Below are 72,089 nucleotides of genomic sequence, written 5' to 3'. Positions count from 1 at the left end.
TTGAAGTTTTACAAGGAATCGATGTAATCACCAGCATTATGAATCATGCTTTTGCAGCAATGGGGAAGCCGCTGGATGCCGTTTATGGTACTGGATAGTGGGGAAGGAGCGACCGATCGCCTGGGGGAGATCAACAAGTGTACGGATGAGTGTCGCACATAGTGGTTACTTAATATTCGGGGAGATGCCATAGTCGCAGGGACTTAAATGTGGAGAATACGGTGGTAATACAGCACTTTCCAGGCCCAACCATCCAACAAATTAGTAATCGCAGCTGCTGAATGTGACCTTGCATTGTCATATAGAACGATTGCTGGATTCATCGGGTAGTGGCATCGTTTTAGTCTTACAGCTGTTCGCAGATTGTTTTGCAAAAATGCAGTAGCACTCTGCATTAACTGCGTGTCTTTGTGGGACGTTATGGTTTATGATAACATCATACCAGTCGTATGCAATGATGTCCATAGCTTTGGCATTGTTTGAGGCATTCCGAGCTGTTGATTTCACTGTGACACAGGATGACGACACTCGTTTAATTGTCGTTTCAAGTTTGCTTCGTATGCTCCAGTCCAGGTCTCATCAATAGTAAGAAGGCCTCACCTTCATGCTGATACCGCTCCAAGTGTGTTCGAGTGGCATCAGATCGTACCCATTTGTGTTGTTCATTCAGATCATATGGAACCCACCTTTAGTGCAGCAAAGGAAGCTTAAATTTTAATGATGAAAGGAACAAATGTGTAACAAGCTGAAAATTTGTACAGATGTTTGGAATGATGTGCTATACAACATATTAAAAGTCCCATGAAATCCCACCTTACCTTTGACTCCATATTGGAAAATGGCGGCTGGAAGAGTCTAATGAACAATACCTAGATAAAATATTCGTTATGGTTGAACATAAAGAAATAAATTTTATATCGTTTTATAGAACATAGATAACAGAATATTTTCTATAGAGAAACATTTTTTTATAAAACAAATACTTTTAGAAATATTTAGCTCTAAATTCTAAAATTCAGAAAAAAACTGTCAAACTAATTTAAAATTTTATTGAACTTAGGAAAGAATAGTTAACAAGTTGAAATTTGACATAGCTGTTGGTACGGATTATGTAAATGACATACTAAAATCCATTCTTCGTTCTCCATATTGGAAAATGCGAAAATGTTCTAAGAAATTGAAAGGTGACGTATTTTAATGTGAAACACAATATCTGGGTATGGCTAAGTATTTAAGAAACAGTAACTGCAGTCGATCCGAAGTCAATTGGGATCAATGTTTCTGGGATGGAGAAAATATTATGACGTGGTTAAAGTTGTCGCTCGCCATCTTGAAATCAACTTGTAAATTTCAAATGGCAAAATTTCACATTACCGTTCGCAGCAATTTCGGCGTTCGAAGAGAAACCCGACGGTAAAGTTATTTTTCCAAAATCTGCAACGAGTTTGAAATTGTGCATACATTGTTATATATGAGTTGCTGCAAAATGTGTTGTGCGATGTTCAGAATTGATGGATAAAGGTTAAGGAAAAAACAAACTTGTAACATTTCACATTACATTTTATCAATGATCAGAAGAAAACGAGTTAACACGCATGAGACAATTACAATCACATAACATTTCCACCATTCAGTTATATGCACATCCTCAACCACACGACACAGTGTTTGTGTACTCTGCGACGCATAGTCGGTGATGTTTGTTCACAATCCGTAATTATTCTCCTTTTCAAGTGGCCAATGTCATTAGTTTTACACTGGTCGATAATACTTTTAAGGTTCGCCCTTAAATAAAAATATCCTACGGAGTTTGATCGGGGGATCTCGCTGCCCACTCAGTTGGTCCATGCCGACCTATCCAACACCCAGAAAACTGTTCACAAAGGCATCGATTACATTACAGCCTTAATGCGGCGGTGTCCTATATTGTTGTCAATATTAATGAAATATGCCTTCCTCGTTCAACAAAAGTGACATAACAGTGTTTCCATGCATATCCCCTTATTGTACAGCACCAAGGTTCCATCAATGAAAACAGATGAAATAAGGTTTTCGCCCCATATTTCATATTTAACCTGCAACTTGTATCTTTGATACATCTATCCAATTAGGATTTGTAATAGAACAGTAGCGAACATTTTGGTTGTTAACCTCACCTTATACATAAAAATTTGCCTCATCACTAAAAGAATGCTGTGAGAAAAAATGGGTTACGAGCTGTCTAGTCCAACGCCTACTCACAAAACCCCATTTGTCTATCAGGATCATCCTTTGACAGTTTTGGTTTCAATTGTAGTTTGTAAGGGTGCCAGTTTTCCCTTTTCAAGATTCTTTTAACAAATTTGACAGTAGCATTTGTTCACTTTGTAGACGTCTCACACTCTCCCTAGAACGTTCCACCAATAAGCTCAACAGAGCTGCTGTTGTGTCTGGATCAGTTGCTCTTCAACGTCGTCCTGGTCGTAGTAAATCACAAACATTTCCGTGTCCTGAATTTGTGGCTTAGTTTTCGTACATCACAGTTTGTCACCGTTTCGCAATTAGGATGTCACTCATTGAAGACGCTGCTCTTGTTGCTCAAATGCGTCCTTCAACCAAAACCATAATGTCGATTCTTTCCCTTTTAGTTAGCATCCCGTCCTACCTACAGGAAAAAGCAAATAAATAGACAGTTTCCGTCCATACAATGCTCCACGCATAACATTATCTATCTTAAATCCATTCACAAGTTCAAAACCGTTCCATATTTTTTTTAAAAGAAAACTCTTTACCGTAGGAGTACTCTGTACTGGGCTAATACGAATCTTAATTGGATAGATGCATCAAAGATACAAGGTACAGGTGAGTTAGTGGTGTGGAAACGAGGTGGATGGAACCCTGGATGCTGCATAATATATGCTTGGAAACACTGTTATGCCACTTCTGTTGAAGGAGGAAGGGAGACTTACTCAATATTTGGACAACAAGATCAGGCACTGCCGTATTATGGTCGTAATGTAATCGATACCTCAATGAACACTTTTCCGATTTCTGGGTAGCTCGCCATAGACCTGGTGAGTGGGCAGCAAGGTCCCCCTGCCAAACTCCGTAGGATTTCTGTGCCTTTGAAGGCACCTTAAACATATTGTCTACCAATATAAAATTATTGTAATGACATCAGCCATTTGAAAAGGAGAATCATTACGACCTGTGAACAAATGTCACCGGCTATGCTTCGCAGAGTGTACAAACACTGGATCACACGCTTGAGGATATGCATACAACGGAATAGTACACATGTCATGTGACTGTAATTGTCACATATGTGTTATCTCTTCTTTTCTGATCATAAAAAAATTGGTAATGTGAGACGTTAGAAAGCTTCTTTTTGGCTTTATCTTTATCCTTCAATTCGAAACTTTGTACAACACATTTCACGGCATTTCCCACATAATATATCCTCAATATATGCACAACTTCAAAACCTTGCAGGTTTTTGACAATAACCTTACCCTCGGGTTTCTCCTTTGACGAGGATGTTGTTTGATGGCATACAGCCATGTGGCCACTTAAAATAAACAAGTTGATTACAAGATGGCGTATGACTTCCTTACCCACGCCGTAATTTTCCCAACCTCTACTAACATTGATCTCAATTGACTTCGGAACGACTACATTTACAGTTTCTCAAATATTTAGCGCGATTCAGACATTGTATTTCACTTTAAAAATATTATCTCTTAGTTAGAACATCATTCCCAACATATGTACCAATATTCAACTTATTTATAATTTGTTCCTTACTTTTTGGTAGTTTAACTGCACTACGTAAGGCGATTTTTCGCAATCCAAAGTTTTTCTTCAAAATTTTCGGCATAGTCGAATGCGCTAATTCTGTATTGTTTGCTAATTGACGAATCGTAGCGTTCCGGTAGCTAGCACTAGTGCGTTCACGTTCAGCACATCTTCTTCACTTACATAACGGCCGTAGCGAGGCATGTCTGTGACATTTTGTATTCCGTCATTAAATTTCTTGATCCCCCTTCCTATTGCACGATATGGTAATGCAGTTGCACTGCAAAGATCTTGCAGTACTTCGTAGCGCTGTTTTGCATTTCTACTATTATCGCATTAAATGTTCATCCAACTTATCTTCTTAAGCTTCGTAAACATGACTGTATTTGGCAAGCACTCACGTAGCGTGACTGTAGTCCACGAGCACTCACAGAGAACTGGCTTCTAAATGCTGTAACTGCACGCGCATGGGGGATAGGGCAGGCGATTTTGTGTACTCAAAGAGAGGGTCGGAATGTTAAATATAGCTGCTCTGAATTATGAGGGATCTCTTTGTTCTCGTGTATATCAGTATTGCCATTACCAAAAATCCAACGTAATATTACCGTTTTCAGCAGTGACATCCGGAATCCTACGAGGAAGACTTTTCACCAGTTAGCTATACGTGTTTTCGGTAAACGTGGTTCATTCACCCTGAAAAGTGTTAAACAACCCAGTAGCATTTATGAATGGCATAACCTGGCACTCTAGGTGCGCACCAGCTCGTCCCAAATGTCTTCAAGTGGGTCTAGAACTGGGATTTGGGCTGACGCCACGCCCAAATGTTTCCGTGCACTCTCCTCGAACGAAATGATTATAATATATGCCGTGTGACATGAACCATTGCTGTACTGAAACAGGTGTAACCCATACCGAATTGTGTCCATAATATCGGTAGCACAGAATTGTCTAGAGTTGTTTGCTATGCTTCGTAATTCATGTTTCTCCGAATTGAAACCAGAGAACTAACACCATAGAAAGAAAGGAAGAAACAAAACATTATGCTCTGTGTGAGTATGATACAAATTTTACTGTGGGTATGATACAGTCCTTCAAATAATACTCTCCGGTTATATAGCACATCCACACACGTCCATCAGATTACCAAATATGATATCTGATTGATCACTCCATAGAATGGATTTCCATTGTTCGAGATTCCAAAGGTGGCATTTTTTGCGCCACTGTAAATTACAGGTCACATTGCGAGCTGTGATATGTGGCTCATGACCTGCTGCTAGACTATGAAATGAAAGTGTGGAATCTAACGGTGGAGGGCACAATCGCTGTGAGCGTTGTAGGAAGTCGATAGAAACTACTGTGCCAGGATCTCTAATGATGCTTTCCTGTTTGACTTCACCACATATTCCAAACATCGACAGCTACTATCTGTCAATATTTTAAGTTTAATAGACGTGGAATTGGTATCTCAAAGTTCTATACTACTTCCAACTTACGATAATATCACACAATGTCGATCAGGAGAAATCTGAAATGTTTTGAAAATCTCATGCACAAAATTCTTAGTTGTGGATTCCAATGCTCATCCCTCTCTTAGTTTCACTAGCTTCACGTAGTCTTTCAATATTTACTGATTTAACTGATGTGGGTAAAGTCCCAACTAGCATTGCATTTTATGTTATTTGACGTGCACAAACAACCCCAATTTTCTTAGGGGTGTGAGTGACTATTGGTAACAGAGAGTATTGGGGAAGGTGAGAATGTAAATTAGAGAACATTTTTTTTTATACATTTTATATTCCATGTTGATTTCGAAAGTAAACGAAAGTAAACGTTTCTGTCATGCAGTTAACTTACTTAATAATTAAGCTCTTATTTACTGATATCTAATTTGTATCTAATTCGTAGGTATTCGTGAGCTCGCCATATGAATATCCTCAACAGCTAATCAACCATTTTAGATATATACCAAGAAAGAAACCTAACGGTGTAGCATATTTTGTTCTTCCCTTTCAAATAGTTAGCTCCCCAGATCTAAGAGAACTGACTGCTAAACAAAGAAAATGCATATTTCCACATGAGAAGAAATTGTGCACAAATAATATATACACCCGTGTGTCATGTCAGTGGAACTGTGAATATAAAGAAGCAATTGAAAAATGTAAATGCTCGCCTCCGTTGTTTTATAATTCAGGTACGTGCAATCAAATCTAGTATTACTTATATATATGTGTCTTACAAGTATTAGTTATATATAGTTTTTATTAGTTATATATGATTGAATCTTTGAGTTCGAAAACCGGTAATTTCCGTCAAAGCTAATTTGAGAAAAGTGACAAACAAAACTAAATTAATCTATATGTATCCGACATATAGGGTTATTTCCATTTTTGGAAAGTGGAAAAATGTCAGTTCTATTGTCCGAAAATAACAAGAGCCCAATATGTCAGATGAATTGAATAATTTAGTGTTGTTTGTTACTCCTCTCAAATTAGCTTCGATGGAAATGACCTATTTTCGAACTCAAAGATCCAATTGTAAAAACCGATCCTCAAAGACTTTACATTTAAAATTCCTCCAAAAATGTATATTTCCATTTCTATTATTTTCTATAATTTTGTCCCATTTTACTGGGGAAATTACTATCCCATTGCACTTGAAGATTGTTCGTTTACTAACTCATTAACGCAAAAATATAAGTTGACCAATTAACTGACAAACAAGAGGAATACAAGTTAACGAAACACAGATCTTTTCCTTTGTTCGCCCATGCTCAGCAATGTATTAAAATTTGCTTCTGCGGTATCTATACATTGTATTGCTGTATGTATTATTATTTCCCAATATGTTCAGATATTTTGACATAAGCTTCACATCTCTCTAAGTCACATCGTTTAAAACAACAATACCATTCAATGCTTCAAATCCTCACTATTTGTTGACAATCATTTTATGACAGTGATGAGTTATTTTAGAAATGTAAAGTTATGAAATATGTTGAAAAAAAGATAATGACTAACAGGGCCTTGGTATCTATTACTCATCAAGAGAAGACTAGTACTCTAAATATTTGTAAGGTTGAAGTACAGTGTTTCTTTCAGCACAGAAGGCATATGATATGAGGAGTTACAGTTTAAGTTGGAATGTGAAACATGTATTGCGTTCGAATTCTAAGACTGTTCCATCAAGAATCAAACCAGAAGCTTCTGAACCGAAGATTCATACACTATAAAGAAGACAGTATTCCTTGTCCTGAGAAAAGTAATCCCGTCCTTCAAAATATTTTTTGCCAGGCAGAAGCTTGAAGATATGATTTAACGTAATTTTCGTGTGATGATTTCAAATATCGAAACCATTTCGGCCCTATCAAGCACAGTCATTTTGCTATTTGCAATTGTAATTTTTTATATTGTTGGAATTTCGATAGGCCGACTGAAAACCTAATAATAGAGAATATGTGTAAATTGTATGGTACGTAATCAAATTGCAACGAATATACAAAATACTAATTTATGATAGAGGTTCATTTGTAAAAGATATAAATTTTACCAAAAGAAATTGTATTTTTGCCTATCACATATAATTGCTACTATATGAAATCATTTGTTCATACTTTCCTCATTTCAACACAAAGTTCACTATTTTAGACAATACTCGTATCGGCAATGTGAATAGAATATGATCAAATTGTAACAAATATACAAAAAGCACTACTTAATGTAACATGTTCACTGCTAGAATATATGAATCTCACTACAAGAACACTACTTTTTGCTCCGCTTTGATGTGAATGAACTTTGTGTAAATTTTCTTTGCATTTCTGGTGGGACTATCTCTCACTAGATACATACAGTAGTCTGACATAATGGCTGTGTTTCGTCAGGTGCATTTCGCCAGCCCCCCCACCTTGGAGTTTCGAAAAATAACCTATGCCAATCGTTTGTGCTACGTTTGTGCCGGAATGTACCGCAAAAATTTTCGTTTGTACCACTTCCGGTACGAAGTTATAAGGGTTTTAAAGTGGGGGGCTGGGGAAACGGCAGCCCCCCACCTTGGAATTTCGAAACAAAACCTATGCCAATCGTTTGTGCTACGTTTGTGCCGGAATGTACCGAAAAAATTTTCGTTTGTACCACTTCCGGTACGAAGTTATAAGGGTTTTAAAGTGGGGGGGCTGGAGAAACGGCAGCCTCCAAACTTCGAATTTCGAAACAAAACCTATGGCAATCGTTTGTGCTACGTTTCTGCCGCAATGTACCGAAAAAAATTTCGTTTGTACCACTTCCGGTACGAAGTTATAAGGGTTTTTAAGTGGGGGCTGGGGAAACGGCAGCCCCCACCTAGGAATTTCAAAACAAAACATATGCCAATCGTTTGTGCTACGTTTGTGCCAGAATGTACCGCAAAAATTTTCGTTTGTACCACTTCCGGTACGAAGTTATAATAGTTTTAAAGTGGGGGGCAAACTTCAGAAACATCAAATTCTATACAAATAGAGAAAGAAACATTGAGTTAACTACAATCGTTAGTGCACTTAAAAGCACTAAGCACTAACGTTAGTACTATCATATTTTGGGATTTATTCAAGATTTTTGGTGGGGGGACCAACTTCAGAAATATCAAATTCTATACAAATAAAGGTAGAAACATAGTGTTAACGGCAATCATTAGTGCATCATTAGTGCACTTAAACGCACTAAGCACTAACGTTAGTGCTACTATATTTTGAGATTTATTCAAAAAATTTGGTGTAGTGGTCAAGTTCAGTAATATCAAATTCTATACAAATAGGGATGAAACATGGGGTTAATGGCAAACGTTAGTGCACTTAAACGTACTAAGCACTATCGTTGGTGCTACAATATTTTGGGATTTATTCAAGATTTTAGATGGGGGCCAACTTCACAAATATCAAATTCTATACAAATAGAGGTAGAAACATGCAGTTAAAGACAATCGTTATTGCATCGTTAGTGCACTTACATGCACTAAGCATTAAGGTTAGCATTACCATATTTTGGGATTTATTCAAGATTTTTGGTGGGGCCACCTTCAGAAATATCAAATTCCATACAAACATTTAGTGCTTTCTAGAAACACTAACGATACACTAATGAATGGCATTAATTTTTTGTTAGTGCTTGAAGTTGACGCAAGTTCACCGTGCCCTCCAAAGATATTGTACCTGTAGCACCTACACTAATGAAGTACTAACGTTAGGGGTTGGTGCACTAAGAACCACTAACAATTGCACTAGAAGATATCATTAGTGGTTTTGAATATGGCGGAAATTTGATGCAATTAAAAATTCCCAATAAATGTATTATAGGAGTTTAGTGACATGTAATTGTCCATAACTACACTAATATTGAAGGACAAACGAAACTGTTAGTGTTTTCTAGAAGCACTAACGATGCACTAACGATTGCACTAGAATAGATCATTAGTACTCTTGAATTTGACGGAAATTTGATGCAATGAAAAATTTCCCATAAATTTATTATGTGTTTCGTTACATGTAATTGGGCACAACTAAACTAATATTGAAGTTCTAACTAAATTGTTAGTGTTTTCCAGAAGCACTACCAATGCACTAACGAATAGCACTAAGTTTTTAGTTAGTGCTTGAAGTGGGGGCACTAAGTTTACTCTGGCCTCAAAAGGTATTTTAATTATATTTAATATCATTTACTAATGAAGCACTAACCTTAGGTGTAGATGCGCTAAGAAGCACTAACAATGCACTAACGATCGCTCTAGAAGAGATCATTAGTGATTTTGAATTTGGCGGAAATTTGATTCAATGAAAAATTTGCCTAAATATCTTGTGAGTCTCGTGATATGTAATTGGCCATAACTACACTAATAGTGAAGCACTAACGAAATTGTTAGTGCTTTATAGAAGCACTAACAAATTTGACTTTTTTCCGTTAGTGCTTAAAGTGTCGGTGCGAAATTCACGCTGACTTCCCCATAGTTCTTTTTAACTTGTAACACCTACACTAATGAAGCACTAACGTTAGGTGTTTGTGCTCTAAGAATCAATTACGATGCACTAACAATTGCACTAACAGAGGTAATTAGTGCTTTTGAATGCGATGGGAATTTGATACAATGAATAATTCCCCATGTGTTTCTTATGGGAGTTTTGAGACTTATAATTGGCCATTTCTACACTAATGGTGAAACACTAACGAAACTACTTGTATTTTCTAGAAGTACTAACAATGCACTAACGTATAAAACTAATTTTTTCGTTAGTGCTTGTAGTGGGGGCTAAGTTCACGATCATTTCGAAAGTTTTCTTTCCTTGTAACATTAGTGCTTCCTAGTGCACCAACACCTAAGTTTCGTGCTTCATTAGTGTAGGTGCTACAAGTAAGAAACCTTTGCGGGCCAGCGTGAACTTGGTTCCCACTTCAAGCAGTAACGAAAAATAAGTCCATTCGTTAATGTATCGTTAGCGCTTCTGCAAAACACTCATAGTTCCGTTAATCCTTAACTATTGATGTAGATATGGCCAATTATATGCCACAAAAATCCCATAAGAGATTTATGTGGAATTTTTCATTGCGTCAAATTTCCGCCAAAATCAAAAGCACTAATGACCTCTTCTACTGAAATCGTTAGTGCTCCTTAGTGCATTAACACCTAACGTTAGTTCTTCATTAATGTAGGTCCTACAAGTAAAAAAACCTTTGGAAGCTTTCATAAACTTGGCGCCCCACTTCAACCAATAACGAAAAAATTACAGCCGTTTTCATTAGTGCTTCACTATTAGTGTAGTTATGGCCAGTTACATCTCAGGAAACTCACATAAGAAATTTAAGGGGAGTTTTTCACTGTGTCCAATTTCTGCCAAATTAAAAAGCACTAATGATCATTTCCAGTACAATCCTTAGTGCATCGTTAGTGCTTCTTCGTGCACCAACCCCTAACGTTAGTGCTTAATTAGTGTAGGTGCTACAAGTAAAATATCTTTGGTGGTCAGCGTGAATTTGCGCCCTCTTCAAACACTAACAAAGTAATTAGTGCATTCGTTACTGATTCCTGAAAATACTGACACTTTGTATGGAATTTGATATTCCGAAGTTGGCCCCCACCAAAAATGTTGAATAAATCTCAAAATGTGGTAACACTAACGTTAGTGCTTAGTGCTTTTAAGTGCACTAACGATGCACTAACGATTACCGTCAACCTCATGTTTCTACCTCTATTTGTATAGAATTTGATATTTCTGAAGTTGGCCCCCACCGAAATCCCAAAATATGGTAGCACTTACGGTAGTGCTTAGTGTGTTTAAGTGCACTAACGATGCACTAACGATTCCCGTCAACCCCATGTTTCTACATCTATTTGTATAGAATTTGATATTTCTGAAGTTGGCCCTCCAACCGAAAATCTTGAATAATCCCAAAATATGGTAGCACTTACGGTAGTGTTTAGTGTGTTTAACTGCACTAACGATGCGCTAACGTTGCGCTAAGTTTAGTGAAAATCTGTCTGCATAAAGATGGGTGGGGGGCTAACTTCATACGAAGTTGGTCCCCCACCAAAATCTTCAATATCTCGTAAACGCTGATAGCACTAACGTTAGTTCTAAATGCACTAACATGCACTAACGATGCATTAACGATGTGCAACGTTTGGTGTAATTTGGGGAGGTAGGGGGCCAACTTCAGGCACGTAATTTTTTTGCGGTACATTCCGGTAAAAACGTACCAAAAACGATTGACACAGTCTTATCTCGAAATTCCAAGGCGGAGGGTTCTGGAAACGGCAGCCCCCTAGTAAAAACTGTCATACTTTTGTACTGGAAGTGATACAAACAAAAATGTTTGCGATACATTCCGACACAAACGTAGCACAAAAGATTGCAATAGGTTTTGTTTTGAAATTCCTAGGTGGCGGGCTGCCGTTTCCCCAGCTCTCCACTTTAAAACCCTTATAACTTCGTACCGGAAGTAGAACAAACGAAAAATTTTCCGGAACATTCCGGCACAAACGTAGCACAAACGATTGGCATAGTTTTTGTTTCGAAATTCCAAGGTTGGAGGCTTCCGTTTCTCCAGCCCTCCCCCCACTTTAAAAATCCCTTATAACTTCGTACCGGAAGTGGTACAAACGAAAATTTTTGCGCTACATTCCGGCACAAACGTAGCACAAACGATTGGCATAGGTTTAAATTCGAAATTCCAAGTTTGGAGGCTGCCGTTTCTCCACCCCCCCCCACTTTAAAACCCTTATAACTTCGTACCGGAAGTGGTACAAACGAAAATTTTTGCGCTACATTCCGGCACAAACGTAGCACAAAGGATTGGCATAGGTTTAGTTTCGAAATTCCAAGTTTGGAGGCTGTCGTTTCTCCAGCCCCCCCCACTTTAAACCCCTTACAACTTCGTACCGGAAGTGGTACAAACGAAAAATTTTGCTGTACATTCCGGCACAAACGTAGCACAAACGATTGGCATAGGTTTTGTTTCGAAATTTTACTTTAGGGGGTTTCCGTTTCTCCAGCCCCCACATTAAAACCCATATAACTTCGTACCGGAAGTGGTACAAACGAAAATTTGTGCGGTACATTCCGGCACAAACGTAGCACAAACGATTGGCATAGGTTTTGTTTCGAAATTTCACTTTAGAGGGTTTCCGTTTCTCTAGCCCCCACATTAAAACCCTTATAACTTAGTACCGGAAGTGGTACAAACGAAAATTTTTGCGGTATTCCGGCACAAACGTAGCACAAACGATTGGCATAGTTTTTGTTTCGAAATTCCGAGGTTGGAGGCTTCCGTTTCTCCAGCCCTCCCCCCACTTTAAAAATCCCTTATAACTTCCTACCGGAAGTGGTACAAACGAAAATTTATTCAATACATTCCGGCACAAACGTAGCACAAACGATTGGCATAGGTTTAGTTTCGAAATTCCAAGTTTGGAGGCTGCCGTTTCTCCAGCCCTCCCACTTTAAAACCCTTATAACTACGTACCGGAAGTGGTACAAACGAAAATTTTTGCGCTACATTCCGGCACAAACGTAGCACAAACGATTGGCATAGGTTTAGTTTCGAAATTCATAGGTGGGGGGCAGCCGTTTCCCCAGTCCCCCACTTTAAAACCCTTATAACTTCATACCGAAAATGGTACAAACGAAAATTTTCCGGTACATAACGGCACAAACGTAGCACAAACGATTGGCAAAGGTTTTTTTTAAATTCCTAGGTGGGGGGCTGCCGTTTCCTCAGCCCTCCACATCAAAACCCTTATAACTTCGTACCGAAAGTGGTACAAACGAAAATTTTTGCGGTACATTCCGGCACAAACGTAGCACAAACGATTGGCATAAGTTTTGTTTGCAAAAATTTCACTTTAGGGGGTTTCCGTTTCTCCAGCCCCAAACTTTAAAACCCTTATAGCATCGTACCGGAAGTGGTACAAACGAAAATTTTTGCGGTACATTCAGGCACAAACCTAGCACAAACGATTGACATAAGTTTTGTTTTGAAACTCCTAGGTGAAAGGCTGCAGTGTCCCAGTCCCCCACTTCAAAACTCTTATAATTTCGTACCGGATGTGGTACAAACGAAATTTTTTTCGGTACATTCCGGCACAAACGTAGCACAAACGATTGCCATAGGTTTTGTTTCGAAATTCGAAGTTTGGAGACTGCCGTTTCTCCAGCCCTCCCACTTTAAAACCCTTATAACTTCGTACCGGAAGTGGTACAAACGAAAATTTTTGCGCTACATTCCGGCACAAACGTAGCACAAACGATTGGCATAGGTTTAGTTTCGAAATTCCAAGTTTGGAGGCTGCCGTTTCTCCAGCCCCCCCACTTTAAAAACCTTATAACTTCGTACCGGAAGTGGTACAAACGAAAATTTTTGCGCTACATTCCGGCACAAACGTAGCACAAAGGATTGGCATAGGTTTAATTTCGAAATTCCAAGTTTGGAGGCTGTCGCTTCTCCAGCCCCCCCCACTTTTAAACCCTTACAACTTCGTACCGGAAGTGGTACAAACGAAAAATTTTGCTGTACATTCCGGCACAAACGTAGCACAAACGATTGGCATAGGTTTTGTTTCGAAATTTTACTTTAGGGGGTTTCCGTTTCTCCAGCCCCCACATTAAAACACATATAACTTCGTACCGGAAGTGGTACAAACGAAAATTTTTGCGGTACGTTCCGGCACAAACGTAGCACAAACGATTGGCATAGGTTTTGTTTTGAAATTCCTAAGTGGGGGCTACCGTTTCCCCAGTCCCCCACTTCAAAACCCTTATAACTTCGTACCGAAATGGGAGAAACGAAAATTTATTCAATACATTCCGGCACAAACGTAGCACAAACGATTGGCATAGGTTTCGTTTCGAAATTCGAAGTTTGGAGGCTGCCGTTTCTCCAGCCCCCCACTTTAAAACCATTATAACTTCGTACCGGAAGTGGTACAAACGAAAATTATTGCGGTACATTCCGGCACAAACGTAGCACAAACGATTGGCAAAGGTTTTGTTTCGAAATTTCACTTTAGGGGGTTTCCGTTTCTCCAGCACCACATTAAAACCCTTATAACTTAGTACCGGGAATGGTACAAACGAAAATTTTTGCGGTACATTCCGGCACAAACGTAGCACAAACGATTGGCATAGGTTTTGTTTTGAAATTTCTAGGTGGGGGCAGCCGTTTCCCCAGTCCCCCACTTTAAAACCCTTATAACTTCATACCGGAAGTGGTACAAACGAAAATTTTTCCGGTACATAACGGCACAAACGTAGCACAAACGATTGGCAAAGGTTTTTTTTTATATTTCCAGGTGGGGACTGCCGTTTCCTCAGCCCTCCACATCAAAACCCTTATAACTTCGTACCGGAAGTGGTACAAACGAAAATTTTTGCGGTACATTCCGGCACAAACGTAGCACAAACGATTGGCATAAGTTTTGGTTCCAAAAATTTCACTTTAGGGGGTTTCCGTTTCTCCAGCCCCCCACTTTAAATCCCTTATAGCATCGTACCGGAAGTGGTACAAACGAAAATTTTTGCGGTACATTCAGGCACAAACCTAGCACAAACGATTGACATGTTTTGTTTTGAAACTCCTAGGTGAGAGGCTGCAGTGTCCCAGTCCCCCACTTCAAAACTCTTATAATTTCGTACCGGATGTGGTACAAACGAAATTTTTTTCGGTACATTCCGGCACAAACGATTCCCATAGGTTCTGTTTCGAAATTCGAAGTTTGGAGGCTGCCGTTTCTCCAGCCCCTTCACTTTAAAACCCTTATAACTTCGTACCTTAAGAGGTACAAACAAAAATTTTTTCGGTACATTCCGGCACAAACGTAGCACAAATGATTGGCATTGGTTTTGTTTTGAAATTGCTAGGTGGGGGGCTGCCGTTTCCCCAGCCCCCCCTTTAAAACCCTTATAACTTCGTACCGGAAGTGGTACAAAAGAAAATTTTTGCGGTACATTCCCGCACAAACGTAGCACAAACGATCGGCATAGATTTCGTTTCGAAATTCCAAGGTGGGGGGCTGCCGTTTCCCCAGCCCCCCCTTTAAAACCCTTATAATTTCGTACTGGAAGTGGTACAAAAGAAAATTTTTGCGGTACATTCCGGCACAAACGTAGCACAAACGATTGGCATAGATTTCGTTTCGAAATTCCAAGGTGGGGGGCTGCCGTGTCCCTGTCCCCCACTTCAAAACTCTTATAATTTCGTACCGGATGTGGTAAAACGAAAATTTTTGCGGAACATTCCGGCACAAACGTAGCACAAACGATTGGCATAGTTTTTGTTTCGAAATTCCAAAATTGGAGGCTTCCGTTTCTCCAGCCCCCCACTTTAAAACCCTTATAACTTCGTACCGGAAGTGGTACAAACGAACATTTTTGCGGTACATTCCGGCACAAACGTATCACAAACGATTGGCATAGTTTTTGTTTCGAAATTCCAAGGTTGGAGGCTTCCGTTTCTCCAGCCCCCCCCCCCACTTTAAAACCCTTATAACTTCGTACCGGAAGTGATACAAACGAAATTTTTTCGGTACATTCCGGCACAAACATAGCACAAACGATTGGCATAGGTTTTGTTTCGAAATTCCAAGGTGGGGGGCTGCCGTTTCCCCAGCCCCCCACTTTAAAACTCTTATAACCTCGTAACGGAAGTGGTACAAACGAAAATTGTTGCGGTACATTCCGGCACAAACGTAGCACAAACGATTGGCATAGATTTCGTTTCGAAATTCCAAGGTGGGGGGCTGCGGTTTCCCCAGCCCCCCCACTTTAAAACCCTTATAACTTCGTACCGGAAGTGGTACAAACGAAAATTGTTGCGGTACATTTCGGCACAAACGTAGCACAAACGATTGGCAAAAGTTTTTTTTTCGAATCTCCAAGTTGGGGGGGCTGGCGAAATGCACCTTGTTTCGTCCATCGTCGTAGCGAATATAGGGTCCTTCATAAGCTTCCGAATTTTGGGTTCGCCGAAAACTCCTTCCTTAATTTTGGCATCCGACAGGCCTGGACATTTCTGACAGAGGTACCGACGTCAGGGACATCTATCCAAAGGCTTAATGTACTGGCCAATAGCATTAACAATTTTGCAACACAAATGCAAATAACACATTCTGAGAATCAATTAATGGAGTATCTCTTACGTTTTCTGCTCCTGACACGAACTGTCTCCTCTTCAGACAGTCAGAAACTAACGACTGTCTATCCATGTCCCAAGATTAACTCTCACACAGAAAACACGGGAACTTTGTATAACATGCTTTTTGTCCCAATATGATAACCCATACTTTTAATAACAGTTTAGTAACCAACTGTATTGGTTGTATTTCAGTTTCTGCAAAGCCTTAGATCAATTATGATAATTTTCACGAAGAGATGTATGGGTGACTGGCACTGTAGCAAGCTTATTTCCATTTTGTATTCCAAGACGACGAATCAAGTCACGGATATCACAGCAAAACACAAGTTCTTCTTCTAAAACAAAAAACTGCCTGAATTCCTTCTCCCGAATTCTGTAACAATATTAATTTGCCCAGGTAGTAAAAGGTTTCTCGCTTTTAATTATAAAAGTTCACTCTTTTCTTTAGTGAGGTCCAGGTCACGCACCAAATCATTTAATTGACACTGATTATAAAGACATGTAGTTTTCTCTTCAACTTCCCGTATAAAGGTATCATTACGTTCTTCCGCTCTTGAAGATCACGAAGACACACTCTCTGGTAACTGTAGTGGTGGTTTAGGAACAATAATATCGGGTAATTGCGATGCGGAAGTTATGGATGATGTAAGCTTCAGATAGAAAATGTTGATTTTGTATTTCGAATTGAAACAGGACACATTACATACACTAAAATAACAGTTGTCAGCATGATTTCTTTGTTCGCGCCTAACAATTCGGATTCCGAATGGTATTGATGACAATAGACCTTTGCACCGAGGCCGCATATTTTCTGCACACGTTTTACTCACGTGTGAGGCGCGAATTTCTCCTCTTATCACCTAACTTCACATTAAAATGTGCCAGTACAGGCTTTTTATAAATGGCGTAATACGTCGCTTCTCTTTTTTAATTGTATAATGACTGGTTTAGATATACAGTTTATAACATTCTTATTCGTACACTTGAATTTATGAGAAAAAACGTAACATATGTGTACTTTAAGTTTATTATTTTTATATCTACTATGTGTATATGAGTAAAGGAGGTTTTGATCACAGATTTCAATTTAGAAACCAATCCAAAGTAGTATTAAAAATTATCCAATAGTAATAAATAAAGAAAAATACCATGTTTTTATGCAACATTTCTATTCGTACATTAATATGGCGTGTCGTGTTAATCGCACATAATATTATCATTCACGAGTATTCTTCGTTTTGTATTGAAGCAGTGTGGGTGGTGTAGGTGACCTGTGTTAGTGGTAGCTGCAGCGCGTATTTTCCTTCGAACACCATGGATCAAAATGGGTAAGCAGAAGGAGCTGAGTTCCAACCTAAAAGAGGTAATTATAAACTTAGCACTGAGAGGAAATTCTTTACGTCAAATAGCACGTACCGTTAATAGCTCACACTTCACTGTGCAGTACATAGTACAAAAATTCAGAGAGCACGATTCAACGAGGAATTTACCGAAGAAACCAAAGGAACGTAAATTAAAAGCACGCGACGAACGTTTCATTCTTTAAAGAGTTCGAGAAAATCCCAAATTAAGTGTCCCTGAACTACGTCCATTAGTGGAAAATGTGTCCAGGAAGCAGGTGTGTGACCAAACTGTCCGAAGTGTGTTGTGGAAACATGGGTATCATGGTCGAATCGCGCGAAAGAGGCCGTGTGTAAGTAAGGAGAATCGAAAGAAGCGCCTTGCGTTTGCAAAACAACATCGTGATAAGGATCAAGAATTTTAGGATAGTGTTGTATGGTTCGATGAGACAAAAATAAATCTTTTTGGGTCAGAAGGGGTACGTAGGATATGGAGAAAACCAAATACAGAAAATAATAATATGAACACCCCCCACAGCTAAACATGGTGGTGAGTTACTTATGGTGTGGGCCTGTATGTCATACACCATCCAGTTTACTGATGGCATTATGGATGCCAATGTATATTGTGAAATATTAAAGAGCAATGTCAAGCAGTGTGCAAAAAATAAGTACACATTTCAACAGGACAATGACAGTAAACACAAGACTAGACTTAGCATGTACCAAGTTTGTGTTTTCCTTATGATTTCTTTATGGTATAATAGCCCGTGTGTACGAATAGAAAAGTTGCACGAAAACAGTGGTTCTCTCATTGTTTGTTTTTATTAATTAATATTTAATTTGATACGAATTATTTTTTCTATGGTTTTCAGTTTGTGAAGCCCTAATGTATTCAAATATGGCAATTAGCTAGCACAATATTGTAGTTTAATGGAGAAATTAAATATTTTGTTTGAAAACACAATGTGTACGAATAAGAATGTTATATACTGTATAATAGAAAGAGTTTGGAATTTTCACATATTTTAGCGTCCGAACATCACTGCGAGATGCCATTTTTAACATAAACTCACTCGTGGATCAAATTCAAGTAAACGTTGTACGTTGCAGACAAACGTGTGATACACTTTCTCAGAATCCCGTCCAGACAAGCGATCTTGGCTTATTGACCTTGTCTGGCACTGCGCATGAGGGAACTAAACTGTTGTATTTGTTGTTTGGGTGTTACTTGATAATTACCTAATCCAGTCCAAAACAGAGGACATACATTATTTTATCTAAGACATGTCCATACCTGTATCCCATACTCCCAATCCAAACCTTATTTACGAAAACCAAGCCCCATTAGAATAAACATGAGAAGGACTTGTGACAAATCACTACGTGACACGAAACAACTGATATTATTTTTTACATAAGGACACTAAATCTAACGTATATCACATGAAATTAATTTTTGCGGGAAACTCTTCGCAGGCCGGTGATAACCTAAATTCTCACTCCAGAATTCTGAAAATTGGGTTCCCGGACATACATTATATATATATATAATTTCCATTGGTACATATTTTGAAGAAATGTATATCTTGTTCCACATATTTGGAAGGAAATATCATGCAATTGATATGGATTTCCCGTTTTGTGTATTTTTTGCCATATGGTAACACTGCTCAGATGTTAGAGCATGTTAAGGGAATGAGCAAAGACTAGAAATGATCATGCAGATTGTGAAAAATGACAAAACGTCTTACAGTGTGAGGCAGAGAAATAATATATCCTTCACGTAAACGGCGAAGACCGGATCATTCAAGACCCAAACAAAGAATAACAATAAAAATGCTTGAGTAATAGAAATGCTATTGCATGGTACATATATTAATAGGGAAATAGGGAAAAATATTAAAATAAAGCACATATGGGTCAAGAATGACCCGATCTCCGTTGGGCGAGTGTTAATTTAACTTCGGGGACCCGCGCCATACTGCACCCCTTAGAGGATTGTACCAGGGCCATGTTGTGCATGTACCTAACCTGTTTTGTATTAAAAATTGGATTTTCTCCTTTGCCAAAATTTATTCTCTTTTATTTTACTAAATGTTCATTGGTTGTTTGTAATGTTGTATTCCTAAGCTGACAACGTTTCAAAATTCATCGTAGCCAGAAGAACAGATTCTGTTATAATTTATGGTACAACATAAGTTATGAGATTTTCGTTTTCCTGCCTCCAAAACAAGAGTTCTGTAAAAATAATGTACATATTATTATAGATGAGGAAAAGTTTAAGCCCGTGATTTTCAGTGGGAAATGTACACCTTAGTTCCCTATTGTTTTCAGCAACCAATTCTTAATGATAAAATATACTTCAATTTCTTATACCGTTTGTCATGTCTTTTTCTCTATTATTAAAAGTTTTGTTTGACATAATGAATCATGTTGCATTTTACTTTTTACAATGTATGGTATCACAAAAAGTGCACAGTGCTGCGGGACATATTCTCACATTTCTGAAGCTAAGGATTTTCTATGTTCAAGGGTTTATTTCATTAAGAGGTTGAAAGAAAATTATTTTCTGCATTTTAGTTGAACAGGCTCACAAAATGATCCAAATACCTTTTTTATTATTCAAATTACTCATGAGAGTTACATGGAAACCAATTTTGTATAATTTAATCATATGTGTTCCGAACGTTTCGATTATATTTCAATTTTTTTAGAATGTGGATTTCTTACGACAAACTGATATTGATTTCATACCAAGTACATTTTGCATATTATATGTTATATACTTTATATGTATATTAATCATACGACAATTTATGCACGTTATTTTGCAGGGACCTTCAAATCATGCAAAGTAAAAGATTTATCCTGCATTCAGCGTTTAACTGGTGAGAATTTTCCCATATATTTTAGTTTTAATATTTGTATTAAAATAAAACATAGTACCAAATTAAACTTCTTGAAGATTTCAAATATGAGTAAAATATTAAAACATGACCCACACACGTTCAGAAATAAAAAAATAGTGTAGAAATTAATGCATTATTGAAATTTTATTTGCAAAGTAAGAGTATGAAGAAGCTATCGTTGGAACTAAAATTGTGCACAGAAAAAAAAGAACACTTTTATCTACAATCAAAGTATTGCTGCCATAACATTTTATGTTAATGGTACACAATTAAAGTGTCTATATTAAATTCGTTTTTAGTAATTTAAAAGAAACGTTTTCAAATTGCTTGTAGGATTATCAATTTCTAACAGTATAAATCGACATCTTATTACGGTATTTAGTAAATTGTGTTCTCTTGAAAAACCCGATTTACTTCCTTTTTTATTAAAGAGACTTCCATTCGTGTTTTCATCAGTGTTCCATCAGTGTTTCGTAGAAAACTAACTTTCCTCATTTCCAAAACTCCAACTGTAAGAGTGTCCGTGTCCACTTCCATATTGATATTAACAGTAAGTTTCGTAAAGCGAAACCTAGACACGTGATGCTAAAGGACATAATTGAAACACACATGTCTCAAAGTCTAAAACATTGTGTCAAATATGAGGTACATAGTTTTAGAGTATATTCCGCCTCTTGAGGCATGAATGGAAATCATCAAAGATAATTTGACGAAAATTCAAAGAACGTTGTAATCCTGTAGTTAATTCCAGAGAGAAATACGGTTATCAAATTTGCACTTTGTACTGTTGTGTACAAAGTCCTTCCCACGAAATAAATGATTTAATTTGGTACTCATGTACATTTCTGGAGATGAGAGTATCTCACAAATTAAAAGGTAACCAAGAAAGTTCTGTCGTTCTTTTACCTATCACCTTCCAACGTCAATATGTCACCTAAGACGTACAACGTAAATCAAAAAGAGTTCCCATCAGTATTGACGACCTTCTCACAACGCTATGGAAGGCCATGGATTAAATCACTTTAGAACTTGGTGGGTCGTGAAGCGAAGAAAAGTTCATTTTGTACCTCTACTGGTGATTTGAACTGATGCCAACGAAGGTGATTGCTCGAAGACAAGCAACACGTGCTATTCGGACGGTGCAATATCCGGGGAGTATAGCACATACAACACTGTTTCTCTTCCAAGGCGTAGAGTGGTGTCTCTGGTCATTCTACTTACGTGAGATTTTGCGTTATCCTCTAACACGAGGACCCCTTTGCAATTCAGGAGTGCTGGCTCTAGAATTTTGAGCTTTTCTTGAATAATGCTGACATTGCACAGTTGCATTAATACTATTACCACCTCTTAGCAATTCCCTTTTCTTGCTTCATCCTTCATAGGGTCGGCATTGGACTGAAGGCAACCTAATATAGTAAGAAAATCGTTGCCCAACAGATTGGGGATATTGTCTCTACCACCAGCATTATGAAAAGCTGGAAAAATGGAATAATTAAATTGTATAATTTTTTCATGTAATACAAAAGATACTAAATTCGGGATGTAGCTTTAACAGGGTTAATATCGTAATAGTAAGTGAACTACACAAAATACATATTTGAAAAGATGCAGCAGAATTTGGGTAGGAAAACTAGAATGTTAGGTCTGTAAAATTTTAATGGTTTTGTAATGTGAAGTTACATCAATATGTCAGCTGATTACAATACCTTCAAGTATCGAAGTAGCTCTATGACCTGTCGTCTAACGATGTTTTCTCCGTCAAACTCTTATTCACACTTCCTCGACAAAGTCGATGTTTGTGGTTTTATTCAAAGGTTGGTTTTACGAAACCCAACCCCTTTTCTTCTTCTGTCCATAAAAGGTAATAAAAACTTCAAATGTTTGGGAACACCCACAATCACATTGTCTTGACGTAAAATCGAAAGTCCTAGAAGGTTTAGGACGAAACCTCCAAAGTTCAGTACCATAAACATTACCCTCAATCAACCTAACAGTAGATGACATCCTCCAACGTGAACTCACCAATATAGCTGATAATGTAGAAAATAAGTATTTCCACAATAAAATAATGTTTATGTTTGCGGATATAAATCACTTCCTTCAGTAGAAAGAGCATTATCTGGCATGTTAGTCAATATCAGAATATTGACTCAACAAAGTGACAAAACAAAATGTAGCTGACATATGACACGATGTGAAATGTGAAAAGTAGCAAGTAAGGGGGGAAAAGCAGGACAAGGAATGCGGTGTAGACATGTGCATTCTGCCATTGCATCTAGTTTAATGAACCAAAAAAGTATAACAAATTACTTCAAACAAGCTTGAGGCTACATGAGTTCAAATCCTCTTGAAAAAAAAATGTAAGTGACGTCCACAAGAATCGAACGGCGAACTTCCGAGACCATATCTCACATTATGTAACACTATGCACGAATCCCAAACTTTACACCAAACACACATTGGAGGCTTCTTCTGGTACAGTGTTGGTTTAGGGTGTTTTGGAACAAGTCCATGGGATGCTTAACCAACGACGCCGTTGAGTTTGTAGAGGACCCACTTACCATCATACGTCAACATCGTGTGCAGAAATAGCTTCTTCCTTAGACGAGACAGCAAAGAAACATAGGTATCTGCTCGCATTGGCTTCTGCTCCGGAGTCAAATCATGTGGAACACAAGGTATCTGCTCGCATTATCTTCTGCTCCGGAGTCAAATCATGTGGAACACACCGAAACAATTTGTAGTGCTTCCCAAGTTAATGGATGCGCTGCTCAATATTACCTCCACTTCCTGTACTCCCAATTCCTCATATCTCTGAACTTTCTTTATCTCAATTGCTGCGTGAAGATCTACATTTAATGCATGTGTTGGTCTTCCGTTGCGTGATACGTTTGCCAATGTTTCATCACCATCCTTAAACTTGTTAAACTACCACTGCACTGTCCGTGGAGTCACGGCAGACTCACCAAAGACCTGGCATATCTTCAGCCCAAATGCAGCTGCGTTTGACCCCATTTTGAACTCGGACAGCATACACACCTTTATGACATTCTGTAGAAGTCCCATGTTCACTCTTTCCTTACGCAAGTTCACGGTGTAACTGAACTGTGACAACCAGGTAACATGTTGGATAGACACACACCATAAACTGACCTTCTCGTTATCTCAGTTGGCATTCAATTTATGGTGTCAGTACCAATGGAAGACATATCTCCATCCTTAGAAGCGTCATTCAATAAACTGGATGAAATATATCAATACTCTATCCATGTTTCTGTCTTATACTTGGTAATTATGCAGCCTGGGTACTTCACAAATTATGTGGTCAGCATGTAACCCTGAGAAGACAACAATAAACAGATAAAAGGTCGACTCTGAGCCCAAAACCTCATAATATCTTATTGATTTTTATTATATTCACATTAACTCAAGTGTTAGTTCTTTCATTATGAGACAAAGAAACATTCAGCACTGAAATTCGCTGTGTAAATTCTGATAACATAGGGAAGCATTCAGAATTCGCCGCATTGATAAGTTGTCATGATTTTCTCTTCTTGAGATATCCATGATCTTGTGGCATTAAAAGTGATCTTTTCAAGTGATGAAATAAATATATCGTAGTAGTAGAGGGCGGCGTTCGCCCGAATGACTCATCCTCACTCTCTTTCGTGACGTCATAGGTAAAAGGTCACTGACCTTGGCCCGGGGTCAATGACCTAGGGGTACCTATGACCACCCCTCAAAAATTTGGCAGGTGTACCTTGGCCCACCCCCTAAATTTTGGCAGGGATACCTAGGACCACCCTCCTTAAATTTTATATTGCCAAATCTAAAAATTTTGTATGGTAGCCTAGGACCATACTAAGTACCTCGATTAGTATTGGGTGTCTATGTCGTTCCCTTTCATGGGTAAAAAATTGCCAAAAAATTAAATTTCGGGGGTTTTTGACCTAATTTATTACCCTATATAGTTATATGGGAGTATAGACGGGTTCATTCCCTTTCATAAAACATAGGTATATTGGTGCACCCCTTTAAAAATTTGGGAGAGGTACCTTCGCCCACCCCTTCAATTTTGGAAATTGCCCAATTTAAACATTGGGTATTATAGTACAGGACAGTAATATGTACTATGATAAATTTGGGTGGTCCACCTCGTTCCCTTTTAGGGGTACCAAATTGCCAAAAATATAAACGTAAGCAATACGTTGTACCACGTGTTTGGTTTTCGACCTAATTTATCTCCTTGGATGAGGTCCTATTACCTTATATAGTTATATGATCATGTATAATCATGTATAGGGGTCCATTACCTATCATAAGACATAGGTACATTTGTGCACCCCGGAAGATGTACCTTGGCCCACCCCTTCAATTTTGGAAATTACCCAATTTAAACGTTTGTTATTATAGTATAGGACACTAATATAGATCACTATAAATTTGGGTGGTTGACTTCGTTCTCTTTTAGGGGTACAAAATTGCCAAATTTTAGTACAACCACGTGTTTGGTTTTTGGCACAATTTATCTTCCTTTATGAGGTCCTATTACCTTATATGGTTATATGGTCATGTATAGGTGTCCATTACCTATCATAAGACATAGGTACATTTGTGCACCGCGGAAGGGGCACCTTCGCCCACCCGTTCAATTGTAGAAATTGCCAAATTTAAACATTTGGTATCATAGTATTGGACCCTAATATATAGCACCATAAATTTGGGTGCACCACCTCGTTCCCTTTTAGGAGTACCAAATTGCCAAAAAATATAAACGTAAGCAATACGTTGTACCACGTGTTTGGTTTTCTGGTCCATTTTATCACCTTTCATGAGATCCTGATTACAGGGATCTATTTCCTATCCTAAGACCCGGGTATATTGTTGCACCCTTCTTAAAATTTGGCAAGGGGTACACTGAAATTGTCCAATTTAAGCATAGTACAGGACCTCAATATGTTTCGGTGGTCCTATTGCCAATTTTTTTTAGTACAACCACGTGTTCGGTTATTGACTCAAATTATCCTATTTGATAAGGTATGGACGGGTATCCCCTTTCAATTTGGTAGAACCCTTCGGGTGTAGTACGGTCACGTGATCGATGATTTGTTTTTGATGCGCGACGATGTCCCTGGTCAATGTTCTCTAGGAATTAGGTGGAAACTTTGAACAAGATTCATAGCATTTAAAACTTTTTTCAACTTTCAAACAAAAAAATCAAACCAAAATTTTCAAAACAAAAATTCAAACGATAACTTCTAAACGAAAATCTTGAAACTAAAAAATTTTCAAAAAAACTTTGAAACGAAAAATTTTGAAAAATGTTCAAACAAAAATTTTGAAACAATAAATTTACAAACAAAAATTTCAAACAAAAAAAATCAAGCAAACATTTTGAAACGAAATATTTTCAAAAATATTTTGAAACAAAAAATTTTCAAACTAAAGAATATTCAAAACAAAAAGTTTGAAGCAATATTTTTGAAAGGAAAAATATTTCAAACTAAAAATTTGAAACAAAAATTTTGAAACAAGAAATTTTCAAACAAAATTTTGAAACAAAAATTTCAAAATAGTTTTGAAACGAAAAATTTTCAATTAGAATTTAAATCAAACAGTGATCAGCTTTCACGGTTAACCGTTAAACTTTATCCGGGCTTTAACTATTCGCTTAACAAATAAACGGTTTTCAACTATTCCATTACCAAATAAACGGTTTTCAACAATCCGATAAACAGATGAACGGTTTTTCCGTTTCTCGCCAACATTTACAAGTGAGTGCAAGAATTTACAAACTAGAACAAAAAATTTTGTACTCGCTTTAAATACGCCTCATTTTTGAAATAAGGTTTTAGTGTTCATCATGGATACTCAGTGGAAACATCCATTTACCTGTATTCTCGCTGTACCTAGTGGGTGTGGAAAAACGTATTTTGTGAAGCGATTACAGTCACATCTCCCAACCATGATCAATGCAAAATTTCGTAAGATATACTGGTATTATGCATAATGGCAAGACGTGTATGCAACAATGCCGTTTCCAGTAGAATTTCACGAAAGGCATCCACGAATGAAAGATTTTCAGCCTCAAGATGGACCACATTTGATTATTATTGATGACCATATGCGAGAAGTGAATAGTGATATTGTTGATATGTTCACAAAAGGATCGCAATATTAGTGTAATTTTTATAACCAACAAATCACGTTTAAATTATTGTGCATGTGAAAAGAATGACTTAGTCTGTCACGATGTCTCCTACAGTGAAACACGCTGATCTGCTGCGTGCTCTGCACAAAGATAAACCAAGATTGCGTAAAGCTATTATTGCCAATGCAGACGCTTCATTAATTCATAGTATTTCTGAATGTTGTTATAATGTCTTAAAATGCAATGTTCCACTGACAAGTGCGCAGAAGTCAAGATTAAAGCGTTACAAGAACACGCTCCGCTATCTCGTAGACAATACAAAATCATTGGATAAAAAGAAGAAACATTTAGCCGTACAACATGGAGGATTCTTACCTGCATTACTTGCACCTATTGTAGAAAATGTGTCATCCAGTATTCTGTTTAAACAATAAACGTCATGGAACATAGCAAGAAGATTGTTTTAGTGCCACCAGAAATGCTTCAACGAATGCATGCATCATCATCCCGTGCGAGTGAAAATCGAGAATCTAATCTCGATCGTGAAATGCAATCTATATTGAATACATCGTATCCAAGTGATGAAGAAAAATGGAATCAGTACAATAGAATATTACAGAAATATCTTTATGTGATACGTAAATAAGAAGAACCAATACCACTTACAATTACATCAATGAAATCTGATGGTGACGTCCCGAATGTTGACAATAGCACAAACCAAGAAATTTTAGCCGCAATAGCACAAATGTATCGTAAGGAAGCCGCACTACTATTCCGTCGTTTAAAACAAGATGACGCAATTACGTGGGATCATAAAGGAACAGTGTACATGAACGATAATAAACTACATGGATCCAATATTGTAGATTTAATGTGCGATGTGACTCGACCGAGGAAACATTCTAATCCTCAAGGCTGGGAATTGTTTTGCAACTACCTTGCATCGTCAAACACGCCTCAAGAATTGATTGGTAATCCACGAAGATTAAACTATATTGTCAAGCATAATAGTACAACAGCATCTGAAGGATCTGCACCACCAAAATCGGCACCTGAATTATTTTCTTCCGGAGAAGAAGGCGAAGAAGAAGATGATGATGATGTTTTCGAAGTCCGACCAAAAAGAAAACGTATCATTCCACAATGGTCAACGTACAAACCATGAACAAAAAGTTGAAATCCATTTACTACAATCCAGCACATCCTACATCATTTTCTACAGCAAAGAAATTATGGCAAGGCACAGGAAAATCTATACCTCTAGACAATATAAAACTTTGGTTAAACAAACAACTTACCTACACGTTACATCGTCCTGTACGTCGTCGTTTCCGTAGAGATTTTTATCTTGTCAACAATATTGATGATCAATGGGAATGTGATTTAAATGATTTACAATCACTTCAAAATTATAATGCCAATTACCGCTATATTCTTACAGTGATTGATGTGTTTAGTCGGTACGGGTGGGCTGTACCACTAAAATCAAAAAGTGCCGAGGATATAGTGAATGCATTTGAAATGATTTTCCAGGACAGGAAGCCAATTGTGCTACGTAGTGATCAAGGAACTGGATTTACCAACAAGACAGTACAAAAGTTTCTCAGAAAACACAAAGTGCAACATGTTACAACAAAGGATCCAGATATTAAAGCCAGCATCGCAGAAAGATTTAATCAGACATTGAAACATCGTATGTGGAAATACTTTACCAAATATCAAACATACAATTACATCAAAGTATTGCCTTTACTTGTAAAAGCATACAATGAAAGTCGGCATTCCAGTATTAAAATGCACCTGCAAACGTTTCTCAGGACAATTTACAGGACTGAAGGTGTGGCATAACTTATACGACAAAAAGCTACAGCGTTCAAAACAAGATACGGATTTATCTGTTGGTGATACTGTTCGTATTAGTAAAACAAAACGTATCTTTGACAAGGGTTACCTCGAGAACTGGACTTGGGAAATATTCAGAGTAAAAGCCATTGTACCAAGAAACCCACCAGTGTATCGGCTAGAGGATTTAAATCATCAACTCATCGATGGTGTTTTCTACAGAAAAGAATTACAAGCAGTACCGCTTCCTTCGACGTTCCTCATCGATAAAATATTACGTACAAGAACCAAAGGTCACATAAAGGAGTATCTCGTCCAGTGGAAAGGATATCCTTCCTCATTCAATTCGTGGATCCCTGCAACTTCATTGAAGAAGAAAAAGAAGAATGGAACCTGATCAAGATTTTTACGTTACACTTCCCAGTAATAGTTCCATGGATTATTTTCCAGAAAATACATTGACTTCATATATTACGAAATTACAACGACGTGTAGAGTTTCGCCAGAAATGAGATGTGGCAATTGTAGAGATTCATTATCCACATTCTTTGCTGAACATTAACAGGAAAAACAATTAAATATATTACAAATCATCAAGTAGTAGTGATCAGGAACCGAGGAAGGTTGTAACGATCCCTGTACGCTATTATAACAATATACGGGATCTTATTCCTGCAATTAATATACATCATAAAGAAACCAATTTATTTTTATCTCATGACGCAACTAATAATATATGCCTCATAAGACATCCCAAAAAGGAAATCCATACTTCTGTACAAATCTCACCAAGTATTAGTTTAATGCTTGGATTTGAACCGAAAAGTGATTTAAAAGATATGGAAAAGAGACAATATACAACGGATGTACGATTAGGCTTACCATCACAAATGTACGTCTATTGTGACATTATTGAATCTGTCATTGTTGGAAATACAATGGTACTCTTGCTACGAATTGTCAACATGGATCCTGTGAATCATACTTTTGGAAGTCATGCAGTAGAAATCTTTAATCCTGCACATTATGTTCCGGTGGAAAAAATGAATTTTGAGCAAATACAAATCGATATAACGGATATCACAGGTCATAGTATGCCATTCACCTTTGGAACGGTGTGTACAAAACTACATCTCCGTCGTCGTCATCATGACTGATCCGTATTTGCAATACTACCAAAAACAAGCGTTGTCCGGTATCGGCAACGTCTATTTGGGAACCCCTATCAAGCAGCACATGGCATTGGAAATTTCCTTGGTGGCTTATTTCTTTCAGTGTTACCACTTGTGAAGAAAGGAGCTAAAACTGTGGGAAAAGAATTATTAAAATCAGGTGCCAATATGATTAATGATGTTGTGATCTCGAATCAACCGCTGGAAGAATCGTTTCATCAACGTATGCAAGAGGCAATAACAAATTTACAAGAAAAAGCTAAAAATAAGTTGAAAACGATGCTGGGAAGTAGATATCATAAACGAAAATGGGATGACTGCTCTCAGTTTGAGGTTGACCTTCCAACGATCAACAACACCATCAATCCTACGAAGAGACGTAAATTATCACATAAGGAGAAGAAGAGATCATTGGCATCGTCACCAGATATTTTTGATTAATTCAACGATGGCTTTCTTACATCAACAATCCTGTGAATGTGTAAAAAGTGAATTGGACATTTTTTCAACGTTACCCACGCAAACCAGTGTTCTGGACAATCGTATTATTGGCTACAAACCAATTAGTTCAATAGCTGAAAATTCACCAATAGAATTTGTAGTGAGTGGTAGCAGTGATGAATATATTGATTTGCCACAAACCTTATTGTACATCCAAGCACAAATTGTGAAACCAGATGGTTCCTCCTTCACCAAAACGGATAAAGCAACTGCACCTGTCAATGATTTTCTAAATGCTATGTTTAGTGAAGTACAAATCTACTTGAACAATAAACTGATTTCATTTCCGTCACATAATCATCCCTATCGTTCGTACCTGGAAAAACTGCTCAATTATAGTGACGGAGCTAAAAATACACATTTACAAACAGCAATGTGGTTTCAAGATACGACTGGTCATATGAACGCAACCACCAGAGAGAACAAAGGATTTCAACAAAGCTATGAACTGACAAAACAAAGTATGAAAATCGAAATGATTGGACATCTTCATTGTGACATTTTTAATCAAGATAAATGTTTAATTCATGGAGTAGAATTACTTGTGAAATGCCTGCAAAGCCAAACATTTGTCTCATGGCCAGTGAAATTCGTGTCAATGCAAAAATCAATATTCTAGATGCATCGTTGCAGGTGAAAAAAATCAACATTAGCCATAGTGTCAAATTGGCACACAATAAAATGTTACAATCTAAACCAGCAAAGTATCCTCTGACAAGGGTTCAAATGAAATCATTTACCATCCCGAAGGATATACAATCAAAAACTTTTGGTAACCTGTTTATGGGAACATTGCCAAATCGTATTATTGTAGGATTTACATCGAATGAAGCATCCATTGGAACTATTACCAGCAATCCATTTGAATTTCAACATGTAAACATTAATTTCTTTACATTGTATGTGGATATAAAAGCTGTACCTTCAAAACCATTACAACCCAAATTTGAAGAAAATCTCTACATTTCATCGTACCACATATTGTTCTCAGGTTCTGGCATACATTTTACCAATACTGGAAATACAATTTCAAGAGCCGACTACAAGAATGGATATACACTGTTTGTATTTGACCTAACTCCCGATTCTTCTGCTGGTGATTGTCACTATTGGAATTTACAACGACATGGAGCCATCCGATTGGAAGTTCATTTCCAGGAAAAATTAGCAGCTCCTGCAAACTGTATTGTGTATGGGGAATTTTTCTCACTCTAGAGATCGACCACCAGCGCAACATTATCCTGGACTCTTAAATTACAAGGTACGTATACGTTATGTATAATTTCCATTCACAAGGTTGAATACATTACAATTATCTAGTGCTTTAAACGGTAGTCCATTATTCAGAAATCATTTTACCGGGGTATTTGCAAGCGATGAGTTGCCCTCACGGATTTCTCTTCCTCTGGCTATCATTGTAAATACAGATCCATCTACAAAACTAGGAAGCCATTGGATTGCAGTTTATATTGATAATCGCCGTGTTGGAGAATATTTTGACAGCTATGGCCTCCCTCCTTATGTACCACAACATGTTGCACTCTTACAACTTCATTGTATGTACTGTAAATATAATAATAGCCAAATGCAAAGTCTTGGTTCATACGTATGAAGCTATTATGCTTATTTTTATTTGTGCTGTAAAGCCCAAGGAAAATCTCTGCGTGAAATTCAATACTTGTTCACAAAAGTACCCACGGTCAATGATCGTAGACTGCTGCAATATACCTTCCAGGTAATTTTATCATATTTATCATTGAAAGTGTATTTGTTTAATCATCATCTATTTCTATACTAATCATCTTTTTCCTCGTTCTTTTTACAGAATTCACAATACGAAGCTTTGCAAACGGGTGCTATGCTGCAAAACATGGAAACAAATCATCACAATCAAGAAGAGGAGGCGGTCTATTGAAGAAATCCAACTCAATATACAAATATTGTCAATAAGAAAGAAAAAGAAGAAACCAGAAAAATGAATAAAATACAATTTATGCTTATATATGTGTTTTTATTGTTAATTACATCAATATGATACATAGAACGTTATCAGATTCTCCTAAAGAACTGTGCGATATAAGACGAGAACCCTGGGCAAAGTTTCAACCTAATTCCTAGAGAACATTGACCAGGGACATCGTCACGCATCAAAAACAAATCATCGATCACAAGACCGTACTACACCCGAAGGGTTCTACCAAATTGAAAGGGGATACCCGTCCATACCTTATCAAATAGGATAAATCGAGTCAATACCGAACACGCGGTTGTACTAAAAAAAAGTGGCAATAGGACCACCGAAACACATTGAGGTCCTGTACTATGCTTAAATTGGACAATTTCAGTGTACCCCTTGCCAAATTTTAAGAAGGGTGCAACAATATACCCGGGTCTTAGGATTGGAAATAGATCCCTGTAATCAGGATCTCATGAAAGGTGATAAAATGGACCAAAAAACCAAACACGTAGAACAACGTATTGCTTAAGTTTATATTTTTTTGGCACTTTGGTACCCCTAAAAGGGAACGAGGTGGTCCACCCAAATTCATAGTGATATATATTAGGTCCAATACTATGATACCAAATGTTTAAATTTGGCAATTTCTACAATTGAACGGGTGGGCCAAGGTGCCCTTCCCGGGATGCATCAATATACCCATGTCTTACGAAAGGGAATGGACACCTATACATGACCATATAACCAAATAAGGTAATAGGACCTCATAAAGGAAGATAAATTGTGCCAAAAACCAAACACGTGGTTGTACTAAAATTTGGCAATTTTGTACCCCTAAAAGAGAACGAAGTGAACCACCCAAATTTATAGTGATCTATATTAGTGTCCTATACTATAATAACAAACGTTTAAATTGGGTAATTTCCAAAATTGAAGGGGTGGGCCAAGGTACATCTTCCGGGGTGCACAAATGTACCTATGTCTTATGATAGGTAATGGACCCCTATACATGATTATACATGATCATATAACTATATAAGGTAATAGGACCTCACCCAAGGAGATAAATTAGGTCGAAAACCAAACACGTGGTACAACGTATTGCTTACGTTTATATTTTTGGCAATTTGGTACCCCTAAAAGGGAACGAGGTGGACCACCCAAATTTATCATAGTACATATTACTGTCCTGTACTATAATACCCAATGTTTAAATTGGGCAATTTCAAAAATTGAAGGGTACGTGGTACAAACACGTGGTACAACGTATTGCTTACGTTTATTTTTTTGGCAATTTGGTATCCCTAAAAGGGAACGATGTGGACCACTCAAATTTATCATAATACATATTAGGGTTCTGTCCTATAATACCCAATGTTTAAATTGGGCAATTTCCAAAATTGAAGGCGTGGGCGAAGGTACCTCTCCCAAATTTTTAAAGGAGTGCACCAATATACCTATGTCTTATGAAAGGGAATGAACCCCTATATACGCCCATATAACTATATATGGTAATAACACGTCAACAAAGACGATAAATTAGGTCAAAAACCCCCGAAATTTTAAAATTTGGCTTTTTTTACCCACGAAAGGGAACGACATAAACGCCCAATACTGATCGAGGTACATGCTATGGTCCTAGGCTACCATACCCAATTTTTAGATTTGGCAATTTCCAAAATTTAAGGTGGGTGGTCCTACGTACCCCTGCCAAAATTTAGGGGGTGAGCCAAGATGCACCTGCCGAAATTTAGAGGGGGTGGTCCTAGGTACCCCTAGGTCATTGACCCTGGGCCAATGTCATTGACCTTTGACCTATGACGTCACGAAAGAGAGTGAGGTTGAGTCATTCGGGCGAACGTAGCCCCCTACTACTATCGTACGTGCAAAAAGAACATAGTCATAGTTATAGAATGTTGAGAGAGAGCTGGATACCATTCGAGGTATGCAACTGTGTAATGGGAATCGTGGTGTTAGCAAATTGAAATGCAAAAGTACACGATTCGACTACTCGTTGTATCATGCCAGACAAGAGCAGTCGTTTTCGTTTGATTGTTTAAATATAAACGAGGAAAAATGTGTTTCGTTTTACAATGTAAAGCTACGTTGGATTTCCAAACTATGGGAATTCAATACTCAAACTTGAAGTAGTACATCTATAACTACTATTTACCAAGACAGTTCTTGTTCTCAGAGTTCATATCAAAGAGCATTTATTCGCTATAGCTTGTTGTTTTCGTCGTATGATGATAGATTACAATTGGGATAGTTAATTTCATCTACTTCTGGGTTAAATTGATGTTTATATTAATATATACAGTAGAATATTCTTTTAGGAAAGTGGTCAATTGCAGAAACTACATCTTGATTTTTCTTACCCTTCTAGCTCTACTGAAATCCTTTTTGCAACTGGTACTTGTACTAAGTTTCAACAACTTCCATATTTTATAGAGTATAGCGGGTTGTGAGAGTATGTACTCTTGTGACGGAATCGATTGCAGAAAAGCTTCTCGCTACCTAAAATAATTTTTGTTCTATGGTAATAAATTGTTCAATTCTGATTTGTTTGTTTGTTTGTTTGTTTTAAATATTTTCCGGTTTAAACACACGGTTACGGATATACAACTTAGATACGCATAAACAATTGCAGAAGAACTCCTTTCCGATATATTTTACTAATTTACTCTACGAGCATTAGTGTTGAAACCAGAAGTAAATTTCAACTACTCCCAGATTTAATGGATTATTGTATATTGTGACAATTTACTCTCTTGAGGTACTGAACCAATCGCATGGAATTGTTTTTAGCTGTCTATTAACATTTCTGATTCCATTATAATAATTGACGAGATCTCTAGCGGTTCATTTGAACGACTTTATTTTGAATATAGTGTTTATAAAGGAAATGAAAGCTGATTCAATAGCAAAAATTATTAAAGAAATAGAAAGGATATCTACGGACGGAAAATGTTGCAGGTAACTAACACAATCAAAGAAATGGCGTTGAAAAAATGATAGATAAGAAGATCCAAAAGAAAAGTTAAGAATTATAAATTTAAAATGGAGTTAAATATGCTGAGAAAAGTGAATGCAGAAGGCTTGTAAGAGAAAACGAAGCAGATAAAAAAACAGAAAGAAGGAAATCTGTGAGAAGGGGAAAGAGGATAGAAGATTGAGTACAATGGAAAAGGAGATGACTGGAGCATAGTGATAATAATAACTCTTGTATGTTATCTAGGAGTTGTGGATGTTTCTGTTCTTGAATTTATTTATGTTCGTCTCTTAGGATTTAAATTTCTATGTTGAATAATACAGATTAATTTAGTTTTGTTCTCCTGTATCATATTTTTGATAACATGATTATGTGTGAAGGAAATTCAAGAACAAAAGGTCTCAACTACTGATTTAAAAGAAACGAAACTGAATAAGATTTTCCAAGACAAAACGCTAAAATTCTTAACAAAATATAAACTAAATTTAGTTGGAAGAGAAGAAATGTATTTTAAAAGAAATTTTAATACAATGGGGAAAACTGTAACAGACAACTATAGAGTCTCTAATACATGGTTTTGTTTTAAACGTTATTCATGACATTTACAAAATAGATCATGATAATTCTCAGTAACAATCCAACCATTTTAAATCCAAATGTGTCTCTTTTATTATGGTTGTAATAGTTTGTTAGTATTTATTTTATCAATTTAAATTTTATATCCATTAGTATCGTGTTTCTTCTCTAACGCCACCATGAGTTCGATTTTACAAGTAAAACGTAAATTATGTAAGTAATAGTTAGAACAGGGAAGGAGGTAAATTAGAAATGTAATCTACAACCTCCGATTCTTGCATAAGGAACGATTCCTTCTATGATATGTAGTACAGAAATAATTACAAATAACTTGTTGTTCTATAACTAATATTCAGAATCAAAATTTGATGCGAATTGTATGTGTATAGGCAAAGAAATTTAGAACATCCTTATTGGAACACAACGCCTATATTTAGCAATTAACGTCAACTCATTGATACAGTGAAAAATGACTTACGATCCAATTATAATGTTTCAACTGAAAGATTACTGTCTTTCTTTTGTATGATTATGTATACTATATTCTTAATCAAATGTTTTAACTCATTGAATTATCATTGCATTGTCACATTTCTTATTAATATTTTTGTGTTATAGTATTGAACTGTATCTCTTAGAAATAGACTGAGAATGACGTTTAGCTGCAGCAGTTCCTAAAAGAAAGAAACACCTTTTTATATATGAAGATTACTACTGAAATGCCTACTTTTTGAATAATATACAATAGACACATATTTAGCCAATGTGATACTGTGGATGATGCTACTGAAGTCTTAATTATGATTTTGCAGTAGAGAGATGCAAAGCATTTTAACTGCATGTAAGTTAATGTATATTCGGAAGTACAGAGTTTCGACGCAGTTGTTATTGTTACGAATAAGGTTTCCCTGATTAACTTTCGAGATCGGAGGAATATAACACAGTTTTAAACGTTAAGTTCCTAATTACTTTCCATTATGTTAGTATAACTTATCGAAAATGTCTCCCCCATTCATACCCCTACTGCAGTTGTACATAATTGCATTTTCCAAATATTTGTAAATTTCCAACCTGTAAACATTTTAAAACTAAAATCCATAGTCTTACGAATCCATAGTCTTTCATTGAAAAAAGTAGTACAATTTAACCACTCAGTATTGTAAGTGGATCATATTCGGAAATAACAAAACCAATTACTCCATGGATCTATGTTTTCGTTACTTTTTACTTTATAGATATTAAAAACTACTGAATATCAAAGTGAATTAAATAAAATTTACTGAGGTAAAATAATAATCTGCTCTTAGAAGTCCTAGACGTGGAGTGATACTTCGCATGCGAATTACGAAATGCGTTATTAGCGTTCAATGAAAATATGTGACCTTCTTCATCACGTCGATGGGGGTTGCGAATCAGTAGTCTCCCAGTTAACAGGTCCTTGACCCTTTATTGTGGGACGGAGACAGACTAGCGGCGTCTCAATTATTTTCTGGTTATTATTCATGTAAGTATCCATGGGTGAAGTGGAGCTCGTGCAAGGCACCATGACGGCCGAGGGGTATAGCACATTGTTTTCAGACCACGTACAACCGTTCATGATGACCGTGGTTTCCAACGGAAGAACGTTTTCATTTAAGAATAATGCAGAATGTCACAAGATAAGGTGTCATAGACTAGTTCGGGGAACACAGTTACGAGTTCAGATGTCTTGTTTATAGTTAAGTATGATGATATTATCGTTACTTAAAATTCTGATCAGAAACATGTGACATATAATTTTAACCTAAGGTTTAAATTACTACAAGTGAGTAAACATATTTCTAACATACTACAAGTACGGTAATGTGTATGCTTTAGTACACAACTTTGAACGCAAATCATTTTATAAATAATATTACATAAACATATTCTTACGAAAGTACTCATCCCAATTGTCTTCTTATTATAGTAATAGATGGATAAAATTAGTGATTATTATATTAAGCAACAACGGAACTTTAAGAATGTCAATCATAGAGAAGGCACACTTGAAAATGTCACAGTACACGCCGTCGCATTTCACTCTATTCTGTAATTTCTCCAATCTAATTTACATTATCTTGTAAGACAATATCTCTTATCATAATTTTAAATTTTTGAATCAGTTTCTTCTTTCACCACCTATTTACTTACACTTTAGGATTCAATTTGACGCCTATTATTTTCACTGAAAAGAAAAAACTCAAAATATCACCTGCCTAATTAGGAGACTTGCTGATTGTGTTTCCAAAACGGTTGAGTAGTTTTTTTTTTCGTACAAGGGATTGTTTCTTCATTTTTTTGTATTAATTATTTTAAAACCTAGACAATAAATTTTATGAAACCAGTCGTATTTGATAGTACATTTTGCGTATGTTATTTCAGATCTAGTGTACATATTAATTATGAAATTTGTTAGTGACGGTATATTAACCCGTAAGTACTACAGACCGTCTCTCGGACCACTGCTACTTTTCGTATCATTATATTTTTCACAGTCTCACCACTACAACTGAATCTTTTCGTCTACCTTCCTGTCTAGCAAATGGTTACGTATTGTGAAGTTCGTGTTATAATTCATCCCCTTTGCGCGACGCTGGAGAGGTCGAGCGGTCTCACAGACATACTATAGTAGTTACGTGAGTATTTTGCATTTCAGCTGTCTTTCGTTATCTACTGATTATTAGCAGTTTTGCGTCTTACCGTGTGGGACGTCCTGCGCACACATCAATTAATGACCCAGAGACTAGAAAACCTGAAATAATCATATTTTATAGCGAGTGAAAGCGGAGTGGATACTCAAGACAAAAAAATGTACAGATTACACCTCAAGTCGTCGAACAAGACGATAGCCATTGACAACTTTGTTTATGCTAATGGATGTTGCGTGTAGTGTTAATGCGCATGTCTTGCATCAAGTCTATGCTAAGTCCGCAGTGATGACAAGACTTGATTTCATGAAAACATTGGCAAAAGGACTTCTTAGGCCTCACATAGAACGTAATTTGTTCATCAGACATGTGCCACGTGAGCTGAGTTTTTCCATCAAGAGCATACTATAGCCTGAAAGTGTTTCCCACCATCGCGCACAAACGTATGGCAAGATAGCCCCCCCCCCACTTTAGAAAATTGAAACAATGATTAGGTCATTCGTTTGTACTACGTTTCTACCGTTTGTACCGAAAATATTTTCGTTTGTACCATTTTCATTATAGGGTTACTTGAGACGTCGACTGGGGGGGGACTATCTTGGCGCCAAGATAGCCCCCCCTATCAGAGCACAAAATATTGGAATATACAATTCGAAAGCAAATCGTTTGTACCGTTTGTACCGAAAAAAGTTTTGTTTGTACCCTGATAGTTTCCGAGAAACAGTTGATAATATTTGAGCCGGGGGGCTACCTTGGCACCAAGATAGGCCACCTGTATCACAGCACAAAAAATTGGAATACACCATTCAAAAGCAAATCGTCTGTGCCGTTTGTACCGAAAAAAGTTTTGTTTGTACCTTGATAGTTCTCGAGAAACAGGGAATCACATTTGGGAGCTATCTTGTACGCAAGATAGGCCCCCTAATGTGTACTTTCTCCATGTCGATTAATAAGTATCATATGTTTATCCATGTGAATTGATGTGTATTTAGAATTGTGCTTCTGCATATCAAAATAAAAAAATGAATATCTCAAATATCTTCAAATATCTCAAAATGCGTTTTGTGGACTAGTAGTAGTTTTACACTCACCGATTCAATTAAATTTTCTCTATTTCTGCCCTTTTCCTTAAGTAAATACGTATTATTCAGCAATGGCCTATTTGCTTTCGTCTATTGTCTATGAAAGCGGCAAACTTTTCGAGCCGTTAATGTGACAGATATAAACAGCTATTTTTTTTTTCAGTTGGTGTAAAGCTGAAACGTGGAAGGACACAGTTTAGGTGAGCAAACATTTCATCTTATAGTTTTCTTTGTTTAAGATTATTTCTATAAATCCAGTTTCTTTCTGAATTTGTATACAGTTCGTTATGCTTTTTACGGTATTTATTTACGGAAAATGGCACAAATAGATAAAATTTAATTGAATCGTTGAGCGGAAAAACACTACTAGTGCACCAAAAGCATTTTGAGATGTTTTTAAGAAAGAACTTTCGTTTGTTAATGCTACAAAAGTAAAGTCGACATTACAGCATTCTGTTATAACGTGCGATGTCCTCAAATTGTAATACTTTTCATTACTACGTGTAGTTCTACATCTTTAGTGTTATTTTCTCCTTTAACCCGAAATGGCTTATTTTGAACTCACACTGTTTTCCCGCTCGCCGATTCAATTCTAACGTTGCTTTATTCCCAACAAGTCATTCTTTTCATTTGGATATGTACATCAAGAGATCTAAAAACACATAAATTCACATGAATAGACAGATAATACTTATTAATGGGCATGGAAAAAGTACATATTAGGGGACCAATCTTGCGTACAAGATAACCTCCCAAACGCCATCCAATCTTTCTTGAAAATTATCAGGGTACAAACCAAACTTTTTACGGTACAAACGGTACAAACCATTTGCTTTCGAACGATGTATTCCAATTTTTCGTGCTGTGATACGGAGGGGCTATCTTGGCGCCAAAATATCATCCCCTGTTTCTCGAAAACTATCAGGGTACAAATAAAACATTTTTCGGTACAAGCGGTACAAACGATTTGCTTTCGAAAGGTGTATTTCAAATTTTTGTGCTGTGATACGGGGGCCTATATTGGCGCCAAGATGGCCCAATAAATGTCATTCCCTGTTTCTCGAAAACTATCAGGGTACAAACAAAAATTTTTTCGGTGCAGACGGTACAAACGATTTGCTGTCGAATGGTGTATTTCAAATTTTTGTGCTATGATACGGGGGGCTATCTTGGCGCCAAGAAAGCCCCCGCCCAAAATGTTATCCCCTGTTTCTCGAAAACTATCAGAGTACAAATAAAACTTTTTTCGATACAAACGGTACAAACGATTTGCTTCGAATGGTGTATTTCAAATTTTTGTGCTGTGATAAGGGGGGGCTCTCTTGGCGCCAAGATGGCCCAACAAATGTTATTCCCTGTTTCTCGAAAACTATCAGGGTACAAACAAAACTTTTTTCGGTGCAAACGGTACAAACAATTTGCTTTCGAATGGTGTATTTCAAATTTTTGTGCTGTGATACAGGGGGGGGGGCTCTCTTGGCGGCAAGATGGCCCAACAAATGTCGTTCAGTGTTTCTCGAAAACTATCAGGGTACAAACAAAACTTTTTTCGGTGCAAACGGTACAAACGATTTGCTTTCGAATGGTGTATTTCAAATTTTTGTGCTGTGATAAGGGGGGGCTCTCTTGGCGCCAAGATAGCCCCCGCCCAAAATATTGTCCCCTGTTTCTCGAAAAATATCAGAGTACAAATAAAACTTATTTCGATACAAACGGTAAAAACGATTTGCTTCAAATGGTGTATTTCAAATTTATGTGCTGTGATACAGGGGGGGGGCTCTCTTGGCGGCAAGATGGCCCAACAAATGTCGTTCAGTGTTTCTCGAAAACTATCAGGGTACAAACAAAACTTTTTTCGGTGCAAACGGTACAAACGATTTGCTTTCGAATGGTGTATTTCAAATTTTTGTGCTGTGATACGGGGGCCTATATTGGCGCCAAAATAGGCCCCCCAAATGCCATCCCCTGTTTCTCGAAAACTATCAGGGAACAAACAAAACTCTTTTTGGTACAAACGGTACAAACGATTTGCTTTCGAGTGGTGTATTCTAATTTTTTGTGGTGTGATACGGGGGGCTATCTTGGGGCCAAGATGGCCCAACAAATGTCATTCCCTGTTTCTCGAAAACTATGAGGGTACAAACAAAACTTTTTTCGGTGCAAACGGTACAAACGATTTGCTTTCGAATGGTGTATTTCAAATTTTTGTGCTGTGATACGGGGGGGCTATCTTGGCGCCAAGATAGCCCCCGCCCAAAATATTGTCCCCTGTTTCTCGAAAAATATCAGAGTACAAATAAAACTTATTTCGATACAAACGGTAAAAACGACTTGCTTCAAATGGTGTATTTCAAATTTATGTGCTGTGATACAGGGGGGGGCTCTCTTGGCGGCAAGATGGCCCAACAAATGTCGTTCCCTGTTTCTCGAAAACTATCAGGGTACAAACAAAACTTTTTTCGGTGCAAACGGTACAAACGATTTGCTTTCGAATGGTGTATTTCAAATTTTTGTGCTGTGATACGGGGGGCTATCTTGGCGCCAAGATAGCCCCCGCCCAAAATATCAGAGTACAAATAAAACTTTTACCGTTTGTATCGAAAAAAGTTTTATTTGTACTCTGATATTTTTCGAGAAACAGGGGGGGGGGCTATCTTGGCGGCAAGATGGTCCAACAAATGTCGTTCCCTGTTTCTCGAGAACTATCAGGGTACAAACAAAATTTTTTCGGTGCAAACGGTACAAACGATTTGCTTTCGAATAGTGTATTCCAATTTTTTGTGCTGTGATACCGAGGGGCTATTTTGGCGCCAAGATAGCCCCCCAGTTGACCTCTCAGATACCCCTATAAGGAAAATGGTACAAACGAAAATATTTTCGGTACAAATTGTACAAACGTAGTACAAACGAATGACCTAGTCATTGGTTCAATTTTCTAAAGTGGGGGTGGGGCTATCTTGCCATACGTCGCACACAAGAAGCTGAAGAGGAAAACGAGTCTTCTAATCATGAATATCTAAGCGGAAAGCAAAGATATTCGTGTCAGCCGTGTGGGGTATCAATTTCCTTGCAATGGAGAAAAAAAAATATAGGTGTCTACCTGAAGATTGTACATGCTGTCAGAAAAGTTAGTGCGGTAGCTTTTTTTACCGGCAAAACGTATTTTCTTTACTTTCGCCATCATATAACAACTAAAAAAGTTTTATTCATTACTTTTTCACTACAAATAATGTAACAGTACAACAATAACAATACCATCTTGTAAGTTTAAAAAAGCTAAAATTCTATGCTTTTTCTCCGATTTTCATGTATATTTTATTCTCAGTGCATCTACAAGAACAGTGTATTTTAAATTAGTGTTATTTTGACAACAGAGGAACACAGAAAAAATTGAATATGTCAACAATTACAATTTTAGAATAACAATGAAAGCAGTGTTGCAAATTTTGACTATGTTCTCTTTCTCATTGTTTTAAAAATATAAAACTTTTTTTACATTGTGAAATTACTATGTTTCATTTTTTTCTATATGCAACTAAGATATGTAGGATAGCATTTATAAAAATACGCAATAAAACTACTATTCAAAAATCGTGAAACAACAATGCGGTCTGACAAACCGTTCCATAGTAGTTTCGTGATTATTTTCGTCCATAGTACTTAAGGGTTAACTAGCTCAAAAAGGATTTCAAAATTATACTACAAATATACTTTTTTACCAAGTTAATATTTTTTACATTATGAAACTTACACATCAATTACTAATTAATTTATCCAGAAAACAGACGATTTGAATGTTAATTAGAGATTTATTTGAAGCTGCACACATTTTTCACATAATGAGCTAGTGTCAAAAGTAGCTATGACGTTTGAAACACGGTTGAGTTACTTTCATCCTTTGAATATGAATATATCAAACACCTTTTTTTCTTTCATTTTCTTTGTGGATCTTTTCGCTGTATAGATACAGTTACGTCACATCTTTTAGATATACTTTTTCTGAAGGTAAAACTCCTTCGCGCATTTAATGAAAGCTTCCACCATTTCGTCAAGAAGCATTTTCAAGAAAACTTTCCGACGGTTAGTAACGTTTACATCATAAACAGAATTGATGAATATATTCATTCAATACTGCCACGGCTAAAGTATTAAAAACAATAATATCGGCCATCGTTTAGTCTAACGTTTTTGTATACGTTCTTATAAGTTTATCCATTGCTAGTACCTCGTTCTGTTTTATTGTAGATTGTTACGATTTCAGGCTTTCATTTCTCACTCTCGGAATCAATTGCAGACCTTTGATGGATTGATGATATAAGCACTATTTTGTTATTATTTTTGGAACATAACTTACCTTTGTCACGCCATGAATAAACGCAAATGGAGAAGGATGATTTGCACGGGAATTCTTGATACCATTATAGGAGGCACTTTCTTTCTGTGCTTTCTTATTGCACCAAGTAAAGAAATGTATCAACTGCTTAGGAAGAGCAAAACTTCTAAATTAATTATCCTTATTTACATTTTGACGTAGGTGAGAGTCCAAAATGGTAGTATGTTCTATGACAATATTATTGAACAATTTACTTTGTAACGGTAAACCTGGTTTTCTGAATGTGTGCACGATTTTTTGTAAGCATATCCGAATTAAAACTCCCAGAATAAGTTAATTTCTTATGTTCAAGACTTTGGGTTATGTATTGAAGGAATTGACATATACCTTTGTACGTCAACAATTTATCATCAACTGTAAGCTGCAACTCTTGTACAAAAACCCATTTACAATCTTTTATAAATATATCCAACACAAAACTCGTCGAGGGAAGGTAATCTGTCTTTTGTCCGACAGTTTTAGTTTTTTAATCATCAAACCGTATAACCGTAAATATATGCAGAATACGTCTTACAGACATAGTTACTCAGTATGTTTTATTTTGAATGTAGAACAAGGAATATTTTCTTTACAGGCACGTACCATTTTTTATCAAGCTCGGCAAGCAAAAGCAAACGAACAGGAACAGTTATAAGCGACGAATATTTTCTTCTAATTCTTCCTTTTCGTACAGTACGTTCACCTTCTAAATCTGGGCACAATATTATCTCGTTGAGCAGGTTAGGAGTAATGACTATATCGAATGCAGATATAATAGTTCTATAATAGCTCTTTGTCACATTACATTCAAGAGTTTATGAAGTCTTGAGCGAGTGTTTGTTCCAAACTGTAACTCGATATGAAAAGTATATGAAAATATACAATACTGGAAATATCAAAATAACATCTATTTAGAGCAGAGATGTAAATAAGCAACAAAATTTTACTAGCCCAAGAAAAAAGTTACAAGGCCACATTCCACAATAGAAATTATTTACTTACGTTTAAAATAAATAATAGTGATATCAAAAACTCGCCAGCACCGGTGAACCACTCGCCCGGTGTCCCTGGTTTAGAGAATAACTTTGTTGTTTATAAAATCAGCATTTGAAAACTTTAAAATTTTAATATTCTTTTCGGAAATTGTTTGAAAATAGGTACAACGTGTTACGTTTGAAAACACCAACAGTACTAAAGAATTGCTGATAAGAACATATATCATAGTTACCTGTCTCAGTTAATCACGTCTCTGGCTAAACAACTTGAACATTAACACAATGGATGATATATGAATGTAATTTATATATATGTTAGTAGAGGAGAAAATGTATGGCCATTCTTGAATCATTGGATTTCTAACAAAACGTGGAACTACTAACAAAAAATATTTATATCTTAGCTAAATGCTAAGGTCAAAATACATGCCAGTTTCCAACAATCTCCACATTCAAAGAGGCAAAAGGAAACCTGTGATTTCCAGTTTTGTTCCTGACCGTACATAACGTAAATGTATATTTTACCTATGTATATCTAAATTATGTGCTAGGAATTATTTGAGTTCATCATGAGATACTTACATTTAAAATGTAAATAGACCTCTGTAGCCTCAAAGTGTTATGTTATAAGTTGAAGTTGCTCTAAGGATTAATGAAAAAAGTGAAAAAGTTTGAATACATTATCCGAGGGTTGTAATGATTTTAAGGTATCAGTAGTTTTTTCAGATGATTTGTCTTCGGACAGAAGTTTATGAATATGTAGTGATGAAGCTCCAGCAACGTTAGTTTAGTTGTCTGGATTTATAAAACTTACAAAAGAGCAATCCTACAATTAGTTAGCACCGCTTTATGTCACAGACAAGCTTCAGCTGATATTCTTTAAAATAAACAGTATGATTCAATCATGTAAAGATATACTATTTAGTCACACTTAACTTCATTCTATGATGAACCAGCGATTTTTCCTCATTAGTATAAAGAAGATTGATACTATAAAGTAGCAATAACATATTTCCACATTGATGTCGATTTACTTCCACATAAAGTTCAGGAGGAAGCAATTCAATGCAGGTGGGATGCAGGTGTCAGAAGAATATTTCATTCAACACCTGTGGCAATTTTTTTTGGTTGTATTCTGTGTTCTCATCCAAGAGTAGTGAACGAAGTCTTAAAAATTCTTGCTCATTTCTGAACAATTTACATGTATGAATGAGGGTTTTTGACGTTGACTCAAACATATCAAATTATCGCCACCATTTTAAAGTAGAAAGTGATCTGAAGTGTGCTTTTTCCAAATTATCAGGAAATTTCAAGAAACTTCTGATGAAACAGCAATGTCAACAGCCACACGGATATATTCCTTTGGCCTTCCTTAATAAGATTTTTAAGTCTATATTATACACAAAAATGTAACTTTTTACTGATTTTTGATAATTGCATATAATTATTCATTTGCATAATTACTTAGTTTTTAATAAATTAGAAATCTTCAAAAGGGATCGGAAGGACCTAAGTCAAACACGTAGCGTTTCGAAGTTTACTAAAGATAAAGTATAAGTGTTTAATACATATTAAGTTTTATTCATAATTTTACGGAGGAAAGAAGCTCATGGAACGTATAAAGAATTGTAATATCAAATTTCATTTTTCTCTCCGTTTTCGTTCGTTCCTCAGAAGTAAAAATATAATATGAGGTAAAGAATGAAAAAGTGAGCCTCTAATAATCTGTCCTTCTATATGAAAGGCACCATTGTGCCCTTTTAAATTGACTAACGAGAAACGCAACAATAAGGAAGATTATTGTCGCAATTCTCGAAAACAAAATCTTAATATGTTTGGAAAAATCCTTACAAATAATAAACATCTTTAAAGATTAAATGCCCTTCTTCTTATCCTAACTTTTATTAACTTCCTTTCAGAAATTTCCAATAAAGGGAAGTGCACTTGTTTACCTGGGTGTGATGAAGACAACTTTGTGTCAGAATTCTTGGGTTTATTTCAGTAAGTAGTGTGGTAACATCATAAAAATATACGTAGCTCTATATAAGTGATTGTAACGCCTTAGAGAGAAAGAACTAAATATTAATTAATGATCATACCGAAATTGATTTGTAGAAGGACACTTATAAAGTTGATAAAGGTGAACACAACGATTAAAGAAAATATTAAGTAAATTAACTCGCGAAAATATATTTATTAACTACATGATTGTGGTGATTGATTTGTGAAAAAATGTTTTAAGAATATGAATTGCCAGTTTTGTTGGGTTTATAGTAACACACAACTTTCATTAGTGTACAGATGTATCATAGTGTTTTCACATTTACATTAGTTTTATTTTGTTACTTTATGGACTTCTAAACGAGTATATGGACACCGCACTTCCCGTAAAGCCACAAGAAATTTGCAACATTGTCTAATAGAAACGAACAGTGACTTGTGTATAGTTTTGCTATAGCACGATCAATTTTAAAATTAGAGAAAATCAACTATTTTTGGTGGATATATCAAACCTATCAAGGAATTAACTCCTAACTGCGAATACTGTACATTAAAGGGTATTGTGAGTAATATAACAAATAACTCTTTAGATTGTGAGTCCCGGAAGTGCACACGGACAAACAGAGTAAAGAATTAAATTTGTTTTTCTTTAAACAAAGCTCTTAATTAAATTAGAAATCACCTAATTTTCAATCCATGAAACGTGGACTACACTTACGAGGAAGGTCCATAAACCGTGAGAGTTGAATTTTGATGAAAATTTGTGACAAGATTCAGTTCGAGTTGCTAAGTAACGTAGTAATAGTCACTCGATGCGCAAATGCTTCGTTGAGCTGCTAAACCGACGCCATCTTGAAATCCTCTAGGCAATGTCCAATAATACCCTTTTAGCACAAAAATGAAAAAGCTTTTGATATATCTGACTTCAGTATTGTAAACTAACGTAGATCATCTATATGCGAGAGTATGTCCAGTGCATGACCGCCATCTTGAAAGACGCCATATTGAATCACCGTCAAATACAATAAATGGCAAGGGGGTCATGTGGGGTATCAAATAGCACTGGAATTTACTCCTGAATTCATTTCCGTAACCAATGTTTAGATATCTGTTTTCACTTCAGAGTTAAGAGCTCTCTCGCTCACAGGAACATGCAAAAACTGAGCAAGTAAAATTTGTGATATGAAATGCGGTCGTGCAAACACTTGCATGATTTTAACTAATGCAATAGTAGTTATTTGATCTACAGTAGCCACTATACCAATCAGATCTTGAGACTAGTGAGATATATCGTTAATTAAATTGAAATGCCTGTAGTGAAAATGGAATAGCAGCACTGTAACAAATTATACCTATTTCAAAATCGCTATATATATGAGTCTGTGTGTGTTGCGATTCACTTCAGAGTTAAGAGCCCTCTTACCCACAGGAACATATAAAACTATGCGAGTTAAATTTGTGTCATGAAACACGGTCGTGCGAGCACTTGCATGATTTTAACTAATGCAGTAGTTAATGCAGTACAATAGCCACTATACCAATCAAATCTTGAGACTAGTAAGAGAAATCGTTAATTAAATTGAAATTTCTGTAGTGAAAAATGGAATATCAACATGCTACAAGTTATACCTATTTCAAAGTGTGATGGAATAAACTGTTGGTCGATGAAACACATGCCTAATAGTACTGACAAGCAGAGAATACCAAAGGGATTGTTCGGATATATATTAGAAAAATTATATAAACTGGTACATACTAGTTGAACGACCAAAATGGTTCGGATTCCACTATAATCAGTAGGTCCACGTCTCCTTTAGCGTAGGTGACGTGTGGGACGTTGAATTGTATCAAACCAAAAATCTCTTTTAGGTAATTTTACGTGGTCCATTATAGTGTGTTAAGTTTTATTCTCCAATCTAGAAACCTTACGCAAAGACCATCATTGTTGCAGAATATTGCGTTCCTTTCCAATACTCATATTTGACGACCTATAATTTACCGTGTATATCACGAAGTTAAAATACTTTAATGTATTTATTGACAGTTTCTCTAAATACAATCGATTTATTGTTGCCACATTGAACAATGAAGGAGATTTAAATTATCAGTTCACAGCCAATTCTTAGAAGATACACCTGGAAACTTAGAATTCACTTTTCTTGTGTTTGTTCTGCTATTAGTGATAAGAGAATGCATGCACAACTGCTAAGAATATGTGGCAGTAAAGATTATTACGAGATTCAATTCCAAGTTGCAATCCATAAAACAAGCCTCTTTCTTCCTTTTCCCTTCAATATAAAATAATTAAATATCTGCATCTTTCCACCTTTAACGATAAAACACTTGCTTATAATAAGGGCAGGACTAGTTTTCATATCAAAACTGTGATAAATAACTGATTGTAGCAGGTGTTCACTTGTTCGGTGTACAAGTTATATGGCAGAATATTCATAAAGAAAATGCATTCTGTTGTGTATCATCAATTTTGTCCGCCAGTCCTAAAGAACATGCTTGCATATGCATGGCAGAAATGTAAGTACGTAACAGGAGCAATAGTTGGTTCATTTACAAATGTTCTGAAGACTAGTAGAAAATAGTCTCTGTGGTCATGAAGATTGTGACGAAAGTGCATTTGTTAAGCGTTTGCACTGCTCCATGACGCTGTGTGCTAATCACTACGTTTTGGATCTCCATCATCAGAATTGAAGAGCAAAAGTTTAGTAGGTTAATATTTGCTTATGTGCAATAGTTTATATTATTTTTCTAATATTTTTTCTATTAATTTTGTAATAACTTCAAGATAGATTCTGTTAAACCATATGTGCCGTTCCACCTAACTTATATTACATCATTTAAATGTTATGCATAATCGCAACACACACATACTCATATATATAGCGATTTTGAAATAGGTATAATTTGTTACAGTGCTGCTATTCCATTTTCACTACAGGCATTTCAATTTAATTAACGATATATCTCACTAGTCTCAAGATCTGATTGGTATAGTGGCTATTGTAGATCAAATAACTACTATTGTATTAGTTAAAATCATGCAAGTGTTTGCACGACCGCATTTCATATCACAAATTTTACTTGCTCAGTTTTTGCATGTTCCTGTGAGCGAGAGAGCTCTTAACTCTGAAGTGAAAACAGATATCTAAACGTTGGTTACGGAAATGAATTCAGGAGTAACTTCCAGTGCTATTTGATACCCCACATGACCCCCTTGCCATTTATCATATTTGACGACGATTCAATATGGCGCCTTTCAAGATGGCGGTCATGCACTGGAAGTACTCTCACATATAGATGATCTACCTTAGTTTACAATACTGAAGTCAGATATATCAAAAGCTTTTTCATTTTTGTGCTAAAAGGGTATTATTGGACATTGCGTACAGGATTTCAAGATGGCGTCGGTTTAGCAGTTCAACGAAGCATTTGCGCATTGTGTGACTATTACTACGTTACTTAGCAACTCTCACGGTTTATGGCCCTTCCTCGTTAGTGATATAATAATAATTTTCAATTAGTTTTTACGAATGTAAAACTGACTGGAAAATAATAACCAAAATATTTGAACAAGAAAAAATGAATGAATTTGCTGAAAACTAAACTCATTATATAATGATCAGTTTGGCACATGTTCAATTAACATTAACTTTCAAATGTATACATTTTGCAAGGATTCACTGGCTATTTTAAAATATTATTCAGATTTTTAAAATTGTTCCGTTTAACGTATTTGTGATCATTTTACCTTTCATGTTGTTGTACATGTATTTATTTCTAAATGTAATTAGAGTTGCTTGCAAATGTAAAGGAAGCCTTCAGTTCACTAGTACTTTAATTCTGCTAGATATTTCATTAAACTCTCTGAAACTACTTTGGTTGCATGACATATTTAGACAGTATGCAGTCCCAGACGTTAGAACCAGTAAACTGAAATTCCATTGAGATTCGATAGATAATGATTTCTTTTGTTCCAACGTAAACAAATGATCACAATTACTTTAATACATTTCTTAGAATTTTATTTCAAATTATATTTAAGTTGTAACTTTCAATCTACAATACAAGTGAGTACAAATATTTATGTGCCATTGTATAATATGTTTTCCAACTCTTTTCAGATATAAGATTTCTTTACTTGTATTTCATATGCCGGTGTTTCCAAAGATGAGATTTAAGCGAGATATAATTTTCGGGAAGCTTGAAATGTTAGGTATGTGTTTAGACATTATATTACACACAATTACATTATATTATACCTACCAAGTTTTATTTTTTCTGAAATAAACTATCGGTTCAAATATATCGTTCATAATAATAATAAAAATTGTATCGCACCAACTATAAAATATATAAGTAAAGTAAGGGTTTATCCGTCTTTGAAATGTGATGTATTCTACAACACAGTAATATTACTGCTGTATCAGATAATGAATGAGGAAGCAAGCGTGTGAACGTATCGTATTGAATATATTAAGTTCAAATTTGCGAAAACAATGTCCTATTACTTGTTAGTCTCTCGATGAATCTCCAATATTCTCAGTAATTTGAGAAGCAAGTAATTCAAAATTATCACTGATCGCTCACAGTATTTTGAAGTTCAAAGACCTACCAAATGATAAGAAGGGTGCCTAGGAAACCTGTATTAAATCGAAATAAACTTTGTCACTTTAGGATTTTCAACTTTCGAGGTACGTTTTAGACTTTCACTTACACAGCTACTGCTTCCTTACTATTTATCGTTGGATCATGGTTCATACCTCATGTTTTTCAGAATAGAGCATTTTTTTTCAACAGTATACCAGTCGCTTGTCTGTATTATAAACCACAGAAATCGTGAAAAACCAAGAGATTGTTTTTTTAAAAAAATGAAATTTTGCGCCGCTCTGGCCCGGGCCTGTATTGATGTAGGAATTTGAATTATTAAAACGAAATCGTTCTTATGCACATAAAACGTGTGCAAAAGTACAGTCTTATATATATATATATATATATATATATATATATATATATATATATATATATATATATATATATATATATATATATGTAAATACTTTAAAAATTTACTCTATTTTTATATTTTAAGTAGAGTTACGGTCCAAATGACATTTCTTCAGTATAACAAGCACTTTCCAACGGTACTAATTACGTGTCAATACCAAATATCTGAACGGTGATAATTTGCTAAAAACCCGGACTTTTAAAAAAATCCCCTACAGAACACTTCGCCGATATAACCCGGGAACGGGTTCACGTATTGATCTGAAAATCTCTCGGAAAGTACGTAATTAAATACACAGTCAAAACGATTAATCTTGTATCTTGAAAATAAATGGTTGAAAAATTGTTGAAACTCTGAATTTAGTCTCTCTCTCTCTCTTTCTATATATATATATATATATATATATATATATATATATATATATATATATATATATATATATAGATAGATAGATAGATAGATAGATAGATAGATAGATAGATAGATAATAAAATGTACTGCGCCATTAATATTTGGTCTAGACTTATGTTGGAAATTCTGACTTATGTTGGACTTATGTTGGCCATAATCCTCAGTATAACGAGCCATTTGTAACGGTACTACTCGCATGTTTCTATCATATAACTGAACTAGAAAAATCGCACTGAAATTTTTTCTGAACTCGGTCCCGGCTCAGGCTTCACATAGGGATTTCAAAAAAAAAAAAAAAATAGTAATACCGAAAAGTTCACACAATTCGTATGCGAACTATCAATCTGTTATCTTTAAAACTAAAACGTGAAAAACTTTTTAAATTTGTCTTAAGAAAAAAAAACTCACGCCCCTTCGTCCCCAACTTGGTACAGTTAATTTGACTATCTGGTTCCAAAACACATCTGGAGTGTTCTTTCTTCCATCCTTGACGTCACAAAAAAAACTCTGCATAAATACCTGTTATAGAACCTAACTTAGCCGTCAAAGAAGACACTACGCCATGGTAATAAAAGTTACCATAAATCCTAAGAGGAAGGTATCTTTTCAAAGGTATAATTTCATTATATTATTGCTACGAATTTTTTATCTGAAATAAACTACGGTTCAAATGTTTAGTCTATTAGCATTAAAATGCTATACACTTATATATATATATATATATATATATATATATATATATATATATATTTCAATAATACTAAACGTTGTATGGCGCCAACTATAAAATAAATTGGTTCTGTAAACAATCATCCGACTTTAAAATGTATTCTACAACAGAGTGTTTCTACTGTATCGGACAATGAAAGATAAATCAAACGTGGTAGAGTATTTATCATATTAATTTCAATAAGTTCAAAGTGATGGTAACAATGTCCTGTCAGTAGTTTCTCTCTCGAAGAATCTCCAAATTTCTTACATGAAACATCCGTAAAGTGTTGAACGCCGATTTCAACAAAATTTTGCAGGTAAATACCACACACAAAATAAAGTGACCCATATTTTGTCGTTTATGCGGGAAAACATTGTGAAGCGGCCTATATCCCTCCTGACGTATTTTCAAAAGAGCTTGAAATCTCCAAAAGAGCATGATCAATTTGCAGAAAAAGGCGTGTGCACATACTAGATAGAACATCGAGGAATACGGGGTTTTTCTTTTGTGAGAGAAAACGGTTGCGGGGGAGCAATGGACTCTATTCAAATATCTCCAAAAATACTGATAAAGGCCAAAATCGAAAAAGGGCACAAGCGATTCTAAGGAAACTGTGCATGCAGGCACTGGATCAAAAAGTAAGGAACATGTATTTTTCATTTGTGTGGAAAAACGGTTTGGAAGGTCCTAAGCCCCTCCCGGAATATTTTCACAAAAGCTCGAAATCTCCAAAAGGACAGGAATAATTGGCAGAAAAAGGCGTATGTACGTACTAGATATAAAAGTAAAATATAGGGAAGAGGAAGGGAATTGCGATCAGTTGGAAATGGCAATCAGCCCACTTTCCACTCTTGCGTGACCCAAGGAGAAGTCAAACAAGTGCTGTCATCTGCCTCTTGTAGCAAGGTTTCTTGTGTATTGTCGAGGAAGTTGTCAGAGAAGACTGAAGTCTAAAGGTTCTGAAACTTTTTTTCTTCTTTTTCTTATAAGGATCAGCATATTTCAACTCACGATATGTAAAATTTTAAGTTGTAAGATCTTGAAGTTAGTAAATTCATAAAAAAGTATATTTACGTCTAATGCGCGACACATATTTCAAATAAACTACGCTTTACAGTATAAGCAGCTCAATTTTCAAAATGTTGGGAATGCCGATCAACGTGATCGGTTTACCATCATGGTGATCGCCATTTCTAACACACATTTGGAATATTTCTCCAGCCAAAAATTATTGAAGAGGTTATACCTAAGATAGGTAATACGCTTACTTGAGTCAAACACTGAATCTTCGGTATCGAAGTAACCTTTGTGGATCGTGGTGCATGCTGACTGTACTGTTGTGGACTCACACATATATATATCTGTGACGTGTCTTTGCAAAAACGTCAATAAAACATTTTAGTTGACGTTTCTGTCTTTCGAAGGCGCAGTGTAGAAAAAAATACTTGAACTGCGTATGAAACTATCTAAGCCACTAGTAACCAAGTTCATTAAGTTTGTACTGTGATCGCCATTACCAACATGTGACGGGAATGGCGACCAAAGTAGCAATTTGAGTTTTTTCCATCTTGTTCCTGAACTAAAAGAATGATCCTCTTTTTACTTTACACACTTATTGTAGAAGAATTGGAGTATGCGTTTTCAAATTTGTTTCATTATATTTTGCAAATGAAACTACGTAATAATCCATTTTTCTTAAGTAATTGCCATTGCTCATCTCTGCCCTACGTATTTGGTATTTCCTGCGGAAAAACACTGATGCAAGGAGAACCACATCCCCACCAAATTCATCCAGAAAATTTAGAAAGATCACAATCTACAAGTAATCACAAACAGTTCGGATGAAAGTATAAATGCATATGTTAGACTTGCAATTAAGGAATACATATTGCAAGTACTATTCACCACTTTATAACACAGACCAGCAGTTTTTAAGCGCAATATCTTATGCAACAAATGTGTGATAATAATGATATTCAGCAAAAACAATGCTGTAAACAAAGTGATCTCTTACACCAACCACAAAGAAACACAAAAATATGTCCACAAATTTCACATGTCGGGATGTGGTTCATGGAAAAGGAGAACTCTGCTGGGGCCTGAAATTGTGCCGGTTTGTCTGTTGTATAGCCAATGTGATACCACGCGTATTTGATGACTTCTTTGTATCTTGGAGAGGAGTGTTGATTATGTGTCAGAGATTGCAGTTTGATAATGTTAGCCGTAGATGCAAATCAATATCAGACTGCTGCAAGATGACAGTGTCCGAAAAGCAGCGGACAAATGTCTTCCACAAGCAAATAGTGGTTGCAGTTTCCAAGTTAAAACATGAGGTATTGTAAGTAGCACAGTACTTTTCTTTCTAGTTCAATGGACCGTAAAGTTTTCCCACAATGTCCACTCCAAGCATCCAATAGATGAACTGTCTGATGATGTGTTGTACGAAAACACACGTACCAACGACAATAAATTTCCTTTGTGAGTTTTCCTGATTTTGATTCGGCAATATATTCGTTACGGGGGCGAACACAGTGTTGTGCAAGCGTGGGCCGAACTCAACAGTTGGATTCTACAGAACAATGCGTAATGGTGCTAGCAAGGCACCAACGGCAGGTATGGTCGGTTGTATTGTATAACTCTGTGTTGTCGCACTCACGGATTGGACAACTGTTTCCACTTTCTTCATTTCCTGAGCAGCCAAGGTTCGACCGCCATGCATTTCTAGTTGGAAACCACTTTGATCGAAGTTGTACACATTACCTGGGCCGAATTGGATTATATGGTGTTTTACATTGTCAATAAAGGATTTACGAATGTCAATATGTCCTCTTTAGTTTCAGATGTATGAGTCGTAGATATAAATTTCGTCACCTTTCGCGATACGATTTTGTATGTTGTTTTAAACTCCCCCAGCTAGGTGTTTGATCTCTTAAGTGATGGAAGGTGAAATCTATTGCTGGCCTGCAGACCCCATCGTCGTAGATAAACATCGTGTACTGGAAAGTGTGCCTCACGAGCGTCTTGGAATTGCCGAAGAACGTATTAACATACCGGCGATATCTTATCCTTCCACGTTCCTCCACCAATGACTTCCTTTTCCCAGCGATCTACCTACTGCATTGTGGTTACGTTTCTGAATTTTGCTTGCACATATCGAAGGGATAGCGCTCTTTTAATACAATTTCTCTAGTAGTTTACAGCCTTTTGTTTGTATGCATGGGTGATATCTGCTTGGCCATGTACGGTTGTGCCACCATCACACTCTTCTACAACGTCATTCACAGGAGAATATTGTGCGGTACCCTCTTCCCTGTCGTCCTTCTCAAATGCTAATGTTAATATTTCTTCTGTGTCCAACCAGTACTCCAGGAAGCATTGCAATATGCATGCTGTATCCCTTTCCTGTGATGTTATTGGCGACTGTCGATGTATCACTTGAAAAGGAACAAACAGTATATGCAGAATGTTAGCGGGATTCATGCTGGATTTCTCTTCTTTAACACTCTGATGGAACAACGAATTTATATCATACACATATGAGTATCTGACACAGTGTACTTCTTGATTACATATTATGTACGCAAGGCATATTATGTATTTATATCTTATTTTGCACGTGTGCCTCATTATCATGAAGTGTTCTTTTGTGGCATTTATGTCTCATTATCACAAGTAAACAAGTTATTGGACATGACAAGGGCCACATCAGTATAATTGCACACAGCCTTTTCAATTATCGGCCATATGTTTTGGACACAAGATAAAATTACTATGGCTCAAACGTATCATATGGAGCGATCAGCATGACACCTTGTAGGCTGGCTACTGCAAGATAAGATTATACATATTTCATAATACAGTTTGATATCTTTTCTGCTGGCCAATTATATGCATTCAACCTGGAATGGTTCTTCAGAATACTCATCTCTCTCATTGTTTATTCAGTAAATGACACTTTAACAGCTTCCTGTCTGGGAGACGTAAGATATTCGTATTTCGTTTCAGAAGTTCTTTCCTTACATGTAGTTTCTGCATGACTGGGACATATACAATGGCTCGTAATAGAAGAAATAGAAATATATGCTGGAAATTTCTGCAAATTGTTTGTGAGGTTTGGGATATTTAGATCTTTTCTGAAAATAGTTCGGGAGAGGCTTAGGCCCCTTCAAACCGTTTTTCCGCAGAAACGAGGAAGTACATATTTCTTACTTTTAAGTTTAGTATCTGCGAGCATAGTTTCCTCGGAATCGCTTGTACGATTTTGTCGAATTAGGCCTTTGTCATTACTTCTGGAGATATTTAAATGTGGGCTGTTGTTCCCCCTGCAACCATTATTTCACCCAAAGGGAAAACCCGCATTCCTTAATATTCTATGGACTATGGGTGCATGCCGTCTTCTGCAAATTGCCTATGTGCATTTTTAGATTTCAAGCGTTTTTGAAAATATCTCGGGAAGGGCTTAGTCCCCTTCAAACCGTTTTTCCGCAGAAACTAAACAATACGTGTTCCTTACTTTTGAGTCTAGTACCTGCACGCATAATTTCCTCTTAAGCGCTTGTACGCTTTTCTCGAATCAGGACTTTGTCATTATTGTTTGGAGACATTTAAATGGGGACCGCTGTTTCCCCTGGAACCGTTTGTCCAGGCAAAAAAGAAAAACGTATTTCTTAATTTTCAATCTGCTCTAAGTATACGCCTTTTTCTGCAAACTGATCATGTTCTTTTGGAGTTTTCAAGCATTTCTGAAAACATTTCGGGAGGGGCTTAGGACCCTTCAAATCGTTTTCCCACAGAAACGAAATAATACGGGTCACTTTATTTTATATCTAGTATATACCTGCAAAATTTCGCAGCATCACTTTACGGATGTTCCATGTTAGTAGTTTGAGGGAGAAGCAATTCAAGATTGTCACTGATTGTTCTCTGTGTTTTGAAGCTCAACGAGCTTCCAAAAAGGAAGAACGGTACCTACGAATCCTGTATTAAATCAAAATAGGTTTTATTAAATGTCTAATTTTAAGTTACATTGATTGCTAAGTAGGGACAAAATAGTCTTGCTGAAGTATATAAACGTACCTTTGAGATGTGATGTCATATGGTTCGTATGACACAAGTATCAAACTAAAAGCTGTAATAAATATGGGTTAGAAAATTTTTGTAAGTAAAGGAATAAATAAATTACAAAATATTAAAAAAAAGTGACTAATTGAATCAGTAGTTTTGAAAAGGTGATGAGTCAACAAATAGAGATTTTACAATGAGTAAAGTTTTCATATATTGTTAGAAGGTAGATACACCATTTAGGTTGGAAGCGACATGACTACCTTTCTGAAAATATAAAATTAAGGTATTGATACATCTGGGTTTGCTTTTAAAACGACATGACCTACTGACTGATGCTCTTTCCAAAGTAGCAGCCTGAGTTGTCAGTTGTTAAAATGGAGTCTTGTGGGGATGAGTGTACTAGTAGTAAGCCCCCACTATGGCGAACCGAGTCAGCAAAATTTTCTTGATTCTGACCGGTTGAGAGAGGTCACGTGACTTTAGGCCCCGCCTACGCGGGAAATTCAAATTTAACCAAGCCCTTCAAGTTACGATGTATGACGTCATGAATCACCCTGTGGGAAAATCCCTCACTCTGGATTTTTGAAATTCGTTACCTTTTGCTGGTAAGATGGACCTTAAGATACCTTGATCGGATTGGCTGATAGAGGCTACGTGATCTTAGATCCTATAATTTTTGAAATTCATTCCCTTTTATTGGTAAGATGACTGCTTTGATGCTTTGATTATGATTTCTTGATAGAGGATACGTGATCTTAGGTCCTAAGATTTTTGAAATTCATTCCCTCTTATGGGTATCCTCTCTATTGAGTACTTTGGTACCACGATTCTGATGGTTGATAGATGTCACATTATTTTAGACCCAACACACTGTGACCAAGTCACATGGTATAATATTATGAATGAGCCTTGTGAGGAAATCCCTCCCTCTGGATTTTAGAATTTCGTTTCCTTTTATGGTTACCCTTTTTTTGATGATGTACGGAAGTTCACCTTAAATATCATAGTTTCCTATTAACGATAATACTGTTCTTACCATATGTGTTTCAGTGTGGAGATTGGGTACAGAATCTCGTCCAGGAATTGGTGTGTACCTGAAAGGATACATTTATTTCAACATTGGTGAAAGAGGGGTCCATCCGTGTCGCTTGTAGATTTCATTGTTAGAACTCTACACAACATTGTTGTGAGTTTAAGCAATTTTTTAAACGCTCAGCGTTTTGTTGCTCAGTAAGCGCTTCATTGATTGAAACAGTGTTGACAGATTTTTAAAATCTAAACTGCTCCTACTCTTTTCGAAGCGGTTCCGCAGAGTGCAAGGATTTTGAGAAACTAAAAATTTTTCGAACTTAAAACAATTGAAAACTAAAAATATTTGAAACCAAAATTAAACTAAAAATTTTCGAAGTAAAAAATATTTGAAAGTAAAAAAAATCATAAAAAAATCGAACTACATTGTCAAACCAAAATTTTTAGAACCAGAAAGTTTGAAACTAAAAAATATAAAACTAAATTTCAAACTATAACTTTTTCGAACTAAAAAATTGAGATTAAAAATTAAAAAATTTTATCGAAGTAAATTTTCAATTTTTTTTCTAACGAATATATAAAAGTAAAAAATCCAAAAGAAAAAAACTCGAATTAAATTTTCAAACCATAATTTTTCAAACTAAACCAATTTTTAAAAACAAAAGTTTCGAACTAAAGATGTAAATTAAATCTAAAAATTTTCAAATCATTCTTTTTTCTTGAACTTTTAAAATTTTAGAACTAAAATTAAAAACCAAATTTTGAAATTTTAAACCAAGTTTTGGAAAACTAAAAAGAAAAATCATAATAAATGTTTTTCTTGGAATCGAACTCAGGTCTTACAAACCAAAGACGTTCATGCTAACCGCTTAGCTATGAACGAGCTCGCGGTTTTAAAAGTTTCGAACTAAAGATGTAAATTAAATCTAAAAATTTTCAAATCATTCTTTTTTCTTGAACTTTTAAAATTTTAGAACTAAAATTAAAAACCAAATTTTGAAATTTTAAACCAAGTTTTGGAAAACTAAAAAGAAAAATCATAATAAATGTTTTTCTTGGAATCGAACTCAGGTCTTACAAACCAAAGACGTTCATGCTAACCGCTTAGCTATGAACGAGCTCGGTTTTTATCGTGCTAGGTGGGTTTCGTACCATGGTCCTCGAAAAATGTACTTACACTTTGAGATGTGTAAAAAAATAATGTTTTTTTTCTTGGATTAAAATAAAATTCTTAAAACTTCTTTGTGTGTTGACATAAAAGCACATATGGTTGAAATACAAACGTCAGCTAATGTTGTATCATATTACTTTTGTTTTACTACGAAAGTGTCAGCATGACTTATGAAAAGCAAACATTGAAATTCTCTTGTGGAATATGTGGGAAATAAAATGTCGTCACACATGATCTTGGCAGAAAGCATCATGATGTCATGATAAATGTTGCGATATTATATGTTGTAAAAGGGATTTCATAACGATTGAGAAACTTGAATAACGCCACGACAGATTGTTAGACATCGTTTTGGCTCGTGATTCATGACGATCGCAATATTGAAAACATCGTTTTAATTGGTTCGTTGTGATGTCATTTATGAATTTCCTTGTTTCTGGTTGGTAGATGGTGACGTCGTTTTCATAGCGACCTATATAAAAGTCTAAATTTTATTTTTCAAATCCTTCATCGGTCTCAACTGTCAAGTGAAGAAGTGTGCTTTTTATATTTGTCTTTATTTTAAAATTTACTGTCGCAACATTTTGTTCATTGAATTTAAGGTAAGTTCACAATTTAAATTTGAGATTTTATTTTCACACAAGTTTCGAAAATTAGTCTTTATTTAATATTTGTGGAAATTATAAACTACATTATGACGATAACATTTGTTATAACTAAAACACTGTTTTACTTTTAGCACGAAATATTTAGGCTATGAGAGCATTGAATGATTATGACGGAATTAATGGAATGGGAAAGCTGGAGCACCCCCATAAACTCACTTTTACTTTGTCGGAGATCGAATCAGGAACCCCACACATTAAAAGTATCGTGTTTTGTAATACTAAGAACGGGAAATGATATGGTTTGTTTATTTTGGTTTAGCGTCTCTTCAGTAGTATGAGCTGGGAATACAGCTTAATGTTGAATCTGAACTGCCGCTAGGAATTGAACCATGGCCAGAGCGGTGTACGTGAATCATTTAGCTTAGTTTTGAAAAGAATGAATTCGAAAATATCGAAAACTACGCCTGAGAATAATATTATTCGATCCCCTTTGGATCCATTGTTTTAGTTTAGCGTCAGTGATATTCAGCTTAACGTGATATTCGAGCAACCACCCGGGATTGAACCAGGGCCATAGGTGTGTACGCAAACAACTTAGCTTAGTTTTGAAAAAAATATATGATAAATTTCGAAAGCTACGCATGAGAATAATATTATTAAATTTCAGAAAAGGATTGACAGCGACCAGACGTGGAAAACAAACGCATCTAATATTGAACCAAGGTCTTCCACGTTAGAAGAACTAACGCTAGTCACTTATCTATAAGGGAAAAGCGTGCATGAATATTTTGTTTTGACAATTATATATGCGTTATATTAATGTTTGATGAATCTCTTAAACTTGCAAACGCATCATTTTAATTTAAGGGAAAAATGCTTACGTATACGATAAAAATCGCACTCCCATAAATTTGATTTGTTTCGCTGGACATTTTGATATTATCCAATCTTTAACCACTTGTTTTGTCTTCAAGTTATATTGTGAAGCGTGCTATAAAAAGCATAGTAAACGTAATGAGCATGTCAAAAATTGACCTATAACGTTTTCAAAATGCTTACAGAGACCTGTATGTGACAAGAACCAAACGCTGATATTGTTCAACGAGTGCAATCGTCATTTTTACGGCGAAGAATGTTGTAAAAATCAACGGAATGCCCCATATCATCAGGGGGAACATGTATGTAAAATGGTGAAGCAATGTACTAGATGTCAGAGAGTATATTCTTTTATACGAAATGGACAACACATTCATGACTGTAACGATATTTTTTTGTAATGTATGTATGAAGATTATTCCAGGATCGCATCAATGTTTCATGCTTCCTGATCGACAAGTTTTGAAACCAGGTGTTCCTTCACTCATGCACGCAAAGAAAGTCTTATTAATTTTCTACGATATAGAATCCATGCAGGACAAGAACATTGATGACAACATGTTTGTACACGTTCCGAATTTATTGTTTACACAAGAAGTATGTTATGCATGTGTTGAAAATAATAATATCTAGCAGGCTAGCAGTACTTGTGGTCGGCGCCTGCATATTTTTCAAGAAGAAGATAAATTTTATATTTGTTTTAGTATTTGCGGGAAAGTCCTCCCAATATAAATAGGATTTTCTGTCTCGCACACAACTCGAAGGGTTACGATGGACATTTCCTTCTAAAGACTATGGTAGAGCAATGTCAATGGAGACCTGGCTTCATATTAAATGGGACCAAGATATCAAGTTTAACGTTAAATAATCTAACGCTCATTGACTCTGAACTACCTGCCTATAGCATAAAGCAAATTGTCGAAAGCTTTCAATTTACCTGCAGCCAAAGGGTATTTCCTTCATTTCATTTCATGGTGAGGCAATGTACTAGATGTCACAGAGTGTATTCTTTTGTATGAAATGGACAACGGATTCATGACTGTAACGATATATTTTGTAATGTATGTAAGAAGATTATTCCAGAATCGCATCAGTGTTTCATGCTTCCTGATCGACAAGTCTTGAAACCTGGTGTTCCTTCAATCATGCACGCAAAGAAAGATTTACTAATTTTCTACTATATAGAATCCATGCAGGACAAGAACATTGATGATAACATGTTTGTATACGTTCCGAATTTATTGGTTGCACAAGAAGTATGTTATGCATGTGTTGAAAATGATACACCAAGGAAAATCGATCGTATATTGGACCACTTCCTGAAACGAAGTATTGTGGTGCAAATGAAATTTCCCTCGAAGACAGGAACAAGTTCATGCAGTGGTACAGCGACTATCGTAATGACACATTACATTTCCAGAAGGAAATTATCAGCTATTGCATTCAAGATGTCAATATACTGCGACATTTATTATTTCGTTTATGACGTCGTTTGAGTAAGAAACTAAAGTGAATCACTTCTTGGAGACAATAACAGTTGTAAGTGCTTCCAATTTAGTATTCCGCCGGAATTTCCTTAAGCCTAACACCATTGGAATACTACCGGCGCATGGTTATCGATGGAGAAGTACGCAATCAATCGCTGCTATGCAATGGCTGTCCGACATTGGTAAAACCAATTTAAAACAGATCTTACATGCGGCTCGACAAAAACAAGTTTTTATTGCGATAATCCATGTTGATAGCTACTACCAAGATCCTGATACGTTAGAAGAGCACGTCTATGAGCGTGTCGGCTGATTTTATCATGGCAGTAAAGTGTGTATTACTACAGGGCGTAATCAGCCCATCAACGGTAATCGCTAAGGCACCATGAAAATCAGTTATGAAAGAATGCAACGAAAAAATCCAAGACTGTGTGAATTGGGATACATTGCTCATGAAATGTGGGGGTGCGAGTTTAAACAGTTCTTGAAACAAAATTCAGCAATGTCGACGTATCTTACAAATCACCCGTACATGAATCGCAGGCCCTTAAATCCAAGATATAGCTTTTTTAAAGGCAGAACCAATTGTGTGAAATTGTACCATCAAATGGACGAAAAAGCAGGAGAAAAAAATAAAATATCTCAATATTGTTTCTCTGTATCCATTCGTCAATAAGTGTGCTAAATACCTTGCAGGACACCCTAGAATTTATCTACAGGGTGATGAAAATATACCACCAATAAATAAAGTCAATGGTCTGATGAAAATGGCAATATTGCCAAGTCACCACCTTTAGCATGATCTCCTCCCATATCGATGTAACAAGAAACTACTGTTTCCGCTGTCTGCTACTTGTGATGAAAAAATGAACCGAGACCCTCCAGAAGGTGTACACACAACGATCAGGAGCGATGCCTCACTGGAAGATAGGTATCATACGAAATATAAAAGACAATAGAAATAGGATGTCAACTGTTGGAAATATTTGAAATTTTTGGATTATGACATTGGACAATAAGACCCCATCAGGAAAGCAGGTGGTGTTCACAGAATACACCAACACGTTTTTAAAATCGAAAATGGATGCTCCTGGATGGCCAAGTTCATGTGTCAACGAAAAAGATAAAACGAAATTTATACAAACCGTTATGGAGCGTGAAGGCATTGCCATGGATCCGACCAAAATTAAAACTAATCCTGCACGAAGAAGTTTATCTAAGCTTTGTCTTAACTCTCTATGGGGTAAGCTCTTGCAAAGTACTAAATTTATCCAGACCACGATTGCTCATCGGCCGGAAGAATTTTATTGAAAACTCACTTTCCCCGACATTGAACTCCATCAAATTGTACCCATCAATGATAGTGTGTAGTATTCGTTCTGGGAGTACAATGAAAATGTACCTGTTCAAAATAAAATCACCAATGTCGTTTGATTTACAACATGTGAGCCACGTCTGGAACTGTACAATCACCTGGAAATATTGCAGGAACGTGTTTTATACTTCGACATTGATTCTATGATATTTACAGAAAACCCGGGGGAGCCAACCATTGAACCTTCCACGTATTTGGGATGTTTATCAGATGAGATGAATTCTTGTGGACAACGAGCCAACATCAAAACATATTTGTTAGTGGAGGACCGAAAAATTACAATTTAGAAAGATTTAATCCTTACACCAACGTCACCAGCTATATATGAAAAATTTGAAGATTTACCTTAAACTAGGATGCAGAACATTTAAATTTCAACACTCTAAAAGAAATGATTACGAATCAATACCGTGGACAGGTCAACATTTCCATCCCCCATAAAATATGCAGGGCCAAAGACCACACCATCGTCAGTTACCAAGAAGAAAAAAGTTACAACATACAGTATAAAAACGGCGATTTAGAGAACTCAATTCCAATGATACGGTTCCTTATGGATACGTTAAAAAACGGAAGTTGTAACAAGAAAAAAAGATGTAGAAAAACTATAAATACCCGATAAGGCCATTGTAACATAGTCTTTTAACTTTTCCCTTTTTCCTCCTTAACCTCAAAGCAACAGCACCATGAAAAATGCAGTACCCAGAAGAGTTCATAAAGCAACACTACCATTAGTGGAAGATAAGCAGTCATCTCGCACCCCGAGGAGGAAGAGGGAAATAAACAGAGGGTGTTATACCTCCATCCCTTACGAGTAAATTCTATTTCTCTCTTATCCATATTTACTCGTTTCTACTTTTCAGGAAAACAATATCATAAAGAAATTAATTGCTTCTTCATTTTCTTCACAGGATACGTCCGCAAGATTCGAAGCTGATGAACCGTCCAAAGTATTCACTGACCTAGACTCTTCACTTATTGTGTTAATAGCATTGTATAAAAAGACCAAACACCTTTCATTAAAATACAACAAGTTGAAAAAAAATGTTTTATTATTTCTTGAAACCCCGAACATTCGTTTTCAAATAATGTTAACCTTGAAAATTTGGTTTAGGAATTTAAGGTGGAAATTTTTTCCAAAATTTGGTTTAAATGATTAGTTTGAAAATATTTCGTTCGAAGAATTAAAGATATTTTAGTCCAAAATTTGATTTTTATTTTTTAGTTAAAAAAATGTTAAAAGTGCAGTTTTAGAAAAAAAGTTCATTTGAAAATTTTTTAGATGTTATTTAAACCTTTTATTTCGAAACTTTTGTTTTCAAAAATTGGTTCAGTTCGAGAAAATGGATTCAAAGTTACTTGGATTTTTTGAATATTTTTAGTTTCTTGTTTTTGGTTTGAAAACTCTGTTCGAAATTTTTTAGTTCAAAAAATTTTCTTTGAAAATTTAGTTCGTTAAATTTTTGTATTGATTTTGTTGTTTCAAATATTTTTTGTTCGAAAAAATTTTGTTTTGAAAAAATAGTTTCAAATTTATTTTGAGTTCAAAAAAATTCCTAGTTTGCTGCGGAACCGCTTCGAAAAGAAACGAAACAGTTTAAGTTTTAAAAATCTGGCAATATTGTTTCCATCAATGAAGCGCTTACTGAGCAACAAAACGCTGAGCGTTTAAAAAAATTGTTTAAACTCGCAACTATGTAGTGTAAGAGCTCTAACAATGAAATCTACAAACGACACGGATGGACCCCTCTTTCACCAATGTTAAAATGAATGTATCCTTTCAGAGACACACTAATTCATGGACGAGATTCTGTACCCAATCTCCACACGGAAACACATAAGGTAGGAACCGTATTACCTTTAAAAAGAAACAATAATATTTAAGGTGAACTGAAGTACATCATCATAAAAGGGTAACCATAAAAGGAAACGAAATTCTAAAATCCAGAGTGAGGGATTTCCCCACAATGGTGATTCATCACGTAATATCATGTGACTTGGTCACCGTGTGTTGGGTCTAAAATAAGGTGACTTCTATCAGCCATCAGAATCGTGGTACCAAAATACTCATCAGAGAGGATACCGATAAAAGGGAACGAATTTCAAAAATATCAGGACCTAAGATCACGTATCCTCTATGAACCAATCAAAATCAATGTACCAAAGCACACATCTTACCCGTAGAAAAGAACAAATTTCCTCTATCACCAAATCAGAATCAAAGTATCAAAGCAATCATCTTACCAATAAAAGGGAATGAATTTCAAAAATCATAGGACCTAAAATCACATGGCCTCTATCAGCCAATCCGATCAAAGTATCTTAAGGTCAATCTTACCCGTAAAAAGGAACGAATTTCATAAATCCAGAATGAGGGATTTTCCCACATGGTGACTCATTACGTCATACCACTTAACCAGAGGGGCGTGGCTAGATTTGAATTTCTCGCGTAGGCGGGGCCTAAAGTCACGTGACCTCTTTCAACCAATCAGAATCTAGAAAATTTTGCTGACTCGGTTCGCAATAGTTTGGGTCTTACTACTATAATGTTTCGTCTTTCAAACATCAAGCCTTTAAAAGAATGTGAAAATAGGAAAGCATTAACACAAATGAAGGTAAAAACTTTTAAAATCAAATGCACCGAAAATGTCAATATCGCTGGCAAGAAGGTTATTGTACTTACAAATGCGCTGACACTCAATTCTCCCTTCCGAAAGGGACTTTGATACTTTCAAAATGTCAAAAGAAAACCAACGTAGCACATCGTGTCCAGGGAGGAGTTTGGTGGTAAGGACAGATGAGTTAAACGACCACAATTCACATATAAACTCTAGCAGGGTAAAATAGAGACTTAATGTTGACTGGGCTAAAGTATTACGGTAGCACGCAGGCTTCGATCCTTGTACATCCCTGATAGGGATTTCTGTCCCTGTGGAGGACTTAGCCATTATATTACGGTACGGCATCGCGCAGCCCGGTACGCACCATCATTAGTTGGTTCCCGAAGAGTACGTGCAATTCCTTACCTCCAAGTGATACAACTTTGCACTATATTACGAAGACCTTCAGAAAGTTCGTCCCTTCGACAATCGTCCAATAATCCAGGAAACCGCAGTTTACTTTACCGTAACGAAAGAAAATGACCAAAAAAGACTTAGATTTACGTAAGAAATATATGGATTACATTTTTTTCATTTCTATAGCGTCCAAGTATTTACTCTAGTTCTGTGTCGTTATGTTTATAGATAATTCGTTAATGCCAGTGATTTTATATATTTTTTTCATAATGATTTTGCAACTTTTCGCCTATTTCTGAACGTTTCTTTCCTTGAAATGGCACGGAACCCATCATGAGGAGGTGGTGGGAATTTGAGATCCACCCACACTCTGCAATCAATTACATTGTTCTAAATTATTTTGATTTATTCAAGGACGTTGTCTTAAATTCAATTTTTAAAAATCAATTTTTGTAATTTGAGTATTGAAAGTTAAGTTGTTCTAATGTAGCCATCTATGTTTTCTTGTCTGCACATTTTGCTTACAGACTCTGTGTCAAGTTCGACTCAACTTTCAGATTCCTGAGTATGACATGAAAAATTTAAGACTTCAAACTCACTAGCAGATTTGTAATACACATTTGTAAAGATAACTTTATGTTTTCAAGCTTTCAAGCACTCGAGGAGGCGACAGTTTATATTTTCTCCAATCTATCAGCTCACTCTAGTCCGTGACATCAAAATTTATTAAAGGTACCATAAACGTCCTAACAGATTTCCCCTTAGGGTCTTCATTTATTGCCTCTATCACTCTTCTGTAACCCGACTCACGTACGTGTTATCTCTCATCCACTGTCATAGCCAAAAATGTGGTATCTGTATAACACAAGCACGCGTTGCTCCCAATCACTGGATCGATTATTCTTTTAATGTTGATGGCAAATGTCTAATTCTTTGAACTACCTTCAAAAATTTGTTTAGTTCCATATTTCACTGACTGATATATCTCTTCATTGAATCAGACAGTAGCATATGTCTTTATAATGTAGTTTGCAAGCACCTAAAGTTCGTTTGCAGGATTTCTTTGAGAAACGTAAAACCGTAAGACAAGGTTTGCACATGTCAACCACGGGAAAAACTGAGAAGTCGAGGATCTCTTATAATCACATAAGGAGCACACTACCCTCTTTGAATTCCTCGGTTAGAACTTTTTATGGCACATTCAATAAATGTTGATGCCATCGACTACAGTGAGCTGATAGATTGGAAAAATGTCAACTGTCACCCCTCCATAGCTCGAAAGCTTGAAAACATAAACTATCTTATGATTTATGGACGACAAATCTGCTCTTGAATTTGACTACATAATTTTTACATGCCATACTCACGAAGTTGAAAGATGTGTCAAACTTCTTAGAGTCTTCAGGAATAGTGTGCAGACAAGATAACAGAGATGGCTGTAGTGGAACTTTGCTCTCAAGAATCACAATGCCAAAATTTAATTTAAAACATCTGAATTTAAGACAACATCCTTGACTAAATCAACATAATTAGCACACCTTAATTGTTTGGAGAGTTTTATAGAGTGTGGGTGGAACTCGAATAACAAAACACTTCCTCGACTGAGTTCAGGAAGATTCTATGGAAAACAAGTTGAGAATGTGAAATCATTATGAAAATAAAATGTATAAAATCACTCAAATTAACCAATTATTAAGAAACATTTCCTCACACAACTAAAATAAAGTACGTGTTATGGTCATGATAAAGAAAAGTAATCTGTATATTTCTTCCGTAAAGGTAAATTTTGGTGTGTTTTTTTTTCATTTGTTCAAAATTTATACCGAACTAAAGATCCAAAGAATTATTATTTTCGTTATTTTCCCATTGATTAGCACTCATACACGCAACTTTCGAACACCTATACAATTTGATACTCGAATATCTGACGTTTTACGCATAAATGCATTTTTGTCATCTTTTTCAAACTTTAGGCTGTTTTCGCGAACTGAAGATTCAAAGTGTGATTTTTCGCTATTTTCCATTAATTACTATGCCAATGCCTAACTTCTGAGTCCTATTAGAATTCGATACTTATTTTTTTAACTCCACTCTACTGAAAAGGATATGGGACAAAATAAAAATGGGTCCGGTGTTTATTGATGGACTCTAAAATGGCGAGAGGTATCTTAGCGTGCTTCGTGATTATGTGTTTCCAATGTTGTTCAGTCCACAGGTGAGTCCCAAACTCTCTTCAAACAGGTACACTTCTCCATGCTACTGAGGTCTGACAGTTTGTATATAAACAGTTTACAGGTCACTGGATACGTAGCAGGGGTCCTATGGAATGGCCACCACGGTAACAATTTAATAAACATATTGGAATTTTCATTTCACTGTTACCTTCGAAAGTGTATTGCTTGCATCTTAATACTTTTATATTTATCTTATTGCATTCGTTGTATAATATAATGCTAAATTACGTGCTTGAGCACTTTAGGAAATTAATGATTAATTACTATAACCTTTACACCATTAATTGGTTCATTATGAAATGGAGATAATAGTATTATTTTATTTGTTTCAGTATCGTTTGGTGGAATTGGCTGTCTATTCTTTGGAGGAAGCCTGATATCTGTTGCGGAAATTATTTACCTGTTCAGTGTGAAAAGTTGCAAAATGTTTTTCTCAAGCTTAACATCGATAGGGTTTGGCTTAAAGAGAAATACAACACTCAGTGGAAGAATCGCTCCACTGTACATGTACCCTCTTGAGTTGAGGAGGAATAGTGTGCGCAATGGATCTAGAGAAATGCAAAGTGCCGCGCAACTAAGGTAAATTTCAGTCCTAGATATGAAAGTAGTTAAGGTGGAACATAAATTGGGATATTAATTTTATTATTTATGTACGGATAATTTTCTGCACATTAACATGAAATAATCAATATCATCATTTAACGAAACCATTTCAATTCATTGTACGTTTAAATGCAACTTGAACGCAAAATATGTCTATGGGTTGCAAGAGGTGCTACTTCAAATTATTGGCTTAAACTATATAATAACTGACTGTAGTTGAAAACGGAAAACCACTTGTAAAACGTTTAAAGACGATTTTAGTTATCGTAATAAATAGTCGTGTTGGTGACTAGTTTGTGAATAGTAAAAAGCAAAGAGAACTAAAGCAGGATTCGAGTTTTGGAATTAGTTACATATTCTTAAAGAGTATCACTTAGATCTTTAATTATCAAGCTATTCACTGCAGTCCGCCAATAGGGAAATTGTATGGGACATCAAAGGTAACATGGGAGTCTATGGTGATCACCAGAATAGGGTGCCATAGGTAGCAACTAGATGGTGCTAGACCGAGTGTATAGCAAACACAAACAGAAGGTGCCATTAATAGCAAGTAGATTTCACTATCATCTGCAACAAATTATAAAATTGACTGTTGTTGTTACTCGGATGCAGATAGTTTCGGTATCAGTCGTTAGTGCTTTCGTTAACAAATTCGTAATAACAACCAATGAATTCGAAAGAAGATGCTGTTTTCAAGAAGATTGGAAGACATCCTCCCTGGCAATATAGAAATACTTGAGGCTGTTAGGACTCTTGTATTTCATGTCACGAGCTCAGACACTGTCTCTTCGATGATTCGGATTTCGTTGGTGAGGATGAAGGTATAAAGTCCATGCAGTTAGAAACACCGGCAAGATAGTAGATCACCCATCCGAAACCAGTACTGAACAGTGAATCCTCGTTCGACGAAGATTTCTGGGGTAAGAAGACAAATACGGCAGATGAAAGAGTCTGCCATGACTACAAAAGGCAGGCGTACGAGCTGGTGATGCACAATCTCAAAATCGGTCGAAAAAGAGCAAAGCCGACCAAAATAGCCACCGTATGCGTTAGTTCCGACGCCGTCACAAAACATCGTATTGTTCATTCCTTAAACAGACGGGTCTGCTAAAACAGTCATACATAAACAATGCAATGTTGGCCAAATTCCAGGAAATAATGGATAAGTGTGCCATTATTCATGACAGATCTCTCCGAATCTGAGGAGTGGAAGCCAAGCTACTGACCGATCCAGACAAGTTTCATTTTAAGGCTTCACATTCCTGGGACAAAAGATTGATATGTGATCGATCCGCCAAATATCGGATCCTTTGCTGCCAGTACAGTGCTTATGTCGAAAACACAGCTTCAGGATTTTTACCATGAATTGTTCTGGAACAGCATTCCAAGCAATAGACAGGCCACATATCTTCAGCTGAACTCGTGGAACCCGTATAAAGACAACGAGCCTTCTAGCAAACGTGTTCCTGCAAATGTCACACCCACGAGGA

This window comes from Thermobia domestica, chromosome 2 (assembly GCF_964235325.1).
Source record: "Thermobia domestica chromosome 2, izTheDome1.hap1.1, whole genome shotgun sequence".
Taxonomy (NCBI): Eukaryota; Metazoa; Arthropoda; class Insecta; order Zygentoma; family Lepismatidae; genus Thermobia; species Thermobia domestica.
Note: the sequence above shows the minus strand (reverse complement) of the source record.